Source organism: Vicia villosa, unplaced genomic scaffold (genome assembly GCF_029867415.1).
Source record: "Vicia villosa cultivar HV-30 ecotype Madison, WI unplaced genomic scaffold, Vvil1.0 ctg.000006F_1_1_1, whole genome shotgun sequence".
NCBI classification, from domain to species: Eukaryota; Viridiplantae; Streptophyta; class Magnoliopsida; order Fabales; family Fabaceae; genus Vicia; species Vicia villosa.
In genome coordinates this window covers 298,556-370,644 of record NW_026704936.1, presented here as the reverse complement: position 1 = coordinate 370,644, position 72,089 = coordinate 298,556, and the positions used below count along the sequence as shown (strand labels likewise).

Here is a 72,089-nt window from a genome sequence, read left to right as displayed (position 1 = left end):
GGTGAAGGTCTATGATAGGCATGCGCTCTGGTCCGTCAGATGTGGTCATGGTGGAGATCTGGTGGAGGAGATCAGAGGGCGTATGGTGATGGCCCATGCGTGGTACACACTGGATCGATGTCATATATAATTGAAAAATAAAATTGTAGAACCCTGGGGATCGAACCCCAGTCCTGTACGTCACACAATCATCCCCTTTGCCATTCCAGCTACATTAGTTAGTCATAATTAATTTGCTTGGAAGAAATTATATATAAAATAGAAACAAAAAGGACCAAGTCAATGAAACATTCAACGTGGGGCCCTCCTGTTCCCGCATGAGCCAATGAGAAACGAGTTGTGTGGTTGAAAAAGCTGACCAACCAATCATGGCCTTGCACGCATGGAAAGAGAGAGAGGCATGGCTGACTGTCCAATGAGGGAGAGACCAGAAGAGCCACGCGTACGAATCCATTGCCCCAAGAACTGTTCATCGTCATCTTCATCATTTTCCTGCGGATTTACTTTCGCTTTCACCTGCGACTTTTGCTGCGGATCTTATTACGATTTTCTGCAACTTTTAAAAACAACGAAAAAGGATAACAACGATTAAACTAAGTGCCCAGATCTTATAATCAAGATGCCATGAACTGATTAGGGCCTTCGTTTGGGTCCGGGAACGCTCGTAACATGGAAAACGAAAGCTTCATCATCGAAACCCTAACAATGGCATGTATTGATCCATGGCTCGAAGCTTTCATCTAGTACGTCTAAGCTGTTCTAATAGACCACAGGAACTCGTTAGCATGGTTAGTTTTAATCACAACACACTAAATAAATGAAATAAGATTGATACAAAAAGATGCAAAAACAAGTTCATGTATGGTGTGACTCACTGAATTCTGGCCGTGGATAATGATCCTTCCGTACCCTACTATACCTCAGAAGCATGAATGGATGGATGAAGCGGTTTTGGAGTGGCTGCACGAAGAGATTCTTTTTGCCCTAGTTTTTTATGAGTTTTTGAGATTTGAAAACCCTAATTATTGGCTTCTCCTTCCTCTTTTTTTCGTCCTCCCTTGTTTGTTTAGGTTTTGATATATATAGAGAGGAGATTAGGTTAAATATTTGGAGAGAAATTCAATCTTTTTATGATATGGAAATATGCAAATTTTTTGATTGAAAATCAAATCTTAATATTTCTATTTTTGATCAATCTTCTCCAATCACCTTGTCCATGTATTAAATTGAATATTGGATTCACAAAAATAAACCAAAATAAAATCTTTCGTGTCATTACTATTTTATATAATTAATTTATGATTTAAAATGATTAAAAACCATAAAATAATTAATAAAACAATAAAAAATAAAAGTCTCTTGTTTTGGGGCGTGCATGGGCCTAGGATAAAGAATGTATGGAAAGAAAATAGGCCCATTTGGAAATATTTGGAGTTTTGAACCTTTTCTCTTCATACATGCCCTTGAAAATAGGTGAACTTGTGCACCTTGCCATTTCCTCATACTTCAACATTTTTTCAAGCTCTTGGACTTTTTAAAAACCTTAGGGAGTCCTCTAACCAGTGTCTTTGGTCTCATATCAAAATTATTTTCCATGCTCATTTTATGTCCTTTTGAAAAAAGTGTCTTTTTGTTGACTTTTGAAAAGGACCTATAATGTTTTGGTCCATATCTCTCAAATGAAGCATTTTTAGACTTGGCATGTGAGAGACATATTTGTAGAGAATTCAATTTCCTTCAAAATGAGCTTTGGATGGAAAATTTCTGATGTTCCATGTAGGAGTTATGGCTGGTCAAAGTTTAGTTGACTTTCTCCTAATTTAGAAACTTTTTGATTTGTTGATTTTTGATCTTTCCTTGATGAACCATGATCAATTCTTGATCAAATGGTGAATGATACTTCAACATGAAGATCTTGACAAAAAATCAGGAGTTTTGACTTTGCTTTGACCACAGTTAACTTTTAGGTTAACCAGTCTATTATTGATCGTTTGGGCCATTGACTGAGCTATCCTTTGAATTAGGGCTTGAAATTTGGCATAGAGTTTCTTTGAATCATATGAGAGGTTATGAGGTCCACTTGGGTTATCAAAACTTGATTTTTCTCTGAAGAAATCGAAACCCTAGCTTGAGGGTTGTTGTTTAGGAGAGTGTACAGTCAATCAAGTCTTGAGCTTCTGATATTCGAATAAGCTTGAGCATAAAAATATGATGGGCAAATTTTGGGGTATGACAGGAGGCATTATCTTTATGGTTCTAGATTTGAGGTATTTAGTTACCATCAGAGCTTTAAGTATTTGTTTGATCAAAAGGCATTAAATATGAGACAACGAAGGTGGTTAGAACTGTTGAAGGACTATGATTTCAATTTGAATTATCATCCAGGAAAGGATAATGTTATTGTCGATGCTTTGAGTCGCAAGACTTTGCATATGTCGGTAATGATGGTTAAGGAGTTAGAATTAATTGAGCAATTCTGAGATATGAGTTTGGTGTGTGAAGTGACCCCTAAGAGTGTTCGATTGGGTATGTTGAATGTAACGCCCGGAAATTCAATTATTCGCTTAATCTAGACGTTCGGAGTGTTTAGTGAAGTTTTCGTATTTTGAGACGATTTAGTCGGTATTAGTTCGGGATAGCGGATCGATATTTAACCAAAAGTTTTGGTATTTTCAGTATTAGAAATATTATTGGAATAATATTTGAAGTTTTGGGAATTTTCCGAGTAATTGAGATTAGACCGGAAATATGAGACATTGAGTAGTAAGTTGGTATATTAAAATAATCGGATATTATTTTTATGGAATAAAAGTGAATGTGTTATATTTATTATAAGGGTAGAAATAATATTGGGCTTATTTGTGGTGTTATTAAACAATTAAGGGGTGTATTTTATTAGATCCATTTAAATTTACTACTTAGAAGTAGTAGTAGTAACATTTCTTTTAAAAACAAAAACTAGAACAGCCTGAACCGTGAAAAGGAAAAGATGTGGAGGCTAGGGTTTGTGAAGAGGAGAAAGGGGATCCAAAAGTGTTGCTCTAAAGTGTAATTTTTCTCAAAAATTCCATTGAATTTTCTTAGAGCTGCACTCAATCCAAGGTAAGGGTGGGATTCTTTTCTTATAATGGGGCTTATGCAACCTTGTATGTTGGGGATTAAGGATTTAGTTTATTGCATTTGCTTATGTTAATTCTCGCTGGAAATTATGAATTTATAACATGAGTAATAGAATTTTGAGTTGATGTGATGAAATCTATTACTTGTTTGAAATTGCTTTCTGGAAATTAAAAAGAGATTACTGTACGAAACAAACCATGGCATTGAAATCCATTGACGGACAGCCTTGCTGGTGATGAGGGTGTCGTACGGAAACCCTTAGTTTCTATTTTTTTCTTCTTTTCCGTTTCAATGTGGCTACATCACATTTCATTTTGGTGTGCTGTATCTTTTTCCTGGTTTTGTTTCATTTTGTTAATAACATTATTTTAATAATATAAATATATTATAGATTTAGAATAATAGTAATTATGTAATAAGTTTGTTAATTTAGTAAACTGAGGAATAATTAGCAGAATTGTTTAACAAATGCAAAACAGTCTCGTTTGATCGAAATAGACAAATTAAGCGGTATAATTAGTTGTCCGGAATTTGATGAAAATTGACGTGGTAGCTTAGTTTAAGTAGTACATTAACGTGGTGGTGTTCTTTTGTTGAAATTATGATGTTAATCAGTCGATTAATTAATGATTGAATAATGTTCAATAAATTTAAATATAAATACTTGGTTGGTTTCTTGCTAGTGAGTTGCAAAGACATGAGTGAAACAACTACAATTGATAACTTAAAGAGGTGGTTTATGTTTGTCATTATAATTTAATAGTTGATTAATTAAAGTAGTGAATTATGTAATTGAACATTAGATGTTAGAAATATAAATGAAATAGTGAATTGAATTCTTATATTGAGACATTAATGAGTTGATTAAATTAATAGTGAATTAATTTCAATTAGTCTATTTAATTAGAAAATATTTAGACTTAGATTAATTATTCGGTTTGTCGGTAAATAACGGTATCTTGAGAATTTAACCGAACGAATCAAATAACCGGTAAAGAATAGAATTGTATCCGAATTAACCGGTTGAGCTGTGTTTTTAGTGACTTGGGAGTATAAACCGAAAATTCGTAAAAGTTGTGAATATTAAGGATTTAACCGGAAATTAGATAACCGGTAGTGACGCAGGATATACCCGATTAATTAGAGATTATTAGGTGAATAATTCTGGTTAATTGATAATGGATTAGCGAGTTAATTTAAAGACTAACCTATGGAGGATTATAAGACTAATTTGACTTGACTTAATGTGTCTATTTGTTGTAATGATTTTGTTAATATGTGAAGTTATATGTTTGTCGTGATGTGTCGAAACTTGGCGATGTTTGTGATGAATGGTAATACGTGATGTTGTATATATTCGTGATGATAATTTTGTGACTTAGTGAAGATGAAATATTATGGTGACGTGAATTACCTCATATAATGGTAATTAATTGTGATATAGGCTTATGCCTCATGACGATATGTGATGGTGATGAGTATGCTGTGTTGTCTTGTTTGTCGAGTCACATTTCATATGCATACTCTGTGACGGCCTGGATTGGCAAATTAGTGACGAAGGCTTATGCCTTGTGCCTCAGATTCGGGCAATTGGTGACGGGGGCTGAAGCTCCGATTGGTACCACATGCATATACATGAGTCATGTCCCATGTGTCTTATGTGATCATAGTTATGACGTTTTGTGACTATATCGTGATTGTATTCCATGACTTGTTAAATGATGGAAGTATGTGAAGATGTGAATTGATGATTTTATTATTAGTATGATGATATTAATATTTGTGAATGCGATTAACTGAATATGTCTGGTGTGACTTATATGTGATGTTTTGTGTTTAGATGTTTATGTGATGTTTTATGACTAGATGTATGACTTATATGCTATGACGTTTTGGGATTGGAATTGTGATTTATACTTGTGATTCATATATAATTGATGTGAATATGAAGTGTCGTGACTTGTGGTGTGATGAAAAGTACGTGAGATTTGTGAGTTGGTGAAAGTATGAAGTGTATGGCGATATTAATACTTGCGATGTGATAATTATATATGCCTAATTCCTAATATACAAATTATCATGCGCTCACTTATATGATTTGATATCTCACCCTTTTCTCTTGTTCGCCGTTGCCTTTATATTGGTAACGTGCAGGTGTCCGGGTATGAAGATTTAGTTGCCGTTAATTGAGTCGGTTGTCGCTCTGATACGTAGCACTCGGGGGGACGATTTGTAATATTTATGATGTTGTTGTTTATTGTGACTATCCTGGTTTATTAGAATGATATATTAAGTGAAGTTGCTTTATTAATATGATGTTGTTTATGTGATAAAGATGTTACTTGATTCGGAAATTGAGAATCTTGACTCCGCTATTTTATTAATAAAAGAAGTTATTCTGTTTTAGAAAGTGCTATGTATCCGCTAAATGCGATGAAGTGATTTACTGTTGAAGTGAATATGTGACGCCTCATTTGTTTGTCGAGAAATTTTTAAATACTCTGATATTTTCCGCATTATAATTGTCGGGTAGAAATGGGGTGTTACATTAGTGGTATCAGAGCCTGGTTGGTCTGTCCGGCCAATGTTGTCTAATTGTTGTCTATCCCTTGGTACGCGACAATGTGTGAACACTGTCGGTACTTGTTTGTTTTAATTTCAGGAATTGGGTTGATGATAAGTGGGGGAGAAGCCTTGCTTATCGAAGAGGTTTCTGTTGTAAGAGATAGTCTGGTATGCTGTTAACAAGCGACGGTGCAAGCGGTGTTGAGAGTTTTGGATGTTATCTGGATTCGAAGGTGACGTCAAGTTAAGAATGATTTTGAGAAGCAAAATTTAGAGAGTTACGGTGTTCAACACGTTTGAGGACTGTGAAGTTGTCGGTGCGAGTTACCTTTGTGTGAAATGCCGATGTTTGAAAAGTGATAGTGTAATGAAGTTGCAGTGGGCTTTATGTTGGACTCGCATAAGTAACTGTCGGATGTGGTTGATGCTTGGAGTTGTGAATCGCGAGTTCGAGTTGGAAACTCGAGGACACGCGTAGCTGTAAAAAGAATTGCAGTCTCCGTGATATCAAGATTGGAATTTCGATGAAAGAATGCATCTCTCGAGTTATAAGGAGTTATGCTAGAGGTTGTTTGGGATGTGTTTGAGTCGGAGAAAAGTGAGTTTCGGAGTAGGATCTCCGTAAGCAAGTCGCAGAAAATTCAGAATCATTGTGAAACTTTAAAATTTCATAACTTGAGTTCCGGATATCCGATTTTAGCTCCGTTCGAAGCGTTGGAAAGATAATGAGATGAATTGTGAAGTACGAGTATAGAAGTAATTTTGGAGATGGAAAGACGTTTGACGATTGTGTGATGCTAAGTGACTACGAAGCAGATTTTGTAATATGCTTGGACGTTGGTGTCTCATCGACAAGATATAACGAGTAGGAAGTTGTGGGTATTGTAAAAACCCAAGGTGAATCATTGGATTATGACGTGTTAATGGATTTGAGTGAAAATTCAGAGATGACGCTATTACGAAGTAACGACGGTTTATACTCCACTATGGTTGTCGAATACTAAATGACAAATTGGGGAACTGATCACCCTCAATCCATTGTTAATGGTAGATGACAATCGTACTGAATGTTATAGATCTGTCTTTCTATCTTAATAGTAGAGAAAAAGTATTGATGTTACATTGTGAAGGTAGTCGCTCACCAGCTTGTGTATCTTGATAAGAGGAGTGGTTGAGTAAGAGTTTGACGAAATGAACAATTCGGAGTAGTGAGTATTGTACAAGCGAATGTCGCAAGGCAAAGATTTGGAAGTAACAGTGAAACAACGATGTGAAAATGATTATTAAGGAAAGTCCGTGTTGGATTGAAAATTTATGAACACTACAGTTGACGGAGTTTTAACAAGGCATTGGCTTAAAGAAGAATTATCAGAGTTGTGCAGCGGAAGCATTGCATTACACTATTGTTATACAACTTGTAAGAAGTGAGGGACGATATGTCAGAAGACTGTGAAGTGGAGTTATCTTAATGTTTGGATTGATAGACTGTTGGACTAAGTGCGATGAGTCAGGATGCTGAATTGGGTCGTAGATTATTGTGAATCTGGTAAGAATAGTAATGTGTTTTGTGGGATAATTTTTTTGTGACGAAGAAGTAGTGATTGAAGTGTTACCAAGTGTGATTTAGAGATTTGAGAATTGGATACGAGATTTGGTTGCGATGGTGTTGTCAAGTAGATTTTCGAGGACGAAAATATTCTAAGTGGGGGAGAGTTGTAACGCCCGGAAATTCAATTATTCGCTTAATCTAGACGTTCGGAGTGTTTAGTGAAGTTTTCGTATTTTGAGACGATTTAGTCGGTATTAGTTCGGGATAGCGGATCGATATTTAACCAAAAGTTTTGGTATTTTCAGTATTAGAAATATTATTGGAATAATATTTGAAGTTTTGGGAATTTTCCGAGTAATTGAGATTAGACCGGAAATATGAGACATTGAGTAGTAAGTTGGTATATTAAAATAATCGGATATTATTTTTATGGAATAAAAGTGAATGTGTTATATTTATTATAAGGGTAGAAATAATATTGGGCTTATTTGTGGTGTTATTAAACAATTAAGGGGTGTATTTTATTAGATCCATTTAAATTTACTACTTAGAAGTAGTAGTAGTAACATTTCTTTTAAAAACAAAAACTAGAACAGCCTGAACCGTGAAAAGGAAAAGATGTGGAGGCTAGGGTTTGTGAAGAGGAGAAAGGGGATCCAAAAGTGTTGCTCTAAAGTGTAATTTTTCTCAAAAATTCCATTGAATTTTCTTAGAGCTGCACTCAATCCAAGGTAAGGGTGGGATTCTTTTCTTATAATGGGGCTTATGCAACCTTGTATGTTGGGGATTAAGGATTTAGTTTATTGCATTTGCTTATGTTAATTCTCGCTGGAAATTATGAATTTATAACATGAGTAATAGAATTTTGAGTTGATGTGATGAAATCTATTACTTGTTTGAAATTGCTTTCTGGAAATTAAAAAGAGATTACTGTACGAAACAAACCATGGCATTGAAATCCATTGACGGACAGCCTTGCTGGTGATGAGGGTGTCGTACGGAAACCCTTAGTTTCTATTTTTTTCTTCTTTTCCGTTTCAATGTGGCTACATCACATTTCATTTTGGTGTGCTGTATCTTTTTCCTGGTTTTGTTTCATTTTGTTAATAACATTATTTTAATAATATAAATATATTATAGATTTAGAATAATAGTAATTATGTAATAAGTTTGTTAATTTAGTAAACTGAGGAATAATTAGCAGAATTGTTTAACAAATGCAAAACAGTCTCGTTTGATCGAAATAGACAAATTAAGCGGTATAATTAGTTGTCCGGAATTTGATGAAAATTGACGTGGTAGCTTAGTTTAAGTAGTACATTAACGTGGTGGTGTTCTTTTGTTGAAATTATGATGTTAATCAGTCGATTAATTAATGATTGAATAATGTTCAATAAATTTAAATATAAATACTTGGTTGGTTTCTTGCTAGTGAGTTGCAAAGACATGAGTGAAACAACTACAATTGATAACTTAAAGAGGTGGTTTATGTTTGTCATTATAATTTAATAGTTGATTAATTAAAGTAGTGAATTATGTAATTGAACATTAGATGTTAGAAATATAAATGAAATAGTGAATTGAATTCTTATATTGAGACATTAATGAGTTGATTAAATTAATAGTGAATTAATTTCAATTAGTCTATTTAATTAGAAAATATTTAGACTTAGATTAATTATTCGGTTTGTCGGTAAATAACGGTATCTTGAGAATTTAACCGAACGAATCAAATAACCGGTAAAGAATAGAATTGTATCCGAATTAACCGGTTGAGCTGTGTTTTTAGTGACTTGGGAGTATAAACCGAAAATTCGTAAAAGTTGTGAATATTAAGGATTTAACCGGAAATTAGATAACCGGTAGTGACGCAGGATATACCCGATTAATTAGAGATTATTAGGTGAATAATTCTGGTTAATTGATAATGGATTAGCGAGTTAATTTAAAGACTAACCTATGGAGGATTATAAGACTAATTTGACTTGACTTAATGTGTCTATTTGTTGTAATGATTTCGTTAATATGTGAAGTTATATGTTTGTCGTGATGTGTCGAAACTTGGCGATGTTTGTGATGAATGGTAATACGTGATGTTGTATATATTCGTGATGATAATTTTGTGACTTAGTGAAGATGAAATATTATGGTGACGTGAATTACCTCATATAATGGTAATTAATTGTGATATAGGCTTATGCCTCATGACGATATGTGATGGTGATGAGTATGCTGTGTTGTCTTGTTTGTCGAGTCACATTTCATATGCATACTCTGTGACGGCCTGGATTGGCAAATTAGTGACGAAGGCTTATGCCTTGTGCCTCAGATTCGGGCAATTGGTGACGGGGGCTGAAGCTCCGATTGGTACCACATGCATATACATGAGTCATGTCCCATGTGTCTTATGTGATCATAGTTATGACGTTTTGTGACTATATCGTGATTGTATTCCATGACTTGTTAAATGATGGAAGTATGTGAAGATGTGAATTGATGATTTTATTATTAGTATGATGATATTAATATTTGTGAATGCGATTAACTGAATATGTCTGGTGTGACTTATATGTGATGTTTTGTGTTTAGATGTTTATGTGATGTTTTATGACTAGATGTATGACTTATATGCTATGACGTTTTGGGATTGGAATTGTGATTTATACTTGTGATTCATATATAATTGATGTGAATATGAAGTGTCGTGACTTGTGGTGTGATGAAAAGTACGTGAGATTTGTGAGTTGGTGAAAGTATGAAGTGTATGGCGATATTAATACTTGCGATGTGATAATTATATATGCCTAATTCCTAATATACAAATTATCATGCGCTCACTTATATGATTTGATATCTCACCCTTTTCTCTTGTTCGCCGTTGCCTTTATATTGGTAACGTGCAGGTGTCCGGGTATGAAGATTTAGTTGCCGTTAATTGAGTCGGTTGTCGCTCTGATACGTAGCACTCGGGGGGACGATTTGTAATATTTATGATGTTGTTGTTTATTGTGACTATCCTGGTTTATTAGAATGATATATTAAGTGAAGTTGCTTTATTAATATGATGTTGTTTATGTGATAAAGATGTTACTTGATTCGGAAATTGAGAATCTTGACTCCGCTATTTTATTAATAAAAGAAGTTATTCTGTTTTAGAAAGTGCTATGTATCCGCTAAATGCGATGAAGTGATTTACTGTTGAAGTGAATATGTGACGCCTCATTTGTTTGTCGAGAAATTTTTAAATACTCTGATATTTTCCGCATTATAATTGTCGGGTAGAAATGGGGTGTTACATTGAAGATTAACAATGATTTTCTGGATAGTATCAGAGAAGCCCAGAAGTTGAATGTGAGATTAGTTGATTCGATGGTTGGAGTCGACCAAGTTGAAAATGGTGATTTCAAGTTGGATGCACACGGTGTGTTGAGGTTCCGTGATCGGATTTGTATTCCTGATGATATGGATTTGAAAAGAGCTATTCTTGAGGAAGGTCATAAGAGTAATCTGAGTATTCATCCTGGAGCTACAAAGATGTACCAAGATTTGAAGAATTTATTTTGGTGGCCTGGAATGAAGCGTGACATAGCTCAGTTTGTGTATGCATGTTTGACTTGTCAAAAGTCGAAGGTCGAACATCAGAAGCCTGCTGGTTTAATGCAACCTTTAGAAGTTCTTGAATGGAAATGGGATAGCATTTCTATGGACTTTGTGACGGGTTTGCCAAGTACCGTGAGAGGACATGATTCAATTTGGGTGATTGTTGATAGGCTTACGAAGTCGGCTCATTTCATACCTATTAACATCACTTATCCGGTTTCGAGGTTGGCGGAGATTTACGTCCAGGTGATTATGAAGTTGCATGGTGTTCCTTTGTGTATTGTTTCAGATAGAGATCTGAGGTTCACTTCAGATTTTTGGAAGAGTTTGCAAGAGGCATTGGGTTCTAAGTTGAGGTTAAGTTCGGCGTATCATCCTCAGACAGATGGTCAATCGGAGAGGACGATTCAATCTTTAGAAGATTTGTTGAGATCTTGTGTTATTGAACAGGGAGGTACGTGGGATACTTATCTTCCATTAATCGAGTTCACATACAACAATAGTTACCATTCGAGTATTGGTATGGCACCTTTTGAAGCGTTCTATGGTCGGAGGTGTAGGACTCCGTTGTGTTGGCATGAATCTGGTGAGAGTGTAGTACTTGGACCTGAGATTGTTTGAGCGACTACCGAGAAGGTTAAGTTGATTCGGGAGAAAATGAAGACTTCACAAAGTAGGCAGAAGAGTAACCATGACAAGAGAAGGTAGGATTTGGAGTTCCAAGCTGGTGATCATGTATTTTTAAGAGTTACGCCAACAACTAGGGTGGGAAGAGCCTTGAAGTCGAAGAAGCTAACTCCTCGTTTTATCGGACCATACTAGATTTCCGAGATAGTTGGTAATGTGGCGTATAGAGTGGCCTTACCGCCTAATCTTTTGAATTTGCATGACGTGTTTCATGTGTCGCAACTTCGGAAGTATGTTTCGAATCCTTCGCATGTGATTCATATGGACGATGTGCAAGTGCGAGATAATCTCACGGTGGAGACTATGCCTATAAGGATTGAGGATTGCGAGACGAAGACACTTAGAGGCAAAGAGATTGCTTTGGTGAAGGTCGTTTGGTCGGGTGCTACCGGTGAAAGTTTGACGTGGGAATTGGAGAGCAAGATGCGCGAGTCGTATCCCGAGTTATTTGTTTGAGGTAATTTTTGAGGACGAAAATATTCTAAGTGTGGGAGAGTTGTAACGCCCGTTTTTAGTTTGTGTATTTTATTTAATTATGTCATGTTATGCTATGTGTTTTATTTTACTAATTAGGTGTTAATTAGGTGCTTATGTGATATTGGTGTTATTTATTGGGTTTTTATAGTAAATAATATAAGTCATGGTTGTCAAACTCGCGGGTAGACTCGTAAACTCGTACGAGTTTACGAGTGTAGGAAGCATAAACGAGTAGACTCGCGCATAGAATCGTTTTTTGATAGACTCAAGTAGACTCGAGTAGACTCGCACAGACTCGTATAGACTCACGAGTCTATCACGAGTTTACGAGTCTATCAGTATTTTTTTTTATTATTGTTTTTGTAAACCAAAAAAGGCCCAAATTCTCAAAAAAAAATTCTTTTATTTTTTTAAAAAACCGATATTTTGTTTTGCTTGTACATGAATTAGAAAGTATCTCTCCTAGTCTCTTGTACGGTATTTTCATGGAGATATGACTCCAAAATCAAAGAGGTTTGCAAATTGTGTTCGAAGGTTAGCTTGTAGCTCATATGGTTGTGAACGAAATTGGAGTTCCTTTGAAATGGTAATGAATTATTATTTGTTTGTTTATAAATTTAATTTTTATTTTTTTAGAAACATTGAGTTGAATTGTTATTTGCTTTGCAAGTTCATTCCAAGAGAAAAAATATGTTGCATAAAAAACAATTTAATTGATTTCATGTGCAATTTGAAATTGAAAAGTAGAAAAGAAAAAGCGAAGAGTGTTGGTATTTCATTTAAAAGATATTCATTTAGATTATGAATGGATAAATGAAGATCTTAATGAAGAAAATATGCAAATTGAATTTAATGTTAAGCAAGATGATGTTATTATTAATAATATTGTGGAAGCTAATGTTGTTGTTACGAATGTTGCGAAGTGGTGGTGGTGGAAATATTGAATTAGGTGGAAGTGGAACTTCAAGAAATCTAACATTGGCTAATGATTAAGAAGATGTTTTATCTAGAGTAGAGTTTGATGATGATTCTCAAGATACCGATGAAGAAGATGGTGATGGTATTGGTGGTGATGATTTTACTAGAGCTTTCGATGTTTGAAGCGATTAGCATATATGTTTTTTTTTTTTGCTTTATGTAGTAGCCAATTGACAAGATATTAGTACTTTAAGTCTTTAACTACATACTTTGTTATTTTTTTCGTTTTATTGGCAATTTTTTTTTGCTAACAAATTTGTTATGAAGTATGACATTTAAGTTTTAATTTTAATAAGTGTTCTATTATATATATTTGTGTCATATATGAGGAATTTACAAGTTTAAAAATATAAGAGTGTGTCATATATGGGTCACTTACAAATTTTTCAAAGTAATTTTTAATTTTCCATAGACTCGTACGAGTTTACGAGTCGAGTCTGCGAGTCGAGTCTACAGACCCTTTACGAGTCTGAGTAGACTCGCGAGTTTGACAACCTTGATATAAGTTGATGAGTTAGGAGAGTTATTGGGCTTGAGATAGCAATAGTAAGTGTAGGGTGTGATTTAAGGCCCATTAGCATTATGAGAAAGATAGTAAGATTAACCAAAACAAGGGTTTTAGAGGTTTAGAGGATAGAAACTCATTTTTCACAAAAATTGGGAAATAGAAGAGGAGAGTGAAGAGAAGAGAAAGGGAGAATTCCAAGATTCAAGTTCATAGAGTTGGCTTCAATCCAAACCTAAGGTAAGGGTGGGATTCTTTCATGCTAAAGGGATGTATGATGATGTTTTGGGTGGGATTTGATTGTATGTTTGTATCAATGAAAGTTGTGTGTAGAGATGCTATGGTTTAGGAACAAAATATATGAATTTATGATTTGAAATGTGCTTTAATTAATAAGTAATGATGAATGATGATAGATTTCGTGTTTATACCTGGTAAATTGATGTTTAGAATGAGTTATGGGTGAGGAGATGGGGATTATGCAGGTCTGATACTGATACTGAGTTTCTGCACAATCGCGCCTCCGCTGAGCGGAGCTAGTGCGCTAAGCGGACCTCGCTTTACATTTTGCTTTTTTCGCGGGTCGCTAGTGCTCTGCTAAGCGGACCTTGTTTGTATTTCGCTTCTGGACCCCTTCGCTAGTGCCTCGCTCTGCGGACAATGATTTACACAAATTATTGAAACTTTAAAATGATGTATCTTTTGAACCGTAACTCATTTTCAACTGCCGTTTGAACCTATGTGAAGCTCTAATTGATGTCTTCCCATTGTATATGCTTCGTATAACTTTGGAAACTCTTTGAATCTTATTCTTGAATTGGATTGTTGTTGACGTTGGACTTTCGGAATTGATTATGTCATGTAAGTTGATCATGTCGTTTGAGTGGATTATGTTGTTAGTCGATTATGTCGTTCAAGTGTGATTGTGAATGTGCATCTTTGAGTCACATTCATTGCATTGTTTGAGATGGCCCTTGTGGAAAATGTTTGGGACGGCCCTTGTGGCAATTGTTTGAGACGGCCCAATGGCAACTGTTTGAGACGGGAGTTTACTCTAATGGTACCACATGCATTTGCATTGTTCGAGTTGCATAAGTGAAGTCGTATGATGAGTCGTAATTTGGATATTTATGTGTGCATAACATGAATGTTAACTTATGTCGAGGTGATGGTTGTTTCGTTGATCATATGTGATAATTGACTATGTGTGCCTTAATTGAGATTGATATTATTGTTGTTGGTAAGACGTTGACTAATGTGAATTATAGTAAGTGATATATGTTGAGAAGTGGTGACCAATGTATGATTAGTTTATCCGCTTTGAATATTATCATACATTTCTTTATAATGAACGATATCTCACCCCTTTTGTTTGAATGTTACCCTCCGTTGGTAACGTGTAGGTAATGACGAGGAGTAGTCTTGTGCCTTATAGCTCGAGTCAGTGTGTCGATGCTCTGATACGTAGCACTCGGGGGATGTTGGATTACTTGCTTATATCTTGTTTCTTGTTGTTTATTCCTTGTTGGATTTCGTCATTATGTTATGTTGAGATTTGTTGGATATATTGTGCCATGTTGGCCTTGATGTTTATGACTTAGATTGTTGTTGATATTTGATTTCTACTGCGATGTGATTACTTTTTGGAAATGATGATTAATGCATTGGATATTGCCCTCCTTTATATATGTTATGTATCCATGTTGATGAGCATGATATGTGAATGTGATTTTGGTTGTTTTAAATTGTGATGCCCCGAATCGTTCTGTTCCATTTATTTTGAGATTTTGTACTCTGATGTTTCCTGTTAATTGCGGGGTAGATTTGGGGTGTTACAAAGGAAAATTGTAACTTTGATTTCGAAGCAGTTAGGATTGTGTGTACCGGATCTCATGGTGTCGAGACACAATGATCTCTTGTGGTCCTCGCAGGGAAGGTCAAGTGTTTCATAGAGAAGGTTATGGAAAGTGATGATGCATTTGAAATACTAAACTAGACTTGGAGAAAAAAATGAAATTGGTTCATCGAGGATGATAGTAAGATTTTGATTTCGATGAAGTGAAGGTAGGGGTGAAGGTGAGATAGTGAGATAGCTGAGTTACAACTCATAGTAAGAAAAAGTACTGCATCATTTTTTATTATACTTTTTAAAAGTAAAAAGAAATATCATGTAGATATTTTTTTGAATACATTAAAATGAAAAATGTGATTAGCGGGATCGAATATGCGACCTTCAAATAGTGTGTTATTTTTAATAATTATGTGGAAAGCTTTTATAATAGAGCTTACTAACAAAGCACTACTATAGGAATACCTCTTTATTAAGGTTTCACATAAAAGAGATTATTAAACTTCTATGTTTTTTTTTTGTTAATAACCTATAATATCATTTATAAGCAAAAATCTATTATAGATTTCAGTTTGAAATTTTTATAGCACTTTACAGAAAAGCGCTATCATATTAGTGCTATTAAAGATCAAGATTGTATTAGTGACTGAATAATAGGATATGCATTAAGTATGATGGTTGTGTCATTCCTCTTCTTAAATTTGTGTTCTTTTTAATAGGTTTTCACATTCCCTTTAATGACTTTGAAGTAGACGTTCTAAATCATATACTAATTTATCCTTTGTGAATGCATCTAGTAAGTAGGGTTTTTATATATATATATATATATATATATATATATATATATATATATATATATATATATATATATATATATATATATATATATATATATAGTTCTGCTTCAGTAGCATTTCGTTATTCTATAATTTATGGCTTTTCTTCCAATTATACAGGTATTCATATTATGTGCAAATGACCCGTAAATATATAAAAATGGAAAAATAGTTTTGTTCTGGTTTAGGTCACAGAATAAATCGGAAATATATTTTCGATTTGAAACCGCAAATATACTTCCGGTTTTCAACCAAATTTAAACAGAAATGGTGCGCACCGGAAATATATTTCTGGTTTTGAAGAGGCATTTAAGGAATTGCATAAGGTGCTTCTTTTAGGCATGGGGTGGAATAAGAATTTCCCTTTTAGGCATTTTAGCTGTTTATTCTCGATTGTGCGGTTTTTACTGATTAAATATAATAGATCGCTTATTTAGTTTATTGGAGTTTTTCTAGTAGTATGAAGCAGGTTAATATTTCCAATATGTTTTGGTTGTTTTTCACTGGATTTTAAAAACGATGTCGGTTGGTATAGGTGTTGCGACACTGATTGCTATTGTCACATTGCGAATCAACCATAATTTGTTCTTTAATATAAAAACTGTGATAACGGTATCGATATCGATATCTTATAAAATCACTTTGCCACGGTCGTTTTCACTATCACAACCCGTTTTTCAAAACTTTGGTCTTTCATATTGATATCTATAGTAGCCATAGAAATTGAAATACTTTGTGTATTCTATATTTCTTGGTAAGTTAGAAATCACAGGTTCATCAAATTGTGTGCATTTTTCTAAAAGAATTTAAATTCCATCGTTATCATACTGATTCATATTTTCCTTATAATTTTGAAAATTGAAAAACAACAATATATATGATAGATTCCCATACAGTTTTGTTATAATTAGAAGAAACACTATAATTACAAAAGAGGTATGATACTTTATAATTATAATGTTTCTCACCAACTATAATTATAACAACAAGGATGAGTATATGTCATGTATTTTTTTCTATTTTCATAATCATTAAAAAAATATGAATCATTTTGATAATGACGAAATATCAATTCTTCCTGAAAAACATGCACAACAATCTGACAAACCTATGAATTATAACTTATGAAGAAATATATTCAAGACAGAATGTGCTTCAATTTCTATAACTTCCATGGATCAATATGAAAGACAACTACTTGTTGTCTAACATATTAATATTCAACAATCTATTAAAATGAAGGTATAACAAAACGTGATTTTCATCCATGTCATCTAACTTTTCTGTGTTTCATAATTATATATATAGCTATATCTTTATACTATAATTAGGAGACACATAGAAAACATTATAAATAGGTGACACATACACATTGATCGATACAAACAAGCATTTTATTTAGGAGACTCATTCATGCTAATGTATGTTTAAAAAAATGAATGTATGTTTAAAAAAATGAATGTGGCTAAGAAGACACCATTTTATTTAGGAGACATATTCATCTTTATTAATTGGAGTCCACCAAGTACTTGGCATGCTAATGTATGTTTAAAAAAATGAATGTGGCTAAGAAGACACCATTTTCGGTATGATTTCATTCTTTTGACTTTTTCCAAGTAAAAAAAATGAAATTGAAAAATGTTAAGAGATTTTGAGTATTTTAAATATCGTAATCAGTTAACACGGACGTGTAACTAGTTTTAGACATAATAAATAAGTCCATAAGCTTAAGAAAAATCATTTACATATTTACAGTAATCAGTTATATTTAATAGTTGATTTTCTGTTACTAGCACTCTAACCGTTTACAAGTTCCATGTAATCAGTTAAAGACCCGACTTATTGTCTTTTCTTTTATTTGACTTGATATTTTTGCATCCCAATCACAAATATATATATATATATATATATATATATATATATATATATATATATATATATATATATATATATATATATATATATATATATATATATATATATATATATATATATATATATATATATATATATATATATATATTTGAGGTATGTTTTTAATTAACAATGAATGAAATAGAAAATTCTCACCCTTCATTGATTCATCAATGTGTGGATAATGATAACTTTGAAAAGATTGTTAACTGCGAAACGTCGAAGCAAGTGTGATAAATTTTGGAAAAGACATATGCAGAGCTCATAAAACGAATGTGATGAGGTTAAAAACTCACAAACGTCAGCTTGAATTGATTCAAATGAAGGAAAATGAGACAATCAATTATTATATGAAGCGATGGAGGAAACGATGAACATAGTGCAGGAGATCCACCCCAATTAGACCATAGAAAATAACTTTATTTAGTGGAAGGATATTAATGGTACTTTTTCAGTTAAGTACATTTGTGTTTCTCTGAGTTGTGTAATATAGGCATTATGGAAAATATCTTATCAGAGTTAGGTATACTATGAAAGTCTCAGGTCCCAAGAAAAACTGAATTGTTCCGATGGGACTACTTCTCAACAAGCTCCCAACAACGTCTGAATTAGCAGAATATAATTCTATCACTTTATTATTGATAAATCTCATAATTTATTTTATAAGCAAGGATTTCATTAAACGAGCACTAGGGGTACTCGAACCCACTTACAAAAGGAGCTCCGCGAACTCGGAAACGAAAATTACATACCAAGTGACATCTATTTGAAATCAAACAAAGGATTTCTACTAAACTCATAGAAATTACACTTGGAGTTCGCAATTTTACCGATGAGCGACCATTTCCACACCGTCAACTTAATATTCCACAACAGATCATCAATATTACAAGTCCCTCCGTTGAAAATGATGTCGTTCCTCAACTTCCAAATACCCCATACCGTCGCCGACCATATAATCCCCGTCTTTCTGTTACTGTTACAAAACTTCCTGACACAATCCCCCCATATCAAAAAAAGTTTCCAGACACACGAAACAAAACCGGGTTCCTGCCCATTCCAGAGAACTATATTTTTCCAGACCACAACAGAAATAGGACACGAAAAAAGAATATGATCTAATGTTTCATGAACATTTAGACAGAAGTTGCAATTAAAATCAGAATTATTCATCGAGATACCTCGCCTAAAGAGTTGATCCTTGGTTGCCACTCTATTCAAAAAGAATCTCCAGACAAAAGCTCTAACTTAGAACGGCATGTTGGTGATCCACAAAATCCTCAAAGATTTTTTACAATCACCCTCCAAAGCAACAGTATCCGGACTAACAGCTAAAACATCGTAACCACGTTTCGCATTATAGCCCTTGTCCACGTCTTGTTTCCAAATCAAAGTATCTGGTGCGTCTCTAACCGGAGCTACCGTTTGTAAATGGGTAATAAGCTGCAACTGCCTCAAAGAGGCGCTGCCAGTCATCAGAATGTTATCAATATCCAAATCCTCCCAAACCCATGATGTACCTTCCCACCTTCCCATCTCACTAACCTTCATCCCTTTCTTCTTGCTGATAACGTAAAGATCATAAAAAGATTCACTGAGAGTTAAATCGCCCAGCTAAACCGATTCCCAAAACAAAACTGAATCTCCCTTTCCGATCACATTGAAAGTATTACCTGCCAAAACCGAGGCTTAAGCAGACTGTTCAAGCTTGATAATGTTGTTCCACCAAACGGAATTAAACTTAGAACCGCAAACGTTAGACCCTACAAAAACAACATATTGAACATTACCGTATCTCGTTTCCAACACATTCAGCCACAACTCTTTCTTTCCCTTCAATATTCTCCAAACGCACTTAAGTAATAAAGCCGTATTGAAGTCGTCCACTTTTTTTACCCCTAAACCACCCTCCTCCATCGATTGGAAAATCCTCTCCCACCCGACCCAATGAATCTTTCTCTTGCCTACTTTTTCGCCCCATAAAAAGCTAGCTTGAATCCTTTGAATATCCTGACACACCTTCAAAGGAGCGCGATAGAACGAGAGTTGAAAAACAGCAATGCTCGAAAGAACAAATTTTAGTAACGTTATACGGCCTCCTAAGCTAATGCATCTATTCTTCCAATTATCCAGCTTAGCTTTGATCTTCCGGATTAAAGGATTCCAATTTGAGCATTATCCCGAGTTGCATCCAATTGGAATGCCGAGGAAATTGAAAGAACTCTTCTCGATCCTGCAAGACAAAAAACAAGCAGCAGCATCCAAGAAACGATCAAACACATTGGTGCCTATCAGTCTGCATTTGTTGTAATTAATACCTAATCCCGATACAACTTCAAAGGCTCTGAGCAAGGCCTTTAAAACCCAAATCTGCCTCCAAGAGGCAGGCCCCATCAGCAGCGTGTCGTCGGCATATTGGAGTATATCAATTTCACATGTCGTGCCCAGCTTGATACCTTTAAAATCACCTATATAGACAGCTTGCTTAACAATCCCCGAGAGCCCCTCTGCAGAAAGAACAAACAAAAAAGGCGATAACGGGTCTCCTTGGCGAAGACCTCTACCAACTTTGAAATCCTTAGTTGCACTTCCGTTCACCAAAACCGACATCCAACTCGAGAAAACCGTTCCGTTCATCCAATTCATCCATCGATTACCAAAACCCATCCTTCTCATAACGTTTCTCAAATAGTCCCAACTAACTCGGTCGTAAGCCTTCTCGAAGTCAACTTTGAAGAATAAAAAGCTTTGCTTAGATTTCTTCGCAAAATCCAACACCTCATTAGCAATCAACACCCCGTCGAGGAGCTGCCTACCGGGCACAAAGGCGCTCTGGTTCTCCGAGACAATTGACCCCAAAACCAATTTCAATCTCGCTACGAGCAATTTGGCTAGAACTTTATAAATGCATCCTACAAGGCAAATAGGTCTATAATTGTTTAGGCCCAAAGGATTGTCTCTTTTCGAAATAAGAGTGAGAAAAGAGGACGTGATTTCCTTAGAAAGAGTCCCGCTCGAATAAAAATCCGAAAATAGAAGACAGAAATCTTCCTTTAAGAAACTCCAGCACTTCTTGATAAAATTGAGATTGAAACCGTCCGGTCCCGGGCTTTTTGAACCCTCGCAATCCCAAACCACATTCTTGATCTCAAGCTCCGAAAAAGGCATCTCTAACATATCTTCTTCTTCCTTAGACAGAGTCTTGAAACTGATACCATTCAAAACTGGACGGTTAGGATCGGTTTCAGCGTAAAGATGAGAATAATAACTCCTAACCTCCTCTTTGATTTCCCCGACCGTCTCCAGCATGCCTCCCTCCTTGACTAACGGACCTAAATGATTTCTTCTGAACCTATCCTTCATACAATTATGGAAATACTTTGTGTTCAAATCCCCTTTGCACATCCATTTAGCTCTGCTTTTCTGGAATAACATACTATCTTTCAGACTCAATTGCTACCATAATTTACTAACAACTTCACTTCTCTTCATAACGAGCTCCTTGATCAGTCCATCCTTACAACTTTCCAGCAGCCTATCCGCTTCGTTAATAGCATCAATGCCGTCGTGAATATTTAAGTCAATTATGTTGTGCACCTCCTTGTCCCAAATGGGAAGACGAAATCTAAGCAGCCTTAATTTCTCCTTAAACACAAAGTCGCTTCTGCCTTTTACCGCTAGATTCTTCCACTCCTGCTCAACAAAAGACAAGAAGGATGGGTCTTCGAACCAAGAATCCTTAATGCGAAAGGGTTTGGGTCCCCAATCGTGAAGATCGAAAGAAAGCCAAATCGGGCAGTGGTCAGAAATATCTCTTTTATCAATGAATTGCCCAACAATACCCCAATCAGTAATCAAAGAATTAGATAAAAGAAACCTGTCAATTTTGCTCATCGATTTTCCGTCGTCGCTGTACCAATTGAAAGCCTTCCCTTTACATTGCACATCAATAAGATTGGAGGCTGAAATGAAGTCTGCAAACTCCCTCATTTCAGTCCTTCTGCAATATAAATCAGAACCCTTCCTTTCCCTTTCATTCGTGATCGCATTGAAATCTCCGCCTAAACACCACTCCCCGTCCAAACATTTAGATTTGTTAGTGAGGAGATCCTTCCATAACCTCCTTTTGAGATGCAACAAGCAAGATGAATATATGTTAACGACATAGTAAAACTTTCCCTTTCTTAATAACTTTATTCCAAGAAATCCTTCTCCCTTGAAGCTAGACAGAACCTCACAAGAATCTTCCCTCCACATAGTTATCATACCTCCTGAAGCACCCTCTGAACTGGAGAACGACCATCCTACTTTCTCGTTGGGCCAAAGGCTATTGGTAATGCTGACATCAACATTAGCTAACTTGGATTCTTGAATAAGAAAGATATCAGCCTTACCTTTAATCAAGACCTAACTAATTCTCTTCCTTTTAACCTTGCTGCCTCCTCCCCTTATGTTGAATGAACCTATAATCATGAATCCAGTTTAACGAGCACCTTCTCACCAATCTTCTTCTTTCTATCCCCATGTTCCAGTTCCAAAATCTTCTTTCTAGAGTCGTTGTTGCCATCACAATCCATCACCCCAATCTTTGAAATGATATCCCCCAATTTCTTTCCTACGTTTGATTCTAATTGATCCCAAAATCTGGAATTGCCCTGAATCATGTCCGTGTCTGAAACTTGATCACAGCAAAGGATGTTTCCCGTCGAGAAGCTGTTATCCACGCTCTTGCTGGATGCCGGAGAGACGATAGGAGATTCGGAAAGATGAGAAAACCTCAACACATTGTCAAGATTCAAACTTGAGTCAGGGCCCGCTGGTCCACCTGTAATTGGTCCAACAGTCACTTTCAAGAGAGACCGTTTTTTGGGCCTAATCTTTTTCCCAACCTTAAGCCCACACAAAACCTCAACCTCATCCATCTTATTAGTTTTAGGTTTGACCAAAGGTTTATACTCCACAAGTTTCGTTTTTTTGAAAAAAGTATCCACTGAATAATCATCAGTCTTCTCCTCAAAACCAGGGCAACAATGTTTGGCCCCACTTTTGATTGACCCGCTTGCAGACTCCTCCCTGGCTACCTTTACTGCTGCATCAAAACAAATAACTTCTTTTGCAAACTTTTTGTCTGACACACGTTTCCCTTTGGTCACCTCAGCCTGAAATTCCTTGGACTCCACACCTAACCCCCTGCTGACCGTAGCAGCCGCCTCTACCGATTCCGCAACTTTTGAAGCTGAATGAGCCTCCCCTCCTTCACCATATTCAAACTCGGGAATATCCCAACAAAAATCAGATTCAGAGGAAGATGAAGGACCCTCAATCTTCTTGGCCTTCTGAAACAAATTAATACGCATGGGACCATATGAATCTTCAGAAAGCTTGATCTTAAAAATAGTTCCATTAATGCACACACTAAAGGTTTCATTTAGAGCAATCATACATGGAGTCTTGACTAAAATCCTAGCAATATCCATATGTTCCCCCTTATGAGTATTATCATCAACACAGATATAAGTTCCTACGGTCTTAGCGATCATCTCAAAAAACTCGAAGTTCCATGCGTGGCATGGAATCCCGTAAACCCTCAACCAAGTTGCTCTTTCTCTGTCAATGTCGTCCTCCCTCCATTCTCTTATCTCTGAGAACCACTGTGTCCACCAGCTTCTCCCTTCCTCAATCAAGTCACGAACCGCACCATCTTCAATATCCTCTAAAAGACAAAGATTTGCACCTAAAGGTGTGACCTTGATTGAGAAGTATCCCTCCATCTCAAAGCTCGTTTGGATATTGTAAGACATGCCCGGATTCACTATCACTCCCACAAAAGCTCTCTTAAATCTTTCTAGGTTTTCTGCAGACGTATTGAAATTGAGATAACAATGAGATTTGCCTCCTTTAACAGCTTCAGCGAAGGATCTGCTTCCCTCCTTGTTAATAAAACACGAGTAGTTCATCTTGCTTCCATCGTTGAGCTTTTGGGAAACGCCGCCACTCCTCTTCCCCTCCACCCCAGCCACCTTCTCTGCTCCAAAAGAACCCCGCGACTGAAAACTTCTGGCAAAACGAGGCAAGTTAGCATGTACCTTCCTCCCATCATTTAAAATGTTGTCGAGCTTCACGGCTAAAACTCTTCCATCCTCAACATTTTCGAATCTGGCGAAATCAAATCTCTTTCCAAACTTGTTCCTTCTTGGTGATATGACAACTTCTATAATATCTCCAACACAACCGAATAACTCAAAAATCTCGAAAGAAATTATTCTTTCCGGTATTTCTGAGAAGAAAATAGAGGTCAAAGCATTCCTCTACCGGAGAAACGTCCCATTTAGGCGTCAAGTGCTTGAAATTTCTTTTCCCTACCTTGTGCCATGCCATGAAGATACGTGAAAAAAGAAGCTAAAGAGGTGCTAGAGAGAGGGCAGACATTCTCTCTCTAGAAACTTTTATAAAATTCCGAGAATCTATTTTTTTTATATGAATTAAATATTATGCATAAAAATCATTTCCTAAAATTACAAACCCATTTGTTATATTTTTCCCTTACAACCGATAAGAATTCTTTCTTTTTTTAAACACAATTACATCGTCCGATAATACACTTCGGTGTATAAGAAGGAGGGCAAAAATTATGTGGACAATCACAATCTTGAATACATCTAATACCTATATATAAAAAATGAAAAATAAAAGAGAATACACTATTGTTACTATTCAAAAAATATATCGTGTACGAAGTATATTAGAAAATTTAAAAATGATAAAAAATAACTTACCTTCAACATTGATTGCAGCCAAAAAAAAATAAAAAGAAAAATAATTAAAGCATAAACAAATTTGACAATTTAACCATATTCTCCCTTTTTTTAGTATAAAGTAGAATATGAGTTTATCAATTTATAATTTATAAGATTCATGTTATCTTTACATGAATTAAATAGTTTTTAGCTCTTATGGAGTTGTAAAGAACATTTTTTAAAATAAAAAATAATTATAAATGCTTCTTCAATATATCAATGTGTTTTCTTTGTCCCGTCACACTTTATAAGGAGGTCACCTAAAAAACTTATCAATCATAAAATTTCAATCTTATTATAAAAAAGTTTAGTGTGATAACCTCTCAGGATAATAAATGAACATCACAAGATAGGAATTATTTTGTTGGATCATGGTGATTGTTTATTAGTATATTTACTATACTCAATGGTCTTATATTTTTATAAATCAACTAACTATATCCCCATTCTCTTTATAATATATTCCTTGCTTAAAAAAAATTGGATTTATCGGCATGCCTCAATTATATAGTTTTTTTTAATAGGCAATTGATTAATAAAGCTCGCACTAGGGGTGCAACCCTTACACAAAAAGGACTAGAGCATGATTGAATCGGATAAAGGAAGTTTAAACCAATCATAGTAATTGGATCTAAACTTAGAATATCCGCTAGATAACCATCTCCAAGAAAGAAAAATAATATTGGAACAAATTACATCAAAACTAAACACCTTCCCCTCGAAAATAATTGCATTCCTCATAATCCAAAGACACCAAATCGTAGTTAACCACACAACATTGATCTTGATTTTGCGGTGGCTATTTGACACCTTAACTTGTAAAGCCCCTAAATCAAGAAATTCTTCGATGTTACTAACCTCCGAAATTCCAAGCCAAACGAAAATGTGACTCCAAATCTCCAACGCCCCTCGACAATGAAAGAAAAGATGATGAGAAGTTTCTTCATGAACACCACAAAACACACAATCCGGATTCGAAACATTTACAACTCCTCTTTTCAATAATTGATCTTTAGACGGTAAACGCTCTATGAAGAATCTCCACGAAAACAACTTAATCTTAGGCGGAATTTTAAGGTTCCACATGACTTTCAACAAATTGAGCACTTGAATATCCCAAGCAAAAGATTTATAAATGTTAACCATCCAAGAAATGTTCGCTACCGAAAACTCCCTATCCGGATTAAGGTACCAACCAAAAGAATCGCTTTCAAACTCACTCGGAATGTAACCAACTACTAGATCATGAAACCGGTTCCAACACGTAGTGGCGGCCACCACTGCCTCCAACAATGAGTACCGTCGGCCCAAACCAAAATATCCGCCACCGAACACCATTTCATGGTTGATAAATCATACAATTCCGGGAAAAGAAGACAAAGGGGTTGATCACCTAACCATAAACTATGCCAAAAAAGAATATCCTTCCCGTTCTTGCAACAACAAGAAACACATCCCGAAAAGCCGCCATCCACCAAACCATCCAACAACTTGTTCTTGCACAAGTCCCTCCACCAAATCGATTCATCTCGCCCGATCATGTCTCCACTAGAATCTTGAATCTTTAATTTTGGCCTAACATATCTCACTTTGAGAAATCTACTCCAAATAGCATTATCTTCATTTAAAATTCTCCACTTCCACTTCAAGAGTAAAGCCTTATTCACCTCCCTCACATCTCTAACCCCCAATCCACCTTTCTCCTTTGGTCTACACACAACTTCCCACTTCACCCAATGAATGCTCCTTTTCTCAAAATTACCACTCCAAAGGAACTCACTTTGAAGCCTTCTAATCTCTTTAGCAACATTCCCCGGAACTTTAAAGAAGGAAATGGTAAAGATGGGAATTGAGTTCAAAACCGAGTTTATAAGAGTGATCCTACCTCCCATAGAGATGTTCCTTCCCTTCCATGAAGAAAGACGCCTTTTAATTTTATTAACAACTTCCACCCAAACCTTCTTTTTTCTAGGGTTTTCCCCCACCATGATGCCTAAATATTTGAAAGGGATCTCACCTTTCTTGCAAGCGAGAAACTTCGTAGCGGCATTAAAGTACCAATCACCCACATTAACTCCTAAGATGTTGCTCTTTGAAAAGTTGATCTTCAAACCGGACACCAACTCAAAACCTATCAATAAGACCTTCATATTCCAAATGTTGTCACAAGTGGCGTCCCCAAGGAGAATGGTGTCATCCGCAAATTGAAGAATATCCACATAGTCTCCATCCCCATACTTGAAAGGTTTGAATTTATCCAATTCTACCGATCTTTTCACAAGAGCGGTTAGACCTTCCATGGCAAGAACAAAAAGAAACGGGGACAAAGGATCACCTTGTCTTAAACCTTTATGCACCTTGAAATCTTTAGTTGCGCTTCCATTAACCAAAACGGACATATGATTGTTGAAAATGCAAGCTTCCATCCACCTCATCCACCTATCTCCAAACCCCATCATAACCATAGTATCTCTAAGGTATTGCCAAGAAACGGAGTCATAAGCCTTTTCGAAGTCCACCTTAAGCAAAAGACAACTTCTTTTCTTCCTCTTCGCCCAATCAATAATCTCATTGACTAAAAGAACCCCATCCATCATGTTTCTACCCGGGACAAAAGCGGTTTGGTTGGAAGAAACTAAAACACCTAAAACCTCTTTCAATCTAGCCGCCAACATCTTCGAAATAATCTTGTAAACACTTCCCACCAAACAAATGGGTCGGTACTCGCCTAAAGTTTGAGGATTGACAACTTTTGGAATTAAAGCAAGGAAGGAAGATGTGACCGATTTCACAAGAGAGCATTTACTATGAAAATCGTTGCACAAATTCAAAACATCTTCGCGAATCACCACCCAAAACCGCTTATAGAACTCTAAAGAGAAACCATCCGGCCCCGCACTTTTATTACCATCACACGACCAAATAGCTTCCTTAACTTCCACCTCGGTGAACGGGCGCTCTAAGATTAAAGCCTCACTCTCAAGAAGCTTCTTCATGCCCAATCCACCAAGCCTCGGCCTAACCTCTATCTCTTCTTTGAGGAAAGACTTAAAGAAGTCATGAATATGATTTTTCACCTCAAAAACATCCTCCAACAAACCGCTACTAGATGTAAGAGAACACAACGCATTTCGCCTTCTTCTCTCTTTAAGGGAATTGTGAACAAACCGAGTGTTGCAATCGCCATCGGATAACCATAATTGCCTCGATTTCATACGGAGTAGACCTTCCTTCTTATAAAGATTGTTCCAAAAGTCTATGGCCGCCTTAGACCTTTGAACAACTATCTCCTCCGGAACATTACCTGCAAAATGAGCAAACTTGTTATCTAAAAAGTGCATCTCCTTCCCCGCTACCTCAATGTTAAGATCAATCCAACCAAACACCTCCTTATTCCAAATGCGGATCTTGCTTTTAATAGCTTTTAACTTCTTCACAAGACAAAAATCCCCCCTCCCCTTCACTTCTAATTTTTTCCACTCCTCCTCCACAAAAGCAAAGAAGTCCTCATGATTAAACCAAAGATTATTGAATCTAAAAGGTTTAGGTCCCCAATCCCTCTTATTGTCTTTGATCCAAATGGGAGCATGATCTGATACGTCTCTTTCACCTATAGATTGGCCTTCTATATTCCAATCATCGATAAAAGAAATCTATCCAATCTACTCATCACACTACCACTATTATTGGACCACGAGAACTTCCCTCCTATAGTAGGAGGATCCACCAAATCCATCTCTCTAATGAACTCAATAAAGTCTTCTATCTCCCTTTTGTAATTCTTCTTAGAGACTCCAACCCTCTCCTCCAAAGACGAAACAATGTTGAAGTCTCCTCCAACACACCAAGAACCATCTATACTCCTTCTTTTCAAATCCACTAACTTCTTCCAAGAATTCATTCTAGCCATGTGATCACAAGAAGCGTAAATATTGACAAAATACATTCTTTTATTCTCCTTTTCCATGCAAACTCCTAAGAAACCCTCACCTCGGAAACTAAATATCAAAGTAAAGAAATCTTTCCTCCACATTGTTAAAATGCCACCCGAAGCACCAGTCGCCTCCATATGAGACCACTCCACCATCTCATTACCCCACAATTCCTCGGCTAACTTGTGATGAAAAACACCCAACTTTGTTTCTTGGATAAAAGCTATGTCCGTCATACCTTTTTGAATGTTGAAACCAACTCTTCTCCTCTTCACTCTCTTACCACCTCCTCTAATATTTAGAGAGTAAATAATCATATCAACCTATTTTGAATCACCTTAAAAGCCTCCCCCTCTTTGGCACCTCTCTTCTCCATCACCTCCAATTTCTTAATAGGGTCAAAACACAGACGAGTTTGTAATCCCCAAATTATTCATTGATTTCCACATACCCTCAGAATTATTACCTAAAGTTCTTTTAATAACTCTGGAATTGCAATTCATCACATCAGAATTGGTGAGCGAATCGTTTGAAATAGAAAACCCCGCCGAGCAGCCTCCATGCGTATTGCTAGAATCATTTCCAGTTGTTAAATATGAGATGGTCTAGCGTATGTTTTGTTTAATATTTGGGTTTCATATAGAAATTGGGGCTATTTAAATATTAAAGGTTTTGTCACTAATAAATTAGAAGAAGAACATTTGAGAAAAATCTATGATAACTCTAGTAAAGGGGTTAAGTTACCAGCGGCATATGAGTAATTTAGTGCTGGATTCAAGTGACTTTGAATCTTTTCTCAATATGAATTTTATTGTCACTTTTGCTTTTACAATTTGTTAATTTTTATTTTTGGATAGGTAAATGAAGTGGTAATAATTACAATAAAAACACACACATAACACAATTGCGACAACCAAAATTTTAACTTTAGTGATGACCGTTGGAGCAAGGTTTTTCGGAGTTGTTTGCTATGTCCGGCGATGATAGCATCTCTGTCGCTGAGGCTGGTTTTCAGGCCACTGATGGCTAGCTCTGGAGCACAGCAGCTCTTCTGCTTGACAGCAGTGCCGGGGCAGCAGCGCTATCGGTTAACAGCAGCGACGGGACGGACTTTTTATGTAGTGATCTCGTGGACAGTATCCGGCACGCTCTTCCTAGAGAGAACGTAAAGGAGTCTTTTTCGTGGAGTATTACTTCTGATGGAGTTTTCACTGTTAAATCCTGTTATGATTTGTTCAAAGCGAAGTTAACCGGTCCTCCTCTTAATTCAAATATAGTCAAAGCTGCGAATCATCTTTGGAAGGTAAAAGCGCCTCCTAAAGCTCTTTTTTTTTTGATGGAGGATAATTCATAATAGATTGGCTACCAAGGACCAATTTATTAAGAGTGGCATATTGTTGGACGACAACGATTCAGATTGTGTTTTTTGCTCTACGGAGGCGGAAAGCCATTCTCATTTGCTAGGGGGCTGTTTAGTCATGGCGGCTATTTGGAGGAAGGTTTTTGATTGGATAGGTCTCATTTACGGATTATCTTTGGAGGAGTTCGAAGGATTTCTTTGTGCTTTCGAGAAGGTGAAGAATTTAGCCAAGAGGTCTTTAGTTGCGGTAATTTGGCTAGCAACGACTTGGAGTATATGGAATCGGCGTAACAGAATCATTTTTAAGAACAGCTCGTTTAGCTTTACCGAATGTATGTCGGAGGTAGTTTTTATTTCTTGGAAATGGCTTTATTCTACCGCTCATTTATTTTGAGTAGTGGAAGTTTTCCGCATTATATTCGGTTGGGGTATCCCTTATACTCCGGTTTTATATCAATTGCCTATTAAAAAAACAAATATCGACGTATGAAGCGCAAAATGTGATACGACACCGAAACACAACAGATGTAAAAAATATAGGACACTGATACCTCTACATATATATTAATATTTGAGCGTTATTTATCCATTTATTATTAAAAGAATTGAAAATATTCTAATCAAGATTTGACTTTTTACTATAGTATTGCATCAATATAAGCTTAATCTTTTTAGATGTGTGAGATCTGTCCAAAACATGTATAAAAGTGTGTTGAAGCAAGGAAAAAAACAAATTTTATATGAAATACTTGTCTGAATTTTCTGACATGTATGGTATGAGTATCACATAGATATCAGTCACTGATTTAACGAGTGTTGATCAAAGAAGAAACCTATTTTTTGAATAACATCTATTTGAATTTTCTAAAACTTGTTTATTTTTTTGACATGTATCGTACGGATATCATACAATTGTCGGACACTGACACTTGTTAAACATCGTGACAGAACTACTCCTAAAGGTGTCTATGCTTCATTGATATTGACTTCTTCCAGTTGAATAAGGATTTTTGGACTCTTTATTTACTTTAATTACATAAAATAAGAACTCTTTTGTTCAATGAAGTTAAAGGTAAATTCATTATTGTAACAAAATCTTTGTGTATGATATTATTGTTAGTTGCAACGATTTAATACACTTGTTCAAATAACTACAATCTCCCAGGAATAACAATTGCATATTACATGTCAAAACCTTTAAGACAAGAAACTAGGAATCAAGTATTGTTAAATCGATTGAAATTATTGAAACTAAGAGGTGAATACGTCTACCATATGGTGATGTGGTCACAAAAATTCAAGAATACACTGGTTTCAACATAAAATGAGAAGATTATGGGGAAGATGTGACAAAAATAGGAGAAACAACACTATAAATAATGATGTATGAGATCATTGATGGAAAAATAATTTTAAAAACCTCCAAAGAGAAGAAAATGTGAGTGGAACAACAAGAAAAAGAAGCACCCATGAAGCTAGAAGATTTCAACTATGTCATCCCCAAAATGCCATCTGTCGAAGACTTACTTAAGGAATTAATCAAGAGACAAAAGTGGATAAATGACAAGATCAACTTCTTTGTCTTCATTTTCCCAAGACTTGATAAATCTATCTCCGAGGAAGTTCATTGATGATGATGAGGATTGTGAAGAGTAGTCTGATTTATGGGTCCCTTAGCTTTTAAGTGTGTTTAAATTCCTATTTTTCTCGCATTTTTCTATTCCCCCAGTTTCCTATTTTTTGTAACAGAAAAGCTAGGCTTACACTAATTTTAACATATACACCATATTAATATACACAACATATACTAATTTTATTTTTTTTGTTAATTTATGTAGCTTTGGTTTCCGTGCCACTTTATTGTTATGCTACGGTGTGGATACGGTGTAGGCAGAAAGGAGTGTATGAATAGCAGAGCTCTTTTTATAATTTGAATTCTAGTCTTTTGAATTAATAAAATAATGTTATTTCCTTCCTTAGTAATATGTTTGAACGATCGATGTTAACAAAGTACTTGCATATTTACAAATTATGCCTATCATATTTACTTGTCTTCTTGATTATAACAAACAAGGAGAAATTTACTCTCAAGAGAGTAATGTATACTCTCTACTTATGTGGGGGGAGTTTAACCACTCCAAATTTTATTTACTCGTTTTCTTACCACTTTTCTGAGATACGTTACCATAAATAAAAAGAGGAAGAATGTCACTACAACATTTTTGGCCTACGGCCACGCTAAATTTTTCCACAACTCAAAAACTGTGGCCACATGCAAGCTTTAGCCAGGGTTTTGAAAGCGTAGACATATGTTTTAAAACATTAATTTTGGAGTATGAAAGTGTTGTCTTTTCTTTACTTGCCAGGGTTAACAAACTGTAGATATTTTAAGCCGCAAATAAAAACCGCAGCATTATAGTTTTCACTTCAAATTGTGGCCCAAGCCCAAAAAAAAATACCCCGCCAGAATTTCCCTCTTTTTTTTTTAAGTTTCCCTCTGTTTAATTATTTTCTTTTCTAATTTTTTTAGATTAAAAAGAAACATTAAAAATGTAAATACCCTAATTCTAACCTAATTTTTCCTCTCTTGTACCCTCTCCTGTTCCTCAATCGTCGTCCGACAACAACAAAGGAGATAGTGAAATCCAAAAGCTCTCTCCCTCCTGTTAGTTGGAGATTTCGAATAATATTTATGTTCTTCGAAGATATAGGTCTCGAAGAAAGAATGGCTTTTGAATGGCTATTTTTAAGATTGTTATATATCATGAAGGTTTCCTAAATCGAAGCTGAATGTGAATGGGTTACCTTCGAAACCTAAGGGCTGAAAAGACTTAGGATATTTTGATATATTTTCATAAAAGACACGTTCCTGCGCGTCGAATATAGTTCGAGCTGGAAGATTTGAAATTCAAAGAGTTTCGTTTGAATCAAGCGAGCAACGTGGCATTTCGTTAAAGTAGGACCGTTAGGGTCAAATTAGTATAAATAAGGGTATTAGTGGTAGGATCCAAGGGTGTTAATTTTGTACAAATTACTCACAAATCACTTAAGTACCAAGTGTTAGAGAAAGAGTTTTCGCTGAGAAATGTACGTGTAACACCATTACCTTTTCAATATTTGTCTTTCTTTTATAAGAACAAAGTATTTTAAATTCCTTTACTTTCTTGTCGAATCATTTACATTTACCGTCTAATTTCTTTATATTTCTTGTCGAGTCATTTATGTTTATTGTTTAATCATTCCGATTTACTCTTTGCATTTTACTTTGTTGCATTGTATTTAGTTTTACTTTATAACTAGTCATAGATTAGGGTCATTTCGTTGAAAGTCAAAATACAAAAAATATGAATCCAATCATCATAAAAGATAACTTTTCGACACATGTCCTAGGATCAATCTAGTCGATCCTGCAAGTAACCAAAGTATATTCATAGTTTGGAGGACTAGCAATTGTTTACCGGAAATCACCGTAAACACCTCCTTCAAGAGAAAATCGTGAACGCTGACGGTGGTGCGGCCGATTCCTCTCCTTCGATCGACAAGAAAACTTATGCCTTTGAATAGCTACTTTGTGAATATTCTCTTTACTGTTGTTATTTGTTACTACTTGTTATATGAGAATATCATATTGTTGTTCTATGGGGAAACTCCTTTATGATCTTGACGTCTGTGTATTATAATCAGTTATTTCAAAACAAATTCTTCACTATATTGTTTTCCTCTTCAGAATTCATATATTTAATTCATTTATGAATGAAGCTTATTAAAATTGATTATGGTATACAATTTGTGGTTTAAAAAATTGAAAGTTTTTGAATCAGCCACGGTTTTAATTAAGTGGCCATAAACAAACCGTGGTTAGACCTAGGCAACTAAACTGTATGCTATACATCAAATAAGAACTGTGGTTTTACGATTTGGTCACTGTTTAGAACTAAGGCGCAAGATAAACTGCGGTCTTAACCTAGATACCTAAGTCGTGGCCTATACAAGCCACAGATGTATATAAAACGTGGCCCAAAAAAAACCGTGGCTTATACTTTAGGCCACGCCCGCATATCCCACAGTCACATATTCGTGGCCAAAGCATAAAACCACGGTTATTTTGCATCTATCTGTGGTTTTCTGACCGTGAAGGATGACCTTTTTTTGTAGTGTGTGGATCCATGTACTTGCAGGTATAATCAACAAATGATCCAAGATGTTAAAGCTCATGGATAGAAATTTTCAAGAAGCAGATGTTTAGCTCTAATGGTGACATGATTTTAATGATGACAACACTTGAAGGAGTTTTGATAATTACATCACTTAAATTCAAGAAATTAGTCCAAGAGGTCAAAGATGCATAAATAGGGTGATCTAACTATCCTACTAAATGAAGCTAAAAAAATTTGTTCCAAAGACTCAAGGTTTATGATCATCGTTGGTTTAATTTTAAACATCTCACATGATTGTCACTTTCATGGAAATATCTCAAGACTCATTAATAATAATCAAGATTCTTGTGTAACATTCAAGTCAAAGATAATGTCAAGACTTGCTTTAGAGTGCGAAAGAGATGAAGTGTGAAAGCTTGCATGATCGTGTCCGTCTGATTGATCGGTGTGTTGTAAAGACCCATCGGAGTTTCTGGAAGTAGTTTGTCTAAATCACACACACACACTTAAAACTTTGAGAAGCTTCTCATTTTTAACTAAAATATCCAAAAACTATTTTTGGAGTCTAGCCAGTTGATTAGGAAATTGTTCATTTGATTAGGAGACCTTTGTAATCATCTAATCGACTGGATTTACTCCCTAATCGATTATATAATGGATAGTTGATCATATAACAACTGTGACACTCTCTTAAATATTGGTAGCCACTCTATATCTATACTATTCATTTTGGGCAACAATAATAGATTATTTACATTGCCTAATTGATTATGTCAATTAATTGACCCATGAATTATTTCTAAATTTACACTATTTCCTAGCCTGTAAATAGAGTGCTTTTATTATTTCAAATCATCTAAAAAAATTGAAAAACCTCACTTTTTCATTTCTTTTCATTTTGTCTCTAAATTATTTTTACTTTTCTCACATATTTTTAGTCGTAACGCTTTGAGAGCATTTTTTAGTTTAGTGACGATTTTTGGTCCGGATGACGGCTAATTTATTAATTTACCAAGAATGTATATTTTCTCTTATATAAATAATCCTTCATTTGGAAGTGATTATTTTATTTGGGAGATAAATCATTGAAAAAGCTCTTTGTATGTTTGAGGGTACAACAAAAATATGTTATGATAGAAACGGTTTTTATTGACAAAATTTTGATTTTTGTATCTTGTTCCTTGGTTGCAAATGTTAGTGAGAGATATTTTTTTATTTATTTAATTCTTTTAACCTCGTCTTATAAAAATCTAATTTATTTTCATATTATAAAATATATTTTGTAATTCTTTCAATTTTAAAATCATTACCTCTTATTAAATAATAATCTAATCTATCATATATTAATTTTTATTTTACCTCTTGTTTTTTTTAGTTAGATCATTAAGTTCTATAATCTTTAATCTTTCATTAACTATATTCATTTTTCTAGTTTAAAAATTATTTAGTTTTATTTAATTTAAATTTTTAGTACTCTGATACCAAAAATGCGGATATTCCATTATTTCTTGAAATAATTTTATAATTTATTTTTTATTGGTTTAATCATCATATAAATAGACTCAAATTTTATCATTTTCTATTAAATCTAAATCTATTATAAATTCATCATTATACACACTTTCAACTAATAAAATATTATCTATATTGTTTTCTATTGTATAATCTCTATTTCATTTTCAAAAAGTATAGTTTACCCACATAATTTTCCATATTCTTTACATCCTTTTATTTTTAGGTCCTAGAAGAAGATGCATACGAAACGTTTACCGTTGAGCTTGACATTGAAATCACTTTGAAATACCAGAAAAAAAAAAGATGAAGGGGGAAGAGGATGAGGTGGTCGAAGAAGAAGAAACCCAGGCGGAGGCGTTAGGAACAGAATTAGGTCAATGAAATTAGTTTAGGGAAAAACTTTTTATTTAATAACACATGAGCCACGTATGAATTCAATAAGTATACAAGACTCCATAAAATATAATGTTAATTGAAATAATATTACATGTGTAGTGCCACGTAGGCTGCCGTTAGTTCTATTTCACGTAAGGGACTATTGCTATGGATGGAAAAGTTTAGAGGGACGATTCATTAAATAAAATTTTTAGAGGTATTAAACTTAAAAACCGCAAAATTTATAGGGACTAAAAACATATATAACTCTTTTATAAATTATATATTTATAAATTCGCCTTAAACTTTAATATGTGTTGGGCCAGTGCTGACAGACGGCACGTTAGATGCTAGTAAATCATAAATCTAATATTTTTCTTATATGAATTAAATATTATGTTATACTTTATGGAGTAGCAAAAATAATTTCCTAAAACAGGAACAATTATTAAATTAAAATTTAGTTACATCAATGTGTTATATTTTTTCATTCAACACACTTGGTAAGCACTTGGTAAGGAGGTCATATGAAAAACTTTTCAATCATAAGAATTCATTGTTTTTGAAACACAATTACATCGGCCGATAATACACATCGGTGTATAAGAAGGAGGGCAAAAATTATGTGGACAATCACAATGTTGAATACATCTAATACCTATATAATAAATAAAAAAAGAGAATAAACAATTGTTGCTATTCAAAAAAATATATCGTGTAAGAAGTATATTAGAAAATTTAAAAATGATAAAAAATAACTTACCATCAACGTTGATTGCAAAGAAAAATGGAAAAACAAAGATAATTAAAGCATACACAAATTTGACAATTTCAACCATATTATCTCTTTTTATGTACATAGTAGAATATGAGTATCAATTTATAATTTATAAGGTTCATGTTCTCTTACATGAATTAAATAGTTTTTAGCTCTTATGAAGTTGTAAAGAATCTTTTTAAAATATAAATAATTATTAAATACTTCTTCGATATATCAATGTGTTATTTTTGTCCCTTCACACTTTAGAAGGAGGTCACTTAAAAAAACTTATCAATCGTAAAATTTCAATTTTATTCTAATAAAAAATTTATTGTGTGCTAACATATCAGGATAATAAAGGAACATCACAAAATATGAATTATTTTGTTGGATGGTGGTGATTGTTTATTAGTATGTTTAATATACTATAGTTAAAAGTCTTATATTTTTAGAACTGATGACTATATTCCCATTCTTTGTGCGGATACATGATGAAATGAACTAACTAAAGAAGAGGAATTGGATTTATTGGCATGCCTCAATTATATAGTTGTTAATGAGATGGTCTAACGTATGTTTTGAATAATATTTAGGTTTTATATAGAAATTGGGGCTATTTAAATATTAAAGGTTTTGTCACTAATAAATTAGAAGAAGAACATTTGAGGAAAATCTATGATAATTCTAGTAAAGGAATAAAGTTACCAGCGGCATATTAGAAATTTACGGCTGGATTCAACTTTCAAGTGACTTTGAATCTTTTCTCAATATGAATTTTAATGCCACTTTTGTTTTTACAATTATGTTACTTTTTATTTTCATATAGGTAAATAAAGTGGTAATAATTACAACTAAACTCGCGCATGTGCGGTTGTAAATTAATTAATTTATTTTTGGTTGAATTTTAATTTATTTATTTTTTGGATGGCTTTGATTTGGAGCGTTTGGATTATGCGTAACTCCATTGTTTTCGATCAAGCATCCTTTTGTTTCGACACGGTGGTTTACAATGTAATATTTTTCTCGTGGAGTTGGCTAGCTAGTTTAAGTTTGAACGCTTCTTCCTCGTTTTACGAGTGGTACAAGTTACCGCTTATTTGCTTCCCGAATTTGTAATTTGTCCGTTTGGGTTGCACCCCTTGTGCGTTTTAGTAATCAATTGCTTATTAAAAAAAATTATGTTAAAAATTTATTTTGATAAAAAAGGAATACTAAATTTATATTAGAATAATGTATAGAAAATTATAATTATAACAAGAATTAATCACATGTATAGAGATACATTTTACTTGAAAGGAAAATACATACATGTAAATTGAGAGTGACATGTATAATTTAGTTTTGCAAACTTAAATAAATATAAATAGGGTTTTTGTTTTTGTTTTGTCACTACAAAAAAATCAAGTTTTAGCTGCAATCTTTTAGCGTCGGTCCCGACTCTCACGCTAATAGCGTTGCCAGTGCGACTGTCCAAACCGACGCTAATCAGGTGTTTTACTTATTTACTTGAAAATTAATATTAGCGTCGGCCCAGGCCTTGGCTAAATGTAAAATTGAAGTAACCTTTTTATTTATTAAAGAGTAGCGGCGGTTTTAGCGGACGCTAATGTTGGTGGGAAAAAAATTTCATTTCCCCCATCAATTTCGTTTGCCTGCCTATTTATTACATTATAAATATTTATTTATTTAAGATTAGCGGCGGCTTTGGCCGACACTCAAGTTGGTGGGAAAAATTTTTCATTTCCCCCCACCAATTTCGCTTGCCTCCCTTTTTATTATATTGTAAATATTTATTTATTTAAGAATAGCGGCGGTTTTAGCCGACACTAATGTTGGTGGGAAAAAATTTTCATTTCCCCCCACCAATTTCGTTTCTCCACAATTTTTTTTATTGTTTTAATTATTTTTAATCATTTTTAATTATTTATTATATTAACAAAATATATAAATTTAAACTATAAACTATAAAATTAATAAACTAAAATCAAAACTATACTAAACTCCAAGTTATAAAATAAAACAAATAATATAAATGATAAAATAGAATAAGTTTACTAAATTAATAAAAAAAATAAAAGCAAATTAAATTTAATTAGTAAAATAAAACTTAAATTATATATTAATAAAATAAAATAGCAATAAAATTAAAACATAAACCTATAACTTCATAATAATAATAAAGTAAAATAAAAACAAAATAAAAACTAATAAAGAAAGCGCTGAGTCTCAATATCTCTCTTTCTCTTTCAAAGAAAACGAAACGAGGTTTGTTGAAGGAAGATGAAAAAGCGCTCAGTCTCATTTCTTTCGTCTGACTTCATCACGGCAAGTTTCTCCTTCGATTGAAAATCATCATGACAAGTTTCTCTTTCGATTGAGCTTATTCTCCTTCGCAGTAACGATACACGGTAGAATCTATCTCTCTATTTCGTCGCGTTTCTCATCTTATTTTCGTTCTAACTCATTTAGGGTTTTTGGCAGAAGCGCTCTCAGTCCCACACGAAGCTCAATATTCGTTTAATTTGGTGTAAGCGGTTAATCTCATTTGGTTTAGGGTTTTTGTGTAATCTCCTCATTTCTTTTCATTTGATTCCTATCTTCTCATTTCTTTCTTTTCACGAAATTTCAAGGGATCACTTCAAGAAATAACTTCAAGGATTCAATTGCCGTTCTCTTCATCAAAGCTTTAAGGTTCGAATCTGTCCTTCTTCTCGTATATTCAGATTCTGTTTGTTGAATTGATTGAATGAGAATTAAGATTAATTTCGAATTTGTGTTTCTTCTCGTATATTCAGATACTGTTTGTTGAATTGATTGAATGAGAATTAAGAATTACCAATGATGATCCATTTTCTATTTGCTAATTTGTTTGTTGTGAATCTCTTGCTCTGATAAAGGAATATACACCAGTTTCATTAATATTGCTGTGGATGCAATGCTGTGGATGCTTACTAGGATTTTGTTATTGGCATGTTTTCTTACTAGTTATTTGAAAAAAATGTAGCAGTTGGATTAAGTTACTGTCTTAAGAAGAAGGAATTGAAAATTGGATTAAGTTACTATCTTTAGATGAGACATTAATTTAGATGGGCAAATTGACCTGGTATTGTAGTTCTGAGTATTGTTCTTTTGAGAAAGAATATGTAGCCAATTGAAATTGTTTTGATAGTTATACCCGATTCTTTAATATCTAAAATATGATTGGATGAAAGGAAATTGAAGAAGTGAAATAATCATTCTCATTGAAATATTCTGGAATATAGAAGTAAGAAGAAAGATTGTAATAAGAAGTAATTGTCTTAAGAAGTATACCAGTGTCAGTTTGTGTTTTTATTAATACTTTGATAGAAGTATACCAGTGTCAGTTTGTGTTCTTCTCGTATATTCAGATACTGTTTGTTGAATTGATTGAATGAGAATTAAGAATTACCAATGATGACCCATTTTTTTTTAATATAATCTCTTATTTGAATCACCTTTTATGCTTGGTTAATGTTGACCTTTACAATAGTTAGCCTTAATATTTGGACCATTGTAATAGAAATCATACATTTTTTATTCAAATCATTAAATGCTTTCAAACTATTAGAATCATAAGCGTGTTGTAGATACCATTAGAATCATAAGCGTGTTGATTGAACACTTTACAAGTTTTTTACTTTTGCATTGGATACATCAAAATCTAATAGATTACGTATTTTAAACTACCGCAATTTTGGTGTATATGTGGTTATGTCAAATGTGACTACACTGATTCTAATATGTTGTTTTTTCGCTCATAAGTATGGTTTTGGTTTTCACTTTCCAGGACAGAAATACAGAGATTAGCCTACATTATCTTTTGGTTTTTCGGTCTGCTGCTGTCAAGTTCAAATTTGTGGCTTATACAGGACAGGTGTGTTGTGTTTTAATCTGGTTAGCATATTGATTTGACCCACTTTGGTATATTATGTTGATAAAGATCCTCCGACACGAGCCTCTCACAACCTGAAAGTCCTTTGTTGGAATCTATTTACAAGGACAAACATAGTGCTCGAAAAACGCAAGCCTCCATCCAACTAAGCCATCTATTTTCCAAGCCCATTCTCCTCATTAGGCATCTAAGATAGTCCCATGAGACATAATAGAAAGTCTTCTCAAAATACACCTTTAATAATAAGCACTCATTTTGGATCATATAAACTTCTTCAATCTTTCCATTAAATAGATTGGTCTAAATTCACTAATGACGTAGGGATTAGATGTTATTGGAATTATATATAAGACTAAATATGTTTTTGGTCCTTATAAATATCTTAAATTTTATTTTTAATTCCTATTAAAAAAATGACATATTTTAGTTTCTAAGAAATTTTATTGCATGCAGTTTCAATCCCTACTATTTTTTAAAAATTTAAAAACTGTTTAATTTCCCTTTAATTTTTAAATTTTTGAATAATTTTTTCATACATGTTTAAAATACTGTAAAATATTTATTTATAAAATTTTAGAATTTTTTTAAAAGAGGAGAATTAAATATGAATTTTAAAAATTTTAAAAAATAATGATAAAAGTAATGAAAATTTCTACTTATAAATCAAATTTTAAGTTTTTATTTTGAAGAAACTTTTTAAAACATTCTAAACATGTTTACAGTATAATCATTCAAAAATACACATTGGTTTAACAGTAGGGACTAAAACTACGTACATAATAATTTTGTATGGACCAAAAAATGCCCTTTATTTTTATAGGGACCAAAAACAAAATTTGATATTTTATAAAAACCAAAAACATATTAAACCCTTATGTATCAGAAGGATGTTGTAATAGCCTTGTGAAATTTGGATTTTACGTGAAAATGTATTCAAAAAATCAGAAATATCCTTCTAAATAATTTCCCAATACTTTTGTATAATCCCATATTGAACTCGTCTTGACCGTGGCTTTTTTCTCCATTGTAGTTCCACACGCCTTCCTTAATTTTCTTTTTCTAAAATATCTCTTCCCACATTCTTCTGTCATCCACAGAAAGGTGTTTGAAGATCACTCTGTCCAATTTTAGCCTTAAGGCTTAAGGTTCAAAAAACCTCTACTTGAAATAGTTTAAGATTTCTACCTTTATATCCTCAAAATGGTCCAATCTACCTTTGTCTGAATTGAGAGTCAATAAACCATTCCTACAAAATCTCTTATTCATTGTTAAATGAAAGAGTTTAATATTGGAGTCCCCTTTACGAATCCACCTGAATATGGATTTTTGCCTAAGAATGGATTCCTTAAGATACAACAACCTCTGGCATATTTTGCTCAAAGCATCCAACCACTAAACTACAATCCCCTCCGAGAATTGTGAAACCTCATTTGCGTCCATATGGTGGAGATCATTTAAATCCTTGATAGCTTCTTCTCCCTCCTAATCAATCTTTCACAAAAACTTTAAAATTCTACAACTTTTAAGGGCTTTGAGTTTTTCCTTTAGTTTAAAAGAAATGTTACCTTGAACAAAAGATGATTCTCATGAATCTTTTACAAGGGGCAAAAAGTGAAGATGCTCGTACCAGCAGTTGAACACCTTGAAGAGTTCAGGACCCCAGTTGAATTTATTGGCAATAATCTAAATTGGGTAGTGGCCAGAGACGACTATACTTCGCACAATTTGACCATCAATCCTCCATTTCTAAATTAACAGTCCGGACAAGAGAATTTTAGCAAGTCTTCTCATCAAACTTCTTTCCCTATTGAACTAAGTGAATTTTCCTCCAATGACCCGGAGATCTACCACTTAAAGGTTTTCTATGAAGTCTCTAAATTCAAGAATTTCATACTTATTAATTTGAGAGTTGACACCTTTCCTCTCACTCACCTTCTTGATTGCATTGAAATCACCAACAATGCACCATTCTCCCTTAGGAAATTTTCTCTAGAGAATACACAACTCAATTCACAAAATCCTCTTCCTCTAGAAACAACTTGATGAGTAGATATTGATAATGACGATAAAAGTTGATTGCCAAACCTTATTGATCCTCAAGAAACCTTCTCCTACAAAACTAAAAATGACTTCAAAGATCCCAACTTTCCACATGATTAAAGTTCCCCTAAACCTTCCAATTTTACCTTTAGTCGTCCACTCCACTTCTGAATTACCTCGAAGAGATAACACATGTTCATCATCCATGAATTGCATCTTTGTTTCTTGCAATTGGAACATATCAACCTTGCCCTTGCTAATCAATTTTTGAACGTATTTCCTTTTGATAGTATTTGCACACCCACAAATATTGTACGGTGGAATATTCATTAAACACCTTTTAATTTGGCTTCCCGCATTCTTTTCCCGCCTAGGTTTCGCTTCTCTGTATCTTTGATTTCTTCCATATAAGTGTTGTCTTTTTCTTATCCTTTCACCCCTAAATTCATCGTCTTTTTCCATATTTTGTTGCCATACCTTTTTCGTTATTTGTATAGAATCTCGTGTTACCTTGAACCACATATGAATCAAATGTTGATACACAAAAAATGGAAGAGCTTCATGAAAACTCTCTATGGTAGAGTTAGAGAGACTAGATTGGGATTGAGACTTTAGGGATTTTATAGGTTTTCCATATTTTTGTTGTCATACCTTCATCAATATTTGTCCAAAATCTTATGTTACCTTGGACCATATATGAATCTAATGTTGATTCACAACAAATGGCGAAGCCTCATCAAAACCTCTTCATAGTAGAGTTAGAGAGACTAGATTTGGATCGGGTGCTTAGGGATTTTATAGGTTTTCCATATTTTTGTTGTCATACCTTCATCAATATTTGTCCAAAATCTTATGTTACCTTGGACCATATATGAATCTAATGTTGATTCACAACAAATGGCGAAGCCTCGTCAAAACCTCTTCATAGTAGAGTTAGAGAGACTAGATTTGGATTGGGTGCTTAGGGATTTTATAGAATGATTTCTTACCCTCACCCATTGGGGTTCTAAGGAACCATGTGTGCTTCCAAAAGTACCACTGCTTATGGTGATATATCTTCTGATGCACCTATTTTTTTACTAAACGTTGGTTTGTTTCAGAGGTGTATCTACGGAATGTTTCCCGTTATGTATCTCCGAAACCTTTTTTGATATATTTGGGCCAGAGTCTCTTCTCCTCCCTCATTCTTCACTTTTCATCTTCAATATTTCCAAACTCTCCCAAACCTCAAAAAATATATTTCCACCAAGCTTTATTTTTTTCACTCGAGTTCGATAGAGAGCATCAACTTCAACGATTAACACACTCCAAATAATTCAAAGCTCAATATAATCGATAACTTTTTGAGTTTTTGAGGTATTTTCAAGTATTTCCCATAAAAGAGTTAGAATATACTTTTAGGAGTATATCCTTAGATAGTTTTAAAAATAGAATTTAGAGACAATGTAGGTATTGTTTGTTGTCTTAAACAGACGACCAGGGCTTCAAAAAGTCGATTTTCATGGGTTAGAGACGCCATTTCCGCGACTGTTGAGGTTGCAGAAGGTTCCAGGGGTTCATCTACGGAACAATTTAATGTTAGGGTATTTCCGTAGATGCAGCTCCGGAACAACCCATATGTTGTGAATGTTGGGTACTTCCGTAAGTGTATCTACAGAAGTTTTCCATATGTATATATCTGGAAGTAAAATATGTTTATTTTTTTCTTTTAGTTTTTTTTAATCTAATTCTAATTTATTGGTTATACTTAGCAGACTTTATGGCTGACAAAGAGGATCGACTAATACATGGACGGGTTGCATATCATGCATCTATCCGACGTGCATGGAGCCAGACGGTTGCAGAGGGAGCTGGTGAGTTTCTTACATTAGAGCCTACATCTGAGGCTATGCCTAGTTCACAGTCTTCATCCACTTCATCATCCCGGAGGTGTCGGGATGATGCTAAGGGTTCATCACAGGCCTTATCCTTCCGCAGGCCTCGTCGGGATAATTCTGTTCCACTTACTGCAGATGATGTTGATATGGTGCCACACTACAAGAAATAAGATATTTGGCAACGACTTTTTCTCAGCGACTTTCAATTTGTTGGCAATAACATACATATAGCAACGACTAATTTTAGTCGTTGTAATAAGTTATTACTTTCCTAACAATTTCATTATTGTTGGGAAAAATGGCCTATCACAACAATAAATATTTTTGTTGAAAATAATACAACTTTTTCATATGCATATTGCAACAACTAATATAAACGTTACAAAAAATTAAGTTTTGCAACAATCTTGTTATCGTTGAAAAAGTTTATTAATTTATTGATTATTTCAGAGTACTTTTATTTTATACATTTGTGTCAAGGATAATAAACTATATATTAAAAAATAAGAATGTGACTTTAAAAATTATTTTAATTTAATTAGTTTATTATTTTTTTTTGGAAAAAATTTAATTAGTTTATTAACATTAGTATAATAAGACTTTTTAAATTACAATCTTTAATTAATAAATTTAGTTATTATTGATGCCTATAAAATTAATTTGATTGGTGCAGCTCGTGCAAATATAATTAATTAATTTATAGTTATGAAATTAATTGATTCAATTCCTATAACTATAATTGTTTATGGATTTATAGAATTAAGTTTAATGTGATTGAAGCTATTTAATGTTGGTTTCTATTAGAGACCAACAAATCAGCTTTTTACCATTTAACAACGGTGATGGCCTATTTTTTAGGCATTAAATCAGTATTTAGTGTTGAAACAATTTTGCCCAATAAATGTTTCTACAATTAAAAGAATGAGAATGTATTATTTTAAAGTTACAAGTTTGTTTATGTCATTAAAATTTGTCTACAATAAAAATTTTAATTACAAATTTTCAATAAAAATAATTTATACTTATTTTAAATAAAAAATTAAAATTTAGTTCTTAACATATACATGACTTATTTTTTAGTAATAAATTTTCAATATGCATCAATTTCACTAATAGATAATTTTAAAATACAAAAGTGATATTTAAATGCAAATAGTAAATTTTTAAAATAAGTTTCTGAATTAGAAACATTTCCTTTTAATTTAATGACAAAAATAAAATAAGGAGAGAAAAAAGGAAACCCTCCACTAACTTGTTCTGTTTTTTTTTTCTTCTTAAACTGCATAATGTTTTAAACTGCCTCTTATTATGAAATCATACACCATTTTTATGGATTTTTTCTCTCCATTTCTTTTGACCTTTTTCTTATTTGATTGTTTCTTATTGTTCTTGTAGATATGTTAAAGAGACGATTTGTTTCTACTTTTTCATCAACAAATCTATAGAGGTTTTTCTTTTTATTCTTTTTTTCTCTTTATACTTATGTTATCATTTTTCTATTTTTTTCATCAACAAATCTATAGAGGTTTTTCTTTTTATTCTTTTTTTCTCTTTATACTTATGTTATCATTGTTATCTATTTTCAATTCACACATTTATGTTACCATCTTTGTGTTTTTATTGTAGATTATATTAATTCAACAAAGTCTTGAGTGCAAAAGAATAGTGTATTGAGGTTGATCTTGCACAAAAGACATTATGGAAATATACAAGTAAGTTTAGTTTATATAAAATCATTATTGTTTATTATACATTTCCTTACTTAGATTGGCAACAAATGTTTAATTATTTTATGAGTGGCGTTTGCATCATTTAGGTTGTATGAATAGATAAAGGATTCTTGGTTTTTGGATGAGTGGGATTCAATTTGAGTGTTGTTCTATTTAATAGATTCAAGTTCTCTTAATTTATGAATTTTTTACTTTCAGTGTTAATTCTAATGAGATTTATGTTGTAATTTTGTTATTAAAAGTATACATATTATTAAGTCATAACCCTTAATTGTGTTTGAATTGCAGATCCATCAAATACTCCATAAAAAAGTTTCAAAGCAAAGTTATATGAAGATAAATTAATACTCCTACGAAGAAGAATTAATACTATCGTGGGATAGAGTCAATTTTATTTGTTAATTATTTATTTTTTAGGTTTTAGTTTTGTAAGAATTAAATTATTATTTATTTTTTAATTTAGATGTTGAATAAGATAAGTTATGATACATTAATATAATGTTATATTAATTATTTTTATATTTCTTGTTAATAATGTTATATTAATTTTTTTTTATGTTTCTTGTTAAAAAATTACATTATTAGTATTATGATCTATACTTAAAAATAATTTATTTTTAATAGTTACAACAAATAAAAAATGTGATTCATACTAATATATATAATAAATTAATCGAAAATATAAATCAAATCAATTATTTAAAATTTGAGAAATAAATGATATAGCAACAAAGTTGTATGTTCAATAAAAATAATTTATTACAACCACTTTAGATATCAAAAAATATATTTTTTGCAACAACTATAGTCATCGTGATATGTCTAATAAAGCAACAATATTTTGTTGTTATAAAAACAATAGTTACGACAGCGACATTGAATATTGTTGCAAAACTTTTCGCAACAGTACTTATACCAACGACATGCAACGACAATGTTTTTGCTGCGAAAAGTACATTTTGCAACAACTTTGTATCTTTCTCAACAATTTTTGTCGTTGCAAAAACTCATTTTTCTTGTAGTGCCACATTAAGAGGGTTATGACCCACCATAGGAGGATGTTGATGACGATGAAGATGCACGTGAGGGTTTCCCGGGGGGTCCATTTGATATGTCCCTACTAACAGGGTACGTCAAGCATACTGCCAGACATTGTTGAATGCAGTATAGGGCAAGCAACGAAAAAAGATTTGGAAATATTGATCTGGGAATTATCGTCCTCAGAGATGGAGAGATGCCATTCAACAGTTTCTACGGTTTCGAGCTTTGGTTTGAATGAGCCAAAAAGTAAACAAAGATATAGACAAGAAAAGAATAAACACATTCTTAGAAGAGAAATAACTTATCAGGAATGTAAATATATTCACTCTTCACAAACATACACTTACCAACCCGTTATACTCAACCTACGATACTCATCTATGTCATCACGTATCTCTCACATAAGCGTCCATCTCTGGAGCACAAACGAGATCATCTCACAACTACGGTTATCTCTAACGCGAAGTCGCGAGAACATCCGTATTCTCGCGTCGGCGATCTCTCACGCGCCGCTCAAACACGAAAGCATTAAGAACAGATACAAATAGTGAATGCTAGCTCTAAATCTATCTCTAGAGTTCAGAACCAACAGATAATCATCCTAGATAAAGATTCAAGAAGTTTATCTCTAAAGCAACCTAAATCCCCAGCATAGAGCAAAAATCCAGGATAATATCAACACAGATTTGTAAAGCAAGTTAAATATAACACTATAATCGGTAAATATACATAAGATTCAAGTAAATATACAAACAAAACCCAACCAAAGAGAAATACATAAAGAAGAAGAGAAATGAACCGAAAATCTCCCGGTTTGTCAGCTCCGTTCGACGCTCAATCCACCCCCGATCATCCTTATGCAACCTCGAAAGTTGTTTTCTAAGCTAATTTTGATCTAAGAATGAAGTTGATGGTGTTGGGACTCAAAAATACCCAACCCATCCCCCTAAAATGGTTCAAATGAAAGAATATAAAGACAATTTCTGCTACGGCCGCTTAGCGGCCAAATCTCGCTTAGCGGACTACACGTATTACAAAAATATCAAGAACAGTAAACAGGCCTCCGCTTAGCGGCCAGAGCTGCCGCTTAGCGGCCAGGGAAATTTGGTTCGCCCCTGGAAAGCGCGCTTACACGCGGCTCAGCGGCGCTCTCTGCACAAAACTTGCTTATTTGATCCAAAATCGCGCAATCGGAGCCGTGCCTTCGACACTTTATTCCTCAAGGCTCCAATAAGCATGAATACCTATAAAAACAAAGGAAAAACTATTAAACGGTATATAAAACATATGAAAACTAAATAATGTGAATATATACACAAAAGTGGGGATTTTATTACAAAAACGGAATGAATAGAATCGATAAGTGCCACAATTATATACTCAAAATAACAACATTTTGGCACTTATCAAACTCTCCCCAACTTAAAACTTTGTTTGTCCTCAAACAATGTCAAATAAATCAAAGAATCAAAAGTAATAAACCAAAGAATTGTGAATCAACAAGTTTTGAAAACCAAAAACAAATGTATGGCTCAATACAAAAACGTATAAACAAAGTAAATACTTACCACTATCCTACAACGACAACATATAAATGAAACTAATCCTAAGCACAAAAAGCATACAAAACATTCTAACACAATACATGCTCACATCATGAATCACACCTAGCAAAAATTCATCAATGGATGAAGAACACACAAAGGTGAAGGACTTTTAACACTCATCCAACAATCTTGCAAACAAAATATTAAATTATGCATTCATCTAAAAATCACATTGAAATTACAAAAGCAAGAATCACAAGGGCTTTTCAAGGTTGTAATGTGGCTTGGTTAACAAACAAGGGATATGTCCTAAGGCTAATCGAAACAAAAACTTGCCAACCTAAGGGAGTGATCAATCCACAAAGTTCCAAGCAATGAAATCTCGATTAAACTTACTCCTTAACCACAAGTTTCTCAAACCAATCACCATACTTATTAGCACAATTATTCACTTCTCTTTTCTTTTTCTTTTTCAAAACTTTTTCACATTTTTTCTTTCTTTTTCTTTTCCTTCCTTTTCAATTTTTTTTTCTTTTTCTTTCTTTTCAACCTCATAGCAACAACCAAATAAGTAGAAACCATTTTCTCCCCAACTTGAATTCAACCACATCATCATGTGAATACTCCCTACTTCTAAGGCAAGGTAAAAATTCAAACAAAAAATCATGGTTGAGGGTTCAAGAAAACAAAGAATCAATCATCCATGCAAAAATGAGAACTAAACACTCAAAGATAAGCATTTAGCAAAAACAACATGGACATTGACAAAAAGCTCTAAAGGGTTAACAAATGATCACACACTCACAAGGTGAATTGACTATTTGGTTATGGTGGTTGTGCTCAAAATGAAACAAAATGCCTTGATCCTTTTCATGCTTTCATAAAATCAACATAAACAAAAGATTAAGCATAATAAAATCCAGTTAAAACAAAGATTGTGGCCTCCAGCATATGTAAATAATGGAAAGCTTCCTCACATATATGGTTTGGGAACTAAAGTGATTCAATCAATAAGCAAGTAATGCAAAAGAATGAATGGTATGGTAATTGTACAAATGAAAAGTTTCCTAAACATGTTATGCTATAGAAAGCGATAAATGAGTACCTTGAATTATACACTTCAAAAACAATATCCTACCATACATCCACAGGTTGAAACACTCAAGCTTTGGAAAATCACCTCAAAAATCTTCGAATTACCGAACAAAATTTGAGTACAAACAACCAACAAAAGAATTAGAAAAATAAAACGAGTATCTACTACTAAATAACCTTGGTGAAAGTGGGAAAAAGGAGTGAACCAAGTGGAATAGGAACCCCACTAGTACAAAGCAAGAAAATAAAATTTTACTGTCATCGCTTAGCGGAGCTAGGCTCGCTTAGCGGATGACAGAAAAACCACAAAAATCAGATCAGTAACATGTGTTTAGCTTGCTTCCACTTCACCTAAATACCTCATAAACATAAAAATAACCAAAACTTAGCAACCGTTGGGGTGCCTCCCAACAAGCGCTTGTTTTACGTCGTTAGCTCGACGCCTTTATTGTTTAGGTGTTTGGAAAGTAGCTTCCTCCAATCATGCCATGGTGACGTCTCACCGCACAAGCCTAAAGAAAGTGTCCTAACCAACCACTCAACAAACATTACAAGTGCAAATATATACAATGATCAAACGAACATAAAGGAAAACACAAGTATACAAATATGTACATGAACAAACACATATATACAAACATGAAACACATATAACTATTAACATACACAAAGAGAAAGTTGGTGAATGTTGGATGCACAAGTTGAAAAGTGAAGATTTGTAAGTAAAGAGCTAATCCGAGATCAACATGTTTCACCAACATTCACCAACAAAAGTATACTTGTATGTAACATATACAAGTAAAACTATATGGTGAACATAAACAAGTAAACATGTACAAGTAAGTATATATACAAGTGAAACTATACAATATATACGATATATACAAAGCTCACAACCACGAAAACTACTGCGATGCAATCACAACCATCCTCGGCAACGACGCCATTTTGTTGAATGCAGTATAGGGCAAGCAACGAAAAAAGATTTGGAAATATTGATCCGGGAATTATCGTCCTCAGAGATGGAGAGATGCCATTCAACAGTTTCTACGGTTTCGAGCTTTGGTTTGAATGAGCCAAAAAGTAAACAAAGATATAGACAAGAAAAGAATAAACACATTCTTAGAAGAGAAATAACTTATCAGGAATGTAAATATATTCACTCTTCACAAACATACACTTACCAACCCGTTATACTCAACCTACGATACTCATCTATGTCATCACGTATCTCTCACATAAGCGTCCATCTCTGGAGCACAAACGAGATCATCTCACAACTACGGTTATCTCTAACGCGAAGTCGCGAGAACATCCGTATTCTCGCGTCGGCGATCTCTCGCGCGCCGCTCAAACACGAAAGCATTAAGAACAGATACAAATAGTGAATGCTAGCTCTAAATCTATCTCTAGAGTTCAGAACCAACAGATAATCATCCTAGATAAAGATTCAAGAAGTTTATCTCTAAAGCAACCTAAATCCCCAGCATAGAGCAAAAATCCAGGATAATATCAACACAGATTTGTAAAGCAAGTTAAATATAACACTATAATCGGTAAATATACATAAGATTCAAGTAAATATACAAACAAAACCCAACCAAAGAGAAATACATAAAGAAGAAGAGAAATGAACCGAAAATCTCCCGGTTTGTCAGCTCCGTTCGACGCTCAATCCACCCCCGATCATCCTTATGCAACCTCGGAAGTTGTTTTCTAAGCTAATTTTGATCTAAGAATGAAGTTGATGGTGTTGGGACTCAAAAATACCCAAACCATCCCCCTAAAATGGTTCAAATGAAAGAATATAAAGACAATTTCTGCTACGGCCGCTTAGCGGCCAAATCTCGCTTAGCGGACTACACGTATTACAAAAATATCAAGAACAGTAAACAGGCCTCCGCTTAGCAGCCATAGCTGCCGCTTAGCGGCCAGGGAAATTTGGTTCGCCCCTGGAAAGCGCGCTTACACGCCGCTCAGCGGCGCTCTCTGCACAAAACTTGCTTATTTGATCCAAAATCGCGCAATCGGAGCCGTGCCTTCGACACTTTATTCCTCAAGGCTCCAATAAGCATGAATACCTATAAAAACAAAGGAAAAACTATTAAACGGTATATAAAACATATGAAAACTAAATAATGTGAATATATACACAAAAGTGGGGATTTTATTACAAAAACGGAATGAATAGAATTGATAAGTGCCACAATTATATACTCAAAATAACAACATTTTGGCACTTATCAGACATGTCTGGGATGAAGAGGTAACATTACTCAAATTACACCGATATTCGTAATAATGTTTGATCCCAATGTTTTTTATTTTCATTTCAGGGGTGGATATTCCAGCATTTTCCGATGATATCTAGCTGGGGGACTATGCAGGATTACACCGAGGACTTCCGCGTACTTGTGCCTTTCTTCCTTTCAGAGGGAACCAGGCTATCAACCCTTACAGATTCTATTTGGATCGCATGATTACTTAGGACATCCGTTTCAACGTCTATGCCGCTATTTGTGCGACGCGCCCGTTTGATGACATCTCAATATTCTCTTGATGGTTGGTGTGCAGTTCGACCATCATTGTCCCATATTTGTCTGAGCACGTCATGCGGCAGTTCGGCTCCACTCAGACGATGCCCCGACACCCTTTTGTCTCTGTTTCTCTTGGCTTGAACCGTATGCAGATAGATGATATCTTTGTTGACTATCAAAACCACATGGTACCGGACGAGACTCGGGCGACCAAAGTGCTGAGAGACTCGAGCTGCCTTGATTGCTACACCATTTGGTTCTTCACCGTTTCACACCCCTATATGGTTCCCACTCTAGAAGAATCACCACCCAAACCAGCTCATCAGGAGATATTAGAGAAGCATCAATCTCAGTTAGACCACACTCAAGATGTGTTGTCTCACTGTCGTTAGATAGTTGAGATGGGACGGGCAGGCATTGAGGTCAGTTTCTTCCCTGAGAGGTCTGGTGGCAGGCGTATAATGATGACATGAATGGGGTGGCACATGGGGCACTTATGTACCACAGACATCGCACAAGGACGGGTGGGAGTGGAGGCGGTAGAGACAAAGGAGGCGGCAGAGGCATAGGAGGCGGCGGAGGCATAGGAGGTGGTAGAGGCTGAGGAGGTGGCAGAGACATGGGAAGAGGAAAGGATGAAGATATTGTCCGGCACACACAATAGTGACTGTGGTGATTATTTTGATGTACTATTTTGTGATGATGTTTATGACATGTGACTTCTTGTATATGGAAGTTGACGATTAATGTGAGCAATGTAATGGAAAAAATTGAATTTTTACCTGAAATTCAATCTTCTCTTGCTCCTTTTGATTTATTGCATGAAAAAGTTGGAGTTTTGGAATGAAAAATGATATTGATGATGTATGGTTTTTTAGGTTGGTGAAGGTGGGTATGGACGAAGAAAAAACAACAATGGGGGAGTGATCATGCAAGTTTAAAATATAGCAGAAACTTCTAGAGCTATATCTACGAAAACAGGCGCTAAGACGTTCCGAATATGCATCTACGGAAATTTCCCTAAAATGAATTATTTTGAAGTTTTTCCCAACTTTTACCAGTTTAAAATACTTTCGTAGATGTAGCTCTGGAAAATATTAAATTTTGGCAAAAAAAAGGTGCGTCCGGATATGTATCTCCGAAAGCAGATGGCATAAATGAAATTGCGTTAAATGCCTAAGAGTATCAAGGGGTGGATTAAGAAATTGCCTTTATTTTATAGGTGATTTAGAATGTGAGAACGCTATATCAACTTCTGAAAGACCCTTAAGTAACTTTAAGGCTTGGGTTGATCTAATGGATTGGGCTAGCCTAGTTTGGAACGATTTTTTTTTCATACCCTAACAATTATTCTTCTACCCCTACAATTCATTCAATTTGACTAAAATACCCTTAAATAAGTAATTGATGTTTGGACAAAAAGTACCTTTTAAAGAAAATCTATAATTCATTCAATTTCAAAAACATCCAGATAACATCAAAAAAATATTTTAGGCAATAAAAAAACGGTTTCCTAAAGTGATTACTTACACTCCAACGCATGTTGTTTTACAATATACACCACTTTTAGCCACGATTATAAATTGTTGTCTAAAGTCTGAAATTTCGAAAAAAAATAGAATTAAATAAAATTGTTTGCTGAGTAGTTTAAAAACAACCGGAACACATTAATTAAGTGTTCCGGTAAGCAATTTGAAATTGTTTTACAAAGTACACCACTTTTAACCACGGTTTTAAACCGTTGACTGAAGTCTTAAACTTTGAAGATTATTGTAAATTATTTCTTACTGCTTTTTCTTATTTGATTTTTGGAGTTTGAGTCTGGTTCCTTTTTCTTTTGAATACCATTTTATATTTAATATTTTAATAGAAAAAGTATTTTTAAATTCATTTTATGATTAAAAAATATTCATACACTAATGATAAGAAATATTATAATTATTTATTAAAAATTTCTCAAATCGACAAATTGTTAGTTATATAAATTTATAACTCTTCAACAAAATGAAAAATATTAATATATAAGTAATTTATATAAATAAAAGATGTTCATATTAACAAAAATATTATAGTTTTATTTTTTAAGCAAGCTTCATTGAAAAGAGAATAGAAATTCTCAAACCTGGTTACAAAAAGATCCGATAATACAATTCGGAAAAGAAAAATTACACACCAAATGAAACCTAAGAGATATAAAACAAAGAATTTTTACAAAACTCATAATAGTTGCAATTGGTATGTGTAATATTTCCTATTAAAGACTACCTCCAAACCATGGCTTTAATATTACCAAACCACTTCCATAATGTCTCAATCCTCTTCTTTAAAAATAATGGCATTCCTAATAATCCATAAGCACCAAAAAATGGCCAACCAAATACTTCCTTCTTTACCTTTTTTAACACCCTTACTCTTACAAAAGAAGCACCACTTAGTGAAACTCTCCAAAAAAAATCCCCCTTTAAAATCAACAAAATCAATCCAATCCGCCACTTACTTCCAAATCAAACCGGTAACTCGACAAAACAACAAAGAATGGGACGAAGATTCGGGGATAATACTACAAAAAACGCAAGACACATCGCAATTATTATTAATAATACCTCGATGAAGAAGCAAGTCTCTTGTTGGTAGTCTCTCGATAAAACATCTTCATCCGAATGCTTTTATGTTTTGAGGAACTAGCATCTTCCAAACTTCAAAAAAAGCCTTGTCATGAGCATTAGCCGGGCCGTACGGAATACTAGATGAACAAAGATAAGAGTAACAATCTTTCACCGAAAACGCTTGCTCCTCTCCCTCCTTCCATTTTACTTTATCTTTTGAATCCATACTAGGAGAGACCGGTTGAAGAAGGGTCCGAAGAGATAACATGTCTTCAAGAATGATACTAGAATTGAAGTTGGTAATTCCAAAATCACCCCATTCCCACTCACCCAAAATCCACCCACTCATACTTCCCACCGAAGCCTCCTTCAAAAGAGACAAAGAATATAAAAGCAGATAAACATCCCTCAACCTACCACAAGGTAACCAAGGGGCGGCCCAAAAAGAAGTTGAAAACCCATTACCAATAATAAAAGAAGCTTTGTTGACAAAAACATCTTTATAATCCTCTTGTTTTAAAGAAATGATATCCTTCCACCACACCGATTTGGAATTCCTAGAATTGCCACCTTTTCCCCTTGAAAGACAATTAAATTAATGTCCCCATAACGAGCCTTCAATACATGGTACCACAAAGCAATTTCTTCCAATAATATTCTCCACCTCCATTTATTAAGAAGCGCCAAATTAAACTCCCCTATACTTCTTAGACCAAGCCCCCCTTTTTCTATTGGAAGACATAAATCCTTCCACCTCACCCAATGAATCTTTCTATTCTCCTTCACACCTCCCCAAAGAAAATTACTTTAAATCCTAGTTATTTCCTTAATAACTTTGATCGGAGCTTTGTAGAAAGATAGAGTAAATATGGCTATGCTACTTAACACGGATTTTAGAAGAGTAATCCTACCTCCAAAGCTAAGCCACCTCTCTTTCCAAGAAGATAATCTTTTCTTTAACTTGGACACAAGGCTACTCCACGAAGCGATCCTCCTAGGATTAGATCCTATAGGAATACCGAGAAAGAGAAAGTTTTCATCCTCCACCCTACAAGAAAGAATAGAAGAAGCAACCACCAAAAAATTAGAATTAATATTAATTCCAATAATTTTAATTTTGTGATAATTAATGCCGAGACCCGAAACAATTTCAAAATCCTGCAAAACCGCTTTGATAGCCCAAATATGATTCCAACTTTCGTCTCCTATCAACAAAGTGTCATCCGCAAATTAAAGGATATCAATATTACATCTCCCATTGATGTTAAAACCCATGAAATCTCCATTTTCCACCGCTTTGTTAACTAACCCCTTAAGACCTTCCGCTACAATAACATAAAGAGAAGAAGAAAGAGGATCTCCTTGTCTCAATCCCCTCTCCACCACAAATTCCTTCGTAGGACTGCCATTAACCAACACCGACATGTCACTTTTAAACACTAAAGGTTGCCTACCCGGAACGCCATCTAAAACGCCATCTAAAAGTTGCCTACCCGGAACAAAAGTGCTTTGACAATTTGAGATAATAGGATCTAACACCTTCTTCAACCTACACGCCAAAAGTTTAGAGATAACTTTATAGATGCACCCAACTAAACAAATAGGCCTTTAATCCTCCAAACCTAAAGGATTAGAAACTTTAGGAACCAAAGTCAAGAAAGAAGAAATTATGGATTTGGAAAGATATGCCCCACTAAAGAAATCCTCAAAGCACTTCACAAAATCATCTTTGAAGAAAGACCAACAATTCTTAATAAAATGAAAAGAATAACCATCCGGACCCGGACTCTTCGAACCATCACAACTCCAAACCGCTTCCCTAATTTCCTCCTCCGAGAAAGGCTTCTCAAGAAAATATCTATCTAACGATCCCAATCCCTTGAAAGCAATCCCATCCAACACCGGCCTCACTTCTTCCGGTTCCGAAAACATAAGTTTAAAATGATTCTAAACTTCTTCCCTCACCTCATCCACTGATTCCAATAATCCACTACTAGTATTGATAGGACCAATATGATTCCTCCTTCTCCTCTCTTTCATAACACTATGGAAATACCTACTATTAGCATCTCCCTCATTAAGCCACCTTAATCTTGATTTTTGGATAAGCATATTTTCCTTAATCTTTAGATTCAACCAAAAAGATTTGCTAGCCTTCTTAATATTTTCCACATCTATACTTCCTACATCCTCTCCATCCATCTTTTCATTCATGATTCTAACTCCCTCTTCAATTTCCAAATCTATCTTACCGAAAACCATTTTATTCCACCACCGAAGTCTACCTTTAAGAATCCGAAGTTTCTCCTTGAGAATAAAGTCGCCACGCCCCTCCACTTTTATACCCTTTCACCCCTTCTACACAAAAGGAAGAAACTCCTTTTTCGAGAACCACTCCTTATTACAACAAAAAGTTTTCGGACCCTAATTAGCACGATCAATAACCAACCAAATAGGACAATGATCCGAGATATCTCTCATGCCAATAAATTGCCCCACCACACCCCAATATCTAATAATATTATCCTCCACCAAAAATCTATCAATCCTACTTTTAGATTTGCCATCACCATTAAACCAAGAAAATTTCTTACATTTAGTAGGCACATCCACAAGACCGCTATCATCAATAAACTTTGAAAACTCCCTCCATTCAGAAGAGCTACCCAACATAGACCTCCCTACTCTTTCCTCCCGATTTTTGATCGCATTGAAATCCCCTCCTATCAACCACTCACCGTCTACATAATTATTCTTTAATCGCAAAAGCTCCCTCCAAAGGACTCTCTTTGCTCCTAAAGAACACGGAGAATAAACATTGAACACGTAATAAAAAGAGTCATGCCACTTTAACTTCACTCCCAAGAAACCCGCTCCTTGAAAGCTATAAATCACCTTCACACTACTTTCTTTCCAAGGAATTAGAAGACCTCCCGACGCACCATTAGAACACGAAAAAGAGAAACCTATATCTTCGTTCCTCCAAAAGCTCTTAGCCAAATAATCGAATACCGAATTCAACTTTGTCTCTTGAATTAAAAAAACATCTTCCAACCCCTTATTAATAGTGAGACTAATTCTTCTTCTCTTGATTCTACTTCCACCCCCTCTAATATTTAATGAGCCTATAATCATCAAAACCGAAAATTTGACACCTTCCCTCCTTCTTTTCTAGTTCTATCCTTGAGCTCCATTTCCTCTAACTTTTTTTTATAGTCCAATTTTGTTTCCTCCACCACAACTCCAAGATTAGAAATAGCTTGCAATAAATTAGCCCTAGAATTAGAGTCCAAGAAATTCTGAACCCTATAATTGCACCTCAAGATGTTTGACTCCTCAGACTGGCTACCGTAAAAAAATACTCCCATTTCTGTCTCCTACAAGTAACCCCATTGAAATATTAGAAGATGAGTGCCCAGTATCCTTTTTTCAGCATGTCTCCTTCCTGTATACTCAATGCGCAGCATGTCTTTCTCTTTTGACTTAACATTGTTTTTATATTTATTTTTGACTTTCTTGGAATAAGAGGGTCCCACCAGCTCAGCAAACCTTTTGAATTTAATACTTTTCAACTTCTTCCTTCTTTTTGATCCCAAATCCACACGACAAGCAATATTATTACCATCCGTACACGGAACAGTTGTCTCATTCGTAGCAGAGAAGTCTGAAATAGTGTCCTCAGTCCTGTCCCCACCAGTAACTTGACACGTATTGATTTTAGATTTTTCTATAGATTTATCGAATTGACCCTCACATAACTCAATGGACACAGACTGGGTAATAACGTACTTTCTTTTAACCTGTGGGTAAACGGAAACAGCCTCTTCATCTTCTTCCAGCAAATCTTCTACATCTCCTTCTTCCGACCGACCCAATACATTCTTCTCCGCCATGTCTTCGTCTCTGTCGCTACAAACATCCTCAAACCAACATTCATCTGAACTAGAAGAGCAAAACGAAACGTCATGGTGCATACCCTTGTCCCCTTCTCCTTTAAAAGAACCTTGTGAATCTTCCGACAAGAAAAGCATAAAAGGTTTACCATCTATTTCTACCTCCAAGCGTTCCTGTAGATGAAAGGTAAAAGGAACTCTCACCATGATCCTAACAGCATCCATCCGAATCTCTGTAGCAGCGTCTGAACAGACATATGAACCAAGCGAGTTTCCCAGGAGTTCAAAAAAATAAAACACATAGCCTGACACGGTATACCCAGAACACGAATCCACAGAGCTAACTCCTTATCAACATCAGATTCCTTCCACGGCCTAATAGTTGAGAACCAATTTTTCCACCAATTTGAGCCGCCGTTTAACAAATCTTCAATCTCGCCTTCCTCACTCCTTCTAACAAACAAAGATTGGGACCCAAAGGGGACACTTTGATTCGAAAAAAAACCCTCCATTTCAAAGCTAGATTACATATTGTAAGAAGACCCGAAGAGAAGAACTTCACCTATGAAAGCCTTCTTAAGTTTGTTAACTTGTTCCTCTTTCGACTCAAATCTCAGACGGGAGACAGGAGCCGCTGCTGAACTGCTTCCTTTGTTGGCCACAACGTCCGCAAAACTTTTAGCACCATACCCATTGTTATCCACCACCTTTCTTCTACCCTCCTCTCTATCTGTTGAACCCACCCTCTATTGATAAACTCCGATCTTCGAAACATCCCTTGGTTTTCCGAACCCCTCCTTGATTCCACCTCGTTCAAATCTTGGCAGATTAGCATGGATTTTTCTCCCTTCAATCATAACGTTGTCTAGCTTAATCGCCAATCTCTTCAAATCGTCAACCTCCACAAACCTTGCAAATCCAAACCTTTTACCATACTTGTTTCGCCTAGGAGAAATCGCCACCTCTACAATGTTCCCTATGCAACCGAACAAGCCAAATATAACCTCCGCAATCGTTGAATCTGGGATTTCAGAGAAATATACAGAAGAGATAGGTTGGTTGACTAACAACTTCCTTCTCACCGGAAAGACCTCCCAATAGTTAACAAGATTTCGAAACCCCCTTCTCTTTACTGTTTGCCATTCTGGAGCCATACCTTCTCTGAGACCATGGGAAAACCAAGACGGACCGTAACGCCAGACTCCAAAAATATTATAGTTACATATATTTTATTAACAACAAAATTAAAAAAATAAATAAATGATCAAGCTTTATAATTTTAACATTGATAGGAGTAAAATTATAATTTAAATTTGCTTTGTTACAAACATTATTCTAAAAGAAAACGATAACAAAAATTTATAGAATTTATTGACATAATTGTAATAAAAAATTTACTATTTAAAGTTAAAAAACAAAATCAATTAAATAATTAAAATGTTTCTAATACCACTCAATTATAAAATCCGAAGATACCATAATCGTAATTAAACCCAATTTCATATATTTACCATATAAAACATAATTAAATTAATTTGAAAAACATTATAAAATAGTTGTAACGGTTGAATATTTAAGACACACATAATTTCACATGCATGTACTCATAATATCATTTTAGGGTTTCAAAATTACATATATCATACGCTTTTCATGAAATCATGTCACAAACCCTTCCCAATCATCAAATCCCTAAATACCCTAGTCTTTAACTATGGACTCACCTCATACTTGAAGATTCTGATTTGGAGATAGGAAGATGATGATTCTAATCCTTGATCATGGTTCTTCGTTCAAAGTTGTTAAAGCTTCACTCACATGTAAGAGGTTGATGAAATTTGGTCTCTGTCTTTTCCTTTCCCTTCCTTTCACATTTTTTCTCTCTGTCTCTCCCACAAAATTCAGATTTTGGCAAGACAAGAATGATTAATTTATTCCCCCAAACAAGTCCTTAAGTTCCATATTTAAAGAGTGGAGTGACCACATTACCCCCAACTATGAAATATTTACCAAGGTTCCATATAGTTTATTTCTAACCAAATACTTAGAATCTGTATTATCTTCTCATAAAGTATCATTAGGTTTCCTTGGCCTTCACACTCATGCTTAGGAAACATGGGGTATTACACTAATGAAGTGGGACCTTTAATTTATTAACCCAACCAACATTATTTCTGCATTTCACTTCTTTCTATCAACATTCAAGTCAAACATTCTTTCCACATTTTACTTTTTTTATCAACATTCAAGTTAACTCAAGTTAAAAATAAAAAATCTTTCTTCCTTTCTTCCATCCACCAGGAACTCACAAGAAGAAGAAGACATGCCGACCTCTCCCACTCTTTTTCATCAACTTTAATTAAGGTCAGTATTATCTTCTCTTTTTATTTTTATCTATTTCTATCACTCTTCGAATGCTTAGGTTTATTATTTAAGCTTACTTTTATTTTTGACTATTTCTATCACTCTTCAAATGCTTAAGCTTACTTCTATTTTTTCCATTTCTATCACTCTTCAAATGCTTAGGTTTATCATTTAAGCTTACTTATATTTTTGTCTATTTCTATCACACTTCAAATGTTTAAGTTCATCATTGTCAAAACAAAAATACGCCTACATTTCAATAACTTTTTAACTTTCATTTATTTATTTAATGAAATTAGTAGATACTGTCTAACACGATATGATTGTTACAGCAAACACTTAAGTTAGTTTCAACTTTCACATTTTTTACATTACTTGTCTAACATGGTATCAATTTTATATTTTGCAATAAAACATTCTTTTTATAAGACACAACTCACTCTAACTTCAAAGATGATGCCAAAACTACATTGGACCCATCGCCCACCACAACAAAACCTATGGCACTACAATGGACCCACTTCACTTTCATGATCATAGTTGGCATGTGACATGTATTTGATTTTGATTTCTTTTGTATCCAATTTGAATATGACATGTCATTAGATTTTTCCTAAAATATTAAATATTCATATTTAAAATTAAAATTAAAATTATCATTAATCTTTTTATAAAATCTTATTAATAACTAAACTTAACTTAATTAGTTTGCAATCAACCTGTTTTATAATTAAATAATAAATTAATCAATTAAATAATAAAAAAATTATAATAGTGACAATGACAAATTCATATTCATTGGTGATAAAATCTGTCTTGAATGAATAACATAATTTTGAAATACGATAATACATTTGATATCAGACTTTAAAGCAATTATTTCACAAATTAATAAACCATCGTATCTATGTGTTTGGCATACAAATGAAAGCCACCAGCTAATTAGTCTTTACTAAGGTTCTTTAACAAATAACTATATATTAATACGGTTCTTGTGATAATCTGGAAAGTAGAATAAATTCTTACTTTAAATTATTATTTTGACTAATATTTTGGATAGAAAAAATATATTACCCACATTACAACAATTAATATGAATAGCCAACACAATAATTTAATGACAAAAATTTAACTAAATCAGGCACATATTTTCTAGAAAATCAAATCTTGAAATCATGTCTAATTACTGTAAAAAAATAATAAAAAATGTTACGATTCAATAGGACCAAAACCTAAAAACAACAAATTACATGATGACACTGTTATCATAGGAGGGTGAAAAAAATTTACTTTAATGGAATAAACATGATAAAAAATAATTTTCATAAATATGAATCAATATTAAATTTCTTGTGAATATATCAAATATGTATCTTTTCGGCATTGTCTGCACCTGCGAGACCAAGATTTTAATTTTTATTCAACCATTTAGTGGGGCTATTTTGTAATAGAAATTTAAGTTTTTCTTTTTTTTATTATAGTTCTTATCCATTTTGCGAGGTTTTAAACCCACTTTAAATAGTAAAGGAAAAAAAATGATCTCTCACGTGAAAGACCTATCAAAGTAGTGCATAGGAGACATCGTCTATCTTCTTGGTACACTCAGTTAAAATATCAAATATAAAACTTATCAATCATAAAATAAAATCTCTTTTCTTTTTAATATCTTTTTGGTACACTCAGTTAAAATATCAAATATAAAACTTATCAATCATAAAATAAAATCTCTTTTCTTTTTAATATCTTTTTGGTACACTCAGTTAAAATATCAAATATAAAACTTATCAATTATAAAATAAAATCTCTTTTCTTTTTAATATATAAGAGAAGGAAAAAGTTTTAAGAAATGAAACTTTACCAACAAAACTAATTTGATAGATAAATAAATAAAATTAAGAAAAACCTTAAGCTATGAAACAAGAAAAAAAAATTAATTTTAGTGATGAGAAATCATATAATTAATGTGAGACATGTGAAGTTAAAGTTACCCAATATTTTCATGAGGGTGGATAATGACTTATGAAGTGGGACCTTTGATTTACTAACCCAACAAACATTATTTCCCCATTTCACTTCTTTCTATCAACATTCAAGTCAAACATTATTTCCACATTTCACTTCTTTATTCCTTCCTTCCATCCATCAGGAACTCACATAAGAAGAAGACGTGACAACCTCTCCCTCTCTTTTTCATCAACTTTTATTAAGATCATTAGTATCTTCTCTTTCTATTTATGTCTATTTTTATCACCCTTCAAATGCTTAGTTTTATCATTTAAGTTTATTTTTATTTTTGTCTATTTCTATCTCTCTTCAAATGCTTAAACTTACTTCTAATTTTTGTCTACTTCAATTACTCTTCAAATGCTTAGATTTATTAGTTAAGCTCACTTCTATTTTTGTCTATTTCTATCACTCTTCAAACGCTTAGGTTTATCATTGTCAAAACAAAAATGCGCATAAATTTCATTAACTTTTTATTTTCATTTATTTATTTAATCAAATTAGTAGATGTTGTCTAACACGATATGATTGTTACAACAAAACTTAAGTTAGTTTCAACTTTCATATTTTGTTACATTACTTATCGAACACGATATCAGATTTTATATTTTTCAAGAAAACATAATTTTAAAGACACAACTCACTCTAACTTCAAAAACCATGGCAAAACTATAATAGACCCACTTCATATCAAAATCTATGGCACTACCATGGAACTACTTAAATTTCATGGTCATAGCTGGTATGACATCTTTATAGATGTATATGACATGTATTCGATTTCTTTTGTATCTAATTTGAATATGACATGACATTAAATTTTTAATTTCTTAAAATATTAAATATTAATATTTAAAATTATAATAATCATTAATAGTCACAATGACAAATTTATACTCATTGGTGATATAATATGGATTGAATGAATAACATAATATTGAAATACGATAAAAGTTTGATATCTGACTTTGAAGCAATCATTTCACAAATTAATGAACCATCATATCCTTTGTTTGACAAGCAAATGAGAGCACAAGCTACTTAGTCTTTACAATGGTTTTTAAACAAATAACTATATATAACTATTTTAATTTAACAAATAACTATACATTACTATGGTTCTTGTGATAATTCCGAAAGTAAAATAAATTCATATTTTTATTATTATTTTGACTTTAATCAATTTAAGTTATATTTTAAATTGAAAAAATATTAATTAATATAAATAGCGAAAACAATAATTAAATGAAAATAATTTAACTCAAACTGACTCATATTTTGTAGGCAATCAAATCTTAAAATCATGTCAAATACCTGTAAAAAAATATTAAAAAATGTTAAGATTCAATAGGAACCAAAAAAACGTTACTTTAATGAAATAAACATTGAGAATAAATAATTTTCAAAATTAAGAATCAATATTAAAATTCTTGTGAATATATTAATATGTATCTTTTCGCCATTGTTTACCTTGACCTGTGAGACCAAAATTTTAATTTTTTATTTTCAATCATTTAGCGAGGTTATTTATTAAGAATTTTAAGTTTTTATATTTTTTTTAATAGTTTTTTTTACCCATTTTGCAAGGTTTTAAACCAATGATAAATGAGTGAAAAACGAATAATAAAATCTCTCAAGTGAAAGACCTACCAAAGTAGTGCACATGAGATATTGCCTATCTTTTCGATATACTTAGTTAAAACACCTAATTAAAAAACTTACCAATCATAAAATAAAATAAAAAAATCTCTTTTTCTTTTTACTATACAAGAGAAGGAAAAAGTTTTAAGAAATGAAACTTTATCTACCACGCTAATTCGATAGATAAATAAATAAAATAAAGAAAAACCTTAAGCTAAGAAACAAGAAAGAAAATTAATTTTAGAGATGAAAAATCATATAATTAATGCGGGACATTGAAGTGTAAAGTTACCCAATATTTTCATGATGGTGGGTAATGACTTGTGAGGTGGGACCTTTAATTTACAAACCCATGAAATATTCTTTCCGCATTTCACTTCTTTCTATCAACATTTAAGTCAATTCACGTTGAAAATAAAAAAAATGTCTTCCTTCCATCCATAGGAATGCACAAGAAGAAGAAAACGTGACGATCTCTTCCACTCTTTTTCCTTAACTTTAATTAAGGTGAGTATTAGCTTCTCTTTCTATTTTTGTCTATTTCTGTCACTCTACAAATGCTTAAGCATATGCATATTTCTATTTTTTATTTATTTCTATAATTCTTCAAATGCTTAGGTTTATCATTTAAGCTTACTTCTATTTTTGTCTATTTAAATCACTCTTCCCATGCTTAGGTTTATCTAGGGGTGGCAAATGGGCATGCCCGCCCCGTTTAGATCCGCCCCGCAAAAGCCTGCGAAAAAATGGGGTGGGGCGGTGCGGACTTTTTTAAGAGTGCGAGTCTAAAACCTTGCCCCGCCCCGCAAAAAAGTGAGGGCGGGGCGGAGAAAGCCTGCGGGCATTCGACTTTTTAGGCCTAAAAATAGTAAAATTCTATGAAAAACAAATGCCCGCAAAAGCCCACAAAAAAACGGGGCGGGACGGGGCGGGCACATTAAAGAGAGCGGGCCTAAAACCTTGCCCCGCCCCGTAAAAAAGTGCGGGTAAAACGGGCTTTCTCCGCGGGCCGAGCTCGTTTTGCCACCCCTAGGTTTATCATCGTCAAAACAAAAATAAGCATACATTTTTATAAAAAAATTATTCTCATTTATTTTTTAATAAAATTAATAAGTGTTGTCTAACACGATATAATTGTTACAGCAAACACTTAAGTTAGTTTCGATTTTCACATTTTTTTTACATTACCTTTCTAACACGATATCAATTTTTATATTTGGCAAGAAAACATAATTTTATAGACACAACTCACTCTAGCTTCAAAAATCATGACAAAACTACACTGGACTCACCTCACGTCAAAATCTTGGCACTACAATGGACCCACTTCACTTCCATGATCATAGCTAGTATGAGCATCTTAACATATGCATATGACATGTATTTGATTTCTTTTGTATCTGATTTGCATATGGCATGACATAAGATTTTTCTTAAAATATTATATTTTACTATTCAAAAATTAAAATTATCATTACTCTTTTAATAAAAATCTTATTAATTCAGTAAACTTAATTTAATTGGTTTGCAGTCAACCTGTTTTATGATTAAATAATAACTTAAGCTATATTAAACAATTAAAAAATCATAATAGTGACAATGACAAATTCATACTCTTTGGTTATACAATCTGGCTTGAATGAATAACATAATATTGAAATATGTCAGATATTTGATAACAGACTTTGAAGCAATGATTTCACAAATTAATGAACCATCATATTCTTGTGCTTAGCATGCAAATGACACCGATTATTTAGTCTTTAATATGGTTCTTTAACAAATAACTTTATATTGTTATGGTTCTTGTGATAATCCGAATGTAGAATAAACTCTTATTTTAAATTATTATAACTGACTTTAATCAATTCATGTTATATTTTGAGTTGAAAAAACATATTACACAAATTATGACAATTAATATAAATAGCTAATACAATAATTAAATGACAATAATTTAACTCAAACAAACACGTATTTTGTAGGCAATCAAATCTTGAAGTCATGGCCTGTAGAAAAATAAAAACAAATAAATAAATGTTACGATTATAGAAGACTAAAATCTAAAAACAAAGAAATTACATGATTACACTCCTGTTATAAGGAGGGTGAAAAATGTTACTTTAATAAAATAAACATTGATAAAAAAGAATTTTCAAAAATAAAAATCAATATTAAATTTCTTGTGAATATAATTTATATCTTTTCGTCATTGTCTACCGTAATCTGTGAGACCAAGATTTTAAATTTTTATTTTCAATCACTTAGCGAGATTATTTTGTTAGAATTTTATGTTTTTTTATTTAATTTGTTTACACATTTTGCTATGTTTTAAACCCAGTCTAAATGGGTCAAAAAAAAAAAAAAAACTAACCTCTCAAATGAAAGATTTATCGAAATAACGCACATAAGACATCGTCTATCTTTCCGATACACTTAATTAAAACATCAAATAAAAAACTTACCAATCATAAAAATTTCTTTTTTTTTACTACACAATACATTTGCATCTGAGCTTAACACACGCTACTACAAGAAATTTTGGACAATAAAGTAGTGGACAATCAGAGTCTTCAATACATTGCATAGTTTCAGCTGAAATTAAAAAATAAAAAGAAATGAATGTTATTAAAGTAGTACATAACATTAGGTAAAAATTAAAAAATGAAAAATAAAAAGTTTACCATTAACATTCACTGTAACAGAGAATAGAAATATAAAAATGATCATAATATAAACGAACTTGATAATTTCACCCATAATTTTTCGATATTGATGAATAAAGTAGAATCTGATTTTACCTTTTTATAACTTATAAAGCATGTGTTCTATTTACATGAATTAATTCATTTTTAATATTAAATTATTGTTAGCCCTTAGAGAATTGTAAAACACATTTTCTAAAATAAAGCATTGTTAAATGTTTTTTTTTTATGTAGATCAACTATTTGACATTGTTCCTTCAAGACATGAATTCTTCTATCGGAATTTTTTAATAAATTATAAACTAATTTTAAAATAAAGTTAGGTTGGATTGGTAATTTTCTAATAAAAAATAGTTTTAAATTCAAAGTTAGTTAGTAAGGGTTCTTCTCTCTTCTTCTTCGGGCCCTAAGTATTAGGATCATTTAAATATAGGTGTTTTGTGATTAGAAAATTTCTTTATCTACCTCCCTATGGGGTCACCCCCAACGAAAAACCAAAACTGCCCCTGCTTCGGAGATGCATCTCCAAAGTTTTTTTTTTTTTTGAATTTTCATACATTTCAGAAATGAATCTCCGAAAACACCAAAAAAGTGGTGTTTTCGGAGATGCATCTCCGAAGTTAAAAAAATTTAAAAACGTGAATATTTTCAGAAGTTCATTTCCGAAAATATTTCTGCATATACAAATTTCCCTCCTTCACTATTTCATCATTTTTCTCCAAAACATCTCAAAACCCTCTCCAAAACCCAATCAATCTCCATCCATTTTTCGCCATAAAATCAAGTTTCAAACCGTTGATCACGTTAAAGGGAGCATAGAAAGCTACAACTTCAGGTAAACATCACTCATTTCATCCCCTATTTCACTACATTGATTGATAAATTTTATGCTGAAACTGATATGGTTCGGAAGTGCATTTCCGAAATATATTACCTAATAAATTTCGGAAATGAACTTCCGAAATATGCCCTGGCAGTTAAAAAAAAAACAGTTTTGGCCAATTTTGCTAATTTATTCATTTGTTAGGTATGGTGCATCCGGACAACATTGTGCGAGACGATGGAGTATTAGTTCCGGAAATTGTCAACGTTAATAACGATCCGGTTATTGACGTTACTCCTATGATCAATGCGGTCGATGTTCGGCAACATTTTACAAATGATCGGAGCTTCGGTAGTCGCGAACAATTGATTGATTGGGTTCGGAAGGAAGCTAACAAACATGGATTTGGAATTGTTATTTTAAGGTCGGACAACGGAAATAGTAGGCGGAAAGCTTTCGTTGTTTTGAATTGCGAACGGGGTGGTAGTTATGTACAATCAAACCGGGTGCTAAAACACGAGGACACGGGATCGAGAAAGTGCGGGTGTCCGTTTAAGCTGCGTGCTACTCGGAGGGTTGATGATTTGTGGCGGTTAACCGTAACTTGTGGAATTCATAATCATGCCTTGGATGTCAAGTTACACGGACATCCAATGGCGTGTCGTTTGTCCCGCGAAGAGAGAAATGTGATATCGGACCTAACGATAGTCAAAGTGGCGCCTCGCAACATACTTGCCGATTTGAAGCGTAAGAATCCGGATAGCGTTTCAAATATCAAGCAAGTTTATAATGAACGGCATAATCTCAAAGTATTGAATATGGGCCCTCGGTCGGAAATGCAACAACTTTTGAAACTACTAGACGATAACAAATATGTTTCAAGCTTCCGAACCTCCAAGGATAAAGTTAGGGTGCGTGATATTTTTTGGACTCATCCCGAAAGTATCAAATTATTCAACACATTTCCAACCGTTCTAGTCATGGATTCGACGTACAAGACAAACAAATATAGGCTTCCGCTTCTAGAGATAGTCGGTGTGACCTAGACGGACAAGACTTATTCGGTGGGGTTTGCTTTTTTGGAGTGTGAAAAAGAAGACAACTTTACGTGGGCCTTGGGAATTTGCAAGTCTTTGTTAGTTGATCAAGAGGTTATGCCAAACGTCATTGTCACCGATCGGGACAATGCTTTGATGAATGCGGTCGATACCGTCTTCCCGACATCTACCGCTTTACTTTGCCGGTATCACATAACTTGCAACGTGAGAAGCAAGTTGAAACCCGCGGTTGGGACAAAAGATAGGCCGGATGAAAATGGTAAAGTTGTCAAAGCCGGTGTTGTGGTTGATAGGATAATGGTGGCATGGAGGGAAATTTTGGATGCATACTCCGAAGAGGTGTATACCGAGAAATTGGTACACTTTAGGTCTTTGTGTGGTTCCATTAAGACTTTTTGTCATTACGTCGAATCCACCATTCTTGACAAAGTTAGAGAAAAAGTCGTGTGCGCTTGGACAAATCGGGTTAGACATCTTGGTTGCACCACAACTAACCGAGTTGAATCCGCACATGCGGTCTTCAAGAGGTGGTTGGGTGATAGCAAGGGAGATTTGTGTCGGGGATGGGACACCGTCAACCAAATGCTCCAAAATCAACACAATGAAATTCAAATATCGTTCGGTCGGAGCAAGACGGTTTGGAACGCCGATATAAGGGCCAAATTCTATTCTCGCAATTGATTTACAACATATCTCGAACGGGTTTGAATTTTTTGTTTCATGAAGCTAAGCGGTCGGAGACCACGGGGACGGATAGTTCATTATGTGGGTGCACCATTAGAAAGACATATGGCCTTCCATGTGCTTGTATACTTGCAAAAAAGAAAAAGTTGAATTCACCCATACGCATGGATGAGGTAGCCGACCATTGGAAGAAACTTGTTTTGATGATTTTGACCCGCCGAAAGAAAATGACTCCAAAATCACCATCTCCGACGAGTTGGAAGTGATAATGGAGAAGTTTGCTAAAGCGGACGACACAACAAAAATGCATATAAAAGAACAATTGCGAAAGATCGCATTTCCGGAGACCACCGATTTGAAACCGCCATCGTTGTAATCTTCACCCGATTAAATAAAGCGAATCGTTGTTGTTTTTCATTTTTCTTCTGTCCAGACATAAATTCGGAGGTCCATTTCCGAATTCCCTCAAGGGGGGTGCGTTCGGAGATGAACTTCCGAAAACACCACATTTTCTGAAAAGTAACTTTATTTCGGAGATGCATCTCCGAAATCAATATTTTATATTAAAACAAACACGTTTTCAGAGATACATTTCCGAAAACACCTTTTTTTACAAAAAAAGTACCTTTTCGGAAATGAACTTCCGAAACAAGGGGTAGTGTGGTAAATTCACCAGGGGTGGGCAAGAAGGTTAGGAGGTGGGTGAAGAAATTTTCTTGTGATTATGTATATTCTAAGTGTGTTTTGTTAGAATAGTTGGCCGTGTGGAGGTCTAAAAGCTCATGGGGTGAGGTGTGGCGTGCTTTGAGGGATTTTAGTTGAAAATTTCTTTACCTACCTCCCTATGGGGGTCATCCCCAGCGAAAACTCCACTTTACCCCTGCTTCGGAAATGCATTTCCGATTTTTTTTTTCTAAGTGCATTTCTAAAAAAAATCCCAAAAATTAGAATTTTGATTAATTCGGAGATGAATCTCCAAAAAAACAAAAGAAAATCTAAACATCCCAAAAATTCATTTTAGGATATTAATTAATTCATATATCATAAATTTGATATAATTTATGAGTAATGAATAATAATAATTATATATTTTGACATAATTTATGAGTTATGAATAATAATTATTATATATTTCATATTTTAAAATTTAAAATGATTTTAATTAAAAAAATTAAAATAATTTCACTTACAAAATGAGTTATAATTTTTTATTTATATATTTATATATTTATATAATAATTATTATGTATTTACAAAAAAAATTAAAAAATGAGTGTTTTAATTTATATATTTATATATTTATATAATAATTATAATAATTATTATATATTTATAAAAATTATTATATATTTATATATTTATATAATAATTATTATATATTAATTATAAATATTTTTATATATTTGTATAATAATTAAAAAAATTAAAAAAATGAGGGTTTTAATTTATAATAATTATTATATATTTATATATTTATATATTTATATATTTATATAATAATAATTATATATTTATACGTTTCACTTATAAAATAAATAATTATTATTATATATTT

The 72,089-nt window shown here is 33.7% G+C and overlaps 1 protein-coding gene and 5 long non-coding RNA genes across 6 annotated transcripts; 3 read left to right on the top strand and 3 right to left on the bottom strand.

Moving 5' to 3' along the window:
- Positions 1-2,964: 2,964 nt before the first annotated feature.
- Positions 2,965-5,530, top strand: LOC131621476 (uncharacterized). The gene is made up of 2 exons (XR_009289599.1): positions 2,965-3,102; positions 5,275-5,530. It is a non-coding gene; the product is annotated as an uncharacterized LOC131621476 (long non-coding RNA).
- Positions 5,531-7,827: 2,297 nt separating this feature from the next.
- LOC131621475 (uncharacterized) lies at positions 7,828-10,393 on the top strand. The gene is made up of 2 exons (XR_009289598.1): positions 7,828-7,965; positions 10,138-10,393. It is a non-coding gene; the product is annotated as an uncharacterized LOC131621475 (long non-coding RNA).
- Positions 10,394-20,018: 9,625 nt separating this feature from the next.
- LOC131621485 (uncharacterized) lies at positions 20,019-24,961 on the bottom strand. Its single transcript, XM_058892536.1, has 2 exons — positions 24,857-24,961; positions 20,019-24,746 (listed from the first exon to the last, which is right to left on the bottom strand). The coding sequence occupies exon 2, from the start codon at positions 24,035-24,037 to the stop codon at positions 22,550-22,552; it is 1,488 nt and encodes a 495-aa protein (XP_058748519.1). The 5' UTR covers positions 24,038-24,746; positions 24,857-24,961; the 3' UTR covers positions 20,019-22,549.
- Positions 24,962-36,630: 11,669 nt separating this feature from the next.
- Positions 36,631-37,111, bottom strand: LOC131621473 (uncharacterized). The gene is made up of 2 exons (XR_009289597.1): positions 36,980-37,111; positions 36,631-36,874 (listed from the first exon to the last, which is right to left on the bottom strand). It is a non-coding gene; the product is annotated as an uncharacterized LOC131621473 (long non-coding RNA).
- Positions 37,112-39,238: 2,127 nt separating this feature from the next.
- On the top strand, positions 39,239-39,832 carry LOC131621472 (uncharacterized). The gene is made up of 3 exons (XR_009289596.1): positions 39,239-39,384; positions 39,458-39,503; positions 39,607-39,832. It is a non-coding gene; the product is annotated as an uncharacterized LOC131621472 (long non-coding RNA).
- Positions 39,833-66,867: 27,035 nt separating this feature from the next.
- LOC131621471 (uncharacterized) lies at positions 66,868-68,076 on the bottom strand. The gene is made up of 3 exons (XR_009289595.1): positions 67,949-68,076; positions 67,730-67,859; positions 66,868-67,273 (listed from the first exon to the last, which is right to left on the bottom strand). It is a non-coding gene; the product is annotated as an uncharacterized LOC131621471 (long non-coding RNA).
- Between the last annotated feature and the right edge of the window lie 4,013 nt (positions 68,077-72,089).

Bases quoted from the DNA above. Each gene is read 5' to 3' on its own strand.
- LOC131621485 (XM_058892536.1), bottom strand. From the start codon at position 24,037: ATGAACTACTCGTGTTTTATTAACAAGGAGGGAAGCAGATCCTTCGCT.